The 67,001-nt window shown below is 46.1% G+C and overlaps 2 protein-coding genes across 5 annotated transcripts in view; both read left to right on the top strand.

Annotated features, from left to right (window-relative positions):
* The first annotated feature begins 29,025 nt into the window (after window positions 1-29,025).
* Window positions 29,026-59,326, top strand: ercc6 (excision repair cross-complementation group 6). Of its 4 annotated transcripts, none has more exons than XM_035400850.1 (21): window positions 29,026-29,132; window positions 30,051-30,458; window positions 30,837-30,957; window positions 31,144-31,252; window positions 32,258-33,008; window positions 34,673-34,804; window positions 36,495-36,653; window positions 37,970-38,105; window positions 40,112-40,282; window positions 42,056-42,232; window positions 46,314-46,430; window positions 47,750-47,845; window positions 49,941-50,159; window positions 51,354-51,464; window positions 51,749-51,868; window positions 52,602-52,696; window positions 53,746-53,891; window positions 54,140-54,742; window positions 54,968-55,157; window positions 57,244-57,322; window positions 58,055-59,326. In XM_035400850.1, exons 2-21 carry the CDS (start codon window positions 30,061-30,063, stop codon window positions 58,502-58,504), a joined length of 4,380 nt encoding a protein of 1,459 aa, XP_035256741.1. In that variant the 5' UTR covers window positions 29,026-29,132; window positions 30,051-30,060; the 3' UTR covers window positions 58,505-59,326. The 4 variants fall into 4 exon arrangements, with proteins under 4 accessions (XP_035256741.1, XP_035256743.1, XP_035256739.1 ...); XM_035400852.1 differs by having other exon boundaries at window positions 29,038-29,207; XM_035400848.1 differs by lacking the exon at window positions 29,026-29,132 and adding an exon at window positions 29,214-29,923.
* A 6,138-nt stretch (window positions 59,327-65,464) lies between these two features.
* The window catches only part of drgx (dorsal root ganglia homeobox), an 8,260-nt gene continuing 6,723 nt past the window's right edge, over window positions 65,465-67,001 (top strand). The window contains exons 1-2 of the mRNA XM_035400906.1: window positions 65,465-65,540; window positions 65,976-66,081. Of these exons, the coding sequence (XP_035256797.1) occupies window positions 66,024-66,081 (58 nt within the window). The 5' untranslated portion in view covers window positions 65,465-65,540; window positions 65,976-66,023. The remainder of the gene's footprint in view (window positions 65,541-65,975; window positions 66,082-67,001) is intronic.

The following is a 67,001-nucleotide window of genomic DNA, read 5'->3' on the forward strand; positions in this document are numbered from 1 at the left end:
ACGAGCAAACTGACAAGCATGAACATATCCAAACGTTTGTAAATATGATATGGCTTTTCTTAGGAACTACAGTTGGAACGGTAACACAAGCCTTTGGCAATGCATTTCGGACAAAATGCTATAAAGCGGCAAAAGCGTTCTCAGCTGTCAAAAGTACGCCCCATCATAATGCCTGTGCCCTTCAGGTATGCTTAGGCAACCATCACTGGACAATGGTGTTCGTATGACTTATGAATTATTATATCTGACAGGTGTGCTGCTGTAACTGATATCTGTACTGTTCCAAGTCGCTCAGACTTTGAAAAATTACCCCTGTGAAATCCTTATTTCCTGGAACTGTACTTTAAGTATAACACTTATGACCTACTTTTAAACTGTGTATCCTAAATAGGTAGACCTTTAAGTATTTTAAGCCATGGCCCAAGTTTATTTCTGGAAAGTAAAGTGAAAGTGCACTTTTAAGTACACTAGCTGGGATTCAGTTCAGAAAAAGTGCACTTGAGGGATACTTTTATAGACTTGTTTTTTTGTACGGACGGTGTGTCTCAGAGCACCCTCCACCGCATCCCCCCGGCTCCACCCCCGCACGCCAGCCCCCACGCCCCCACCTCCGCCTACGCCCTCCCCCCCCATCCCCACAGAACCGCACCTCAGGGGGGGGCCAGCGGGGAGCGGCAATGAGCATTTGCAGATTCAGTGAGATTTTCTGTGGAATTTCTGCTGGCGTCCGGCACTGCCACTGCCACGACACAGACGGGTTGCCGGGTAGCCGGGACAACGGGTCGCCGGGACGACGAGAAGCAGAGATACTCCAGAGGAGAAGGCCGGAAAAGGAAGGCGCGTTCGACGAAGAAACACGACGCGGGGACCTCGAGATCGCAGAACAGCCGTCGGACCCGATCGGTCGGGCTGACGAGTCGCAGGCCCAGCTCTCCGCGTTAGCGGTACCGTTTCTGTGAGCCCGTGAGCCCAAACTCATTTCATTTGGCCACGGCCAGCCTGCGCCATCAAATCAAAAGAAGCGCACTTTTTAGAAACTTTCATCGACTTTGATTAAAGTAGCAAAGTTTTCTCCAGTCGTTCTACTCCACTGTTTATCTTCAGACCAATTATAACTCTTTAGCAGTGCGCTGATAACTGACATGAATGAGAACTTGCATTTGATCCCAAACAGAGAGCTGATGTTTCCAGATGTTTCCAATCACAGGGCTCCCGCTAGCAGCCCTTCAGAGTTTATTAAGCAGAAATTCTAGTCAATCTGTCCCCCATTTTAGCTTCACCAATTTTTTTTCTGCAAGAGATTTATCTCTCAGAAGGAGAGTAGTTCACTTCTTACATCATTTCCTTTTTGTTCTGGCTTAGATTGGTGTTGCTTTGCGTGTATTTACAGCAGGGGCTCTATAGAGGGCACTGCCCTGCTCATCAAAGCTACCCGCTCCGTGCCAGTGCCAAGCTTCACGTCACACAGCGGGCACGTACCGGGAGCGTTTAATTTAGCTCGCACCTGTGAAATAAAAAACAAAGTTGTCCAAATTAAATTTAACGGTTTGCTTTAATGACACCGACTTCGACAGCCTCCCCACAAAGCTCACAGGCCGCTGAAGTAACACGCATCTACGCGTTTTTGTCTGTGTTAATGTAGCGTACTCATAATGCAACAAAAAAGAACAGTTTTTTAGTATATAATGAAGTCTTTGGTACAGAAATACAAATATAAGGACACGTATTTCCTCACTAACTCAGAGTCAAGAGTGATATAAAACTAAAGTACTGTAAGCTGAAATAATACCGTGAGCTCCAACGGCTATGGGTAAGGAACTGGTCTTGTAAGGTCACAGGTTTCATTCCGGGGTAGGACACTGCCATTGTACCCTTGAGCGAAGGTACTTAACCTGCATTGCTTCAGTATAAAGTTGTGTAAGTCGCTCTGGATAAGAGCATCTGCTAAATGCCTGTAATGTAATGTACCCAACAAACACCAAGTTACTCAGCCATGCAGTTGGCTGCTATTGGCAAAAAGGCCAATAGCACAGCCAACCAAATACTTTCCCAATGCTCTCATAGAACATCACAGTAGATGCCTTTTAATCCAAGCAACCGTGGAAGTGTGTTTTTGGCAGTGAGTGCTAGCTATTTTAATCAATGCTTTTAGTTTCACACTTGGGATACTCAAGAGAAAATGTGCTCATTTGACTGATGTCATTGATCAACTCCATTTTCCTCAAAGGCTTCCGTGAGCTCCGCTGTGTGAGACAGTTCGTTGATTAAAGACAAACCCCATATCAATCAGTATTAAACTGATAAGAAGATAACGGGCCTTCATGGAGACCAATGAGACCAGAGAGAGGCAGACTGAACAGTACAAGTTTTGGTAACATACAGAGGGAACTACAAGTCTTCCAAAATAAAGCAGGTTTCCTCACAGAAACACAAGAACAGAGAGGCGATACAAAGTGCTCTCCTGTGTTTCCAGCAGACCTGGGTCAAATACGTATTTGTTTTGGATGGAAATACTTCTCTGTGCTGTGTTGATCTTGCCTGGTGTAACTGAGCCTGCCGATATGACCAGAAGGCGGGGTTTGCACTTTTTCAGAGCATTTAATTGGTTCCAATACACCAGACAAGATCAGTAACGCGTAGAAGAGTACTTGAATCCAAAACAAATATGTATTTAACCCAGGTCTGGTCTCCAGTGCAGGACCGGTTTATAACGCCATTCACCCTGTGCACAGTCTGCGTCCAGCAGCCTCAAGCCTCCCAGGCTGCACAGGTAGTGTGGGCTTCAACCACCTGGCACAGGTGCACAGCGGAGCCATTACCTGGGAATCAAACCAACAACCTCCTGGGCACAGACCCAGGACCAGGACAGTTCGCGCGGCAGGACACCCCCCAGGACTGAGGGTGTCTGTTCAGCCGAGCGGCTCCTTGGGGGGGGGAGTAAAAAAGGTGGGAAAAAAAACCTCAAGAACAGAGGTGGGGGAGTCGCCCTGGCAACCAGCAGACTGAGAATGAGGCAAGTGGGAGAGAGGAGAGGGCCAGAGCCAGAGCCAGCCATACCCGCGTTTACACAAACATTTCCTTCATTTTGGCAGCTCACTGTTAATATAATAACATTTGTCCTCATGTTGTCAAACTATGATTCTAAAAAAAAAAACACATATAAGGTTTTCATTTAGTTACAAATTAAGGTTTAAATGTTGATTGAGCCCAGGCCGATGCCTAGTCAGACTGCACAAAGGAGCCGGAGGAGCTCTGGGGCCACAGCAGTGCGAAGGAGCCATTTCTCCTCCTCGTTTCCTTAATCTTAGCCGCGCGAAATGTTTCCTCTCACGGTCGCCTTCCTGTTTCCTCCTCTGCCGTGTAAACTCACCAAACTCATCACATCTTCGCCTGGAACCCGGGTCATTAATCTCCGGCCCGGCCTCTCTTCCCAGCAGCGGTCTTTCCGCGGTGTGCCACGAGTGTTTCAGATTACACAGCATTTGGAAATGCTGCCATAATTCTTTTTTTTTTTTTTTTTAATTGAACTCCTTTGGCATGGTTCATGGCCAGAGTGAGAATTTTGGAAGCACATGACGTAGGCTCAAATTTGCCAGATTTTAATGATGGGTTTCTGCCCAGAAAAAAGAAAAAAAAAAAAAAAAAAAAAACACACACAACTAACAAAAGCTATTTGGCAGGACACTGGTAACCACAGACTATATTGTAATACGTACTTATTACGAGAAACGCCTTTTTTTCAATAACCTAAAGCTAAGCAGAAAGTCAGATGTTCAATTACGGGAATATATTGCATCATTTCTAACAGAAAAAAGAATACCACGGGCCAGTCCTAGAGCTTAAGATGTTATATTCTAACTGCAATTTGTATTGCTTATTGCTTATTCCTCGCATGCTGCCGTTGTATACAATCGGACGTTTTTTTAAACACCCGCACGCCACAGACCAAAGACAAATTACACTGCACTGGCTCATCAGGCAAATATCTATAACAGCGGGAGGTCAAGACCCAGATTTCAGACCTATTTCACAGCGTCATTCCACTGGGACATGGGGGGGAGGTGGGAGGGATGGCGAAAGAATCCCGATGAAAAATGAACCAGTAATAACTTAAACGTAACCATGCTTCGCCAGCGCGTTTACATATAGCCCTACTTTCAGCGAATGCGACCAACAGATGTGTAATTGGCGTTATGCGAAATTACACCTTGACCAAAAGCCGATAAGTGTATAAGTGTACAAGGCGGCAGAGAGTGATTCGGTTGCGGCGCACCAGCTGTGTTTGTCGGTGTCAGAGCGAGGCCGCTTCCCTCGTGCGTAAAGTGTGCAATTTCCTTCTTGGTGAAAAAGCTCTTCACACCTTCCGAGTTCTGTTATTTTAAACGAAAGCGCCCGCACAATTTAGGGCAATCCGACTGGGACGGGGGAATGCCGGCTATATCCTTTTTAAAATCCCTGAGATCTAACTGAGGCGTTTGTTAAAATTATAGGAGGTCGCCTTCGAAAGCCATTTTTCAGGGCTGGCATGTAATTGCTTGGAGTTGAAGCGGTGAACTTAAACATTCAGACGAACATTTTTATCAATTCTCAATCAAACAGAAATAGCAGTTTTCAGGGGCAAATTACTCTATGTAAAACATCTGCAGTGCTGTCAAACTTCGTTGAATGTTCTAATCAAGGTCAAAATTAGGAGTGATATGAACATAAATGTAAAATTTAAATGACAGTGCAGTATACACATTTCAGTTTACTATATGCTATTTAGTAATATTACTATGCAGGGACTTTAAGCAAGAGAAAATTTACAGATGCATTCAAACCAAATAAGCACACTGGCACGTGAATGAATATCCATAGAAGATTGACAGCTCAACAAAAAAAAGGCAAAATGTGAGGTTTTCCTTTAAAATGTGAACAAACCCGTTTTTAAGGTTAATTTAGTCTTTACGTTATACTGAGCGACGGACATCTTAAATTTCTTGTTTGCGCAGAAAGCGAGTTAAATACGAAATCATCACTTGTCAATTATGAATAGAATAGCACAAAAAAATGTGTCAAAAAAGTTGAATGGTGAATAAGGTAAATAAGAACTGTGACTTAAAAAAAAAGAAAGCAGATTCCCCTTTGGGGAAGCTGGGATGAATGTAGCAGACGCAGCAGCGGTGAAATCCTTTAGCCGGGCCACTGAAGTGTCTCCAGGGGTCTCATCATCGCGGGAGGCTAAATAAACAGGAGCGAGTAATCTGGTGTGCAGCCTGTCTCCGCCTGCTCTGTCAGGGCAGTCATCGTGAATCACCGTCTAAATACTCCTCAAAGCCTCGTCACACGCCAGAGCCGGTTCGCGTCCAAAAACACAGAGGAGGGAGTCACAGCCAGATGTCCCATTAACCAAAGTGTTCGGTTAGGGTCTCTGAAAGGTGTCATTTTTTCCATTAACAAAAAAAAAACTTTTCAGATATGTATTCCATAACCAGTGACTAAACCAGTGTAAATTTGGTTCTTGTTTTGTTTTTCTATTTGTTGAAAAAAAAACAAAAAAACAAAACCAATATATAGGTTCTTTGAATATAATAAGATAAAGATGAAAAATAATAGAAAATGTCAGCTCAAAAAAAAAAAAAAAACACAGTTAAACATGATTTATGCCCCCATGCCACAGGTGCTAATAAGCAAACAGAACATGTGAGTGTTCACAAGAGAGCACATTCAGGCCATCAGCAGAAGGTTTACCTCCACGTTACCGCAGCTCGTCAGAACTCAGCTCAACATGGCAAAAACACACTAAATAAAGAGAGATAAACTCAAAATAAAGAGATAAACTCACACTGGGGTTCAGGCGGAAGACTGCCCATCTGAGATGGAACAGTTCGTTTACCACCTCAATTTAACTGACTTATATTGGCTGAATGTCATCACTAAAGCACTTATGACTAAGCAAACTGCCTGGCCACATGGTCTGTGAGCAAATTTCTAATGAAAGATAATGTAAGAGGATATAGCTCTGTGTGTATGGTTGCAACTGCACATACAATCGCTGAATGATCCATTTTCTCAAAGGCTAGCATTCCTTTTTTTTTTTGGTCATTTTTCCGCAGAGATTTTAAAGCACAGCCTTAACTGAATCTTCCTGGTCTATGGACTTCCATTCATTTTGGAAAACAGACCATTTGGATGGACTAATGAAATTAGCAAGTATTCACTGCAGAGAATTTGTGGGGAATTACCAGGTGAAATACATTTCTAGATGCGTCCATTTAATTCCCCCAAAGTGACGTCCCAGCAGAGGCCTCACCGATACAATGATGTCAGATCAAACCTGGGTCAAATATGTACTTATTTTGGATTCAAATACTTTTCTGTGCTCTATTGATCTTGCCTGCTGTAATTGAGGCTGCCAATATGACCAGAAGGCAGGGTTCGCATTTTTTGAGAGAATTTAATTGGTTCCAATATACCAGACAAGATCAGTAAAGCGTAGAAAAGTATTTGAATCCAAAGCAAATTCATATTTGACCCAGGTCTGGAACCAGTCGTTCCAAGCCCAAAATCCGAACCACGAACAATGCTCTAAATAAATAAAAATAGCATATAGAGCATTTCACATTGGCGTTGTCCTCATGACTGGGTGCTTCTCAGTGTTTTTTTTATTTTTTTTTATTTTTTAAATTTTTGTTTGTTCTGAAGCCCTGGCTGGACTACAGACAAATAAGTTTCCTTCAGATATGATGCATGATGCACGCTTGTGCAAAGGGCCAGGGCAACGGGACTCGAGAGGAACCGACACACACATTCATCAGAGCCCTGCGAAGACCTCTCCGACTTCAAAGACTGACACGCAGTTGCCTTTTATAATTGCGTTAAACGGCCATATGGTTCATGTTCAGCCAGCACCGTCGGTGAACCGCACACAAGCGCATTTTTGCCATAACCTCGCACTAACGCGGGAGCCTTTTCCGGTGAAATGGATCGCCATGTAAATGAGTATAGGCTCTGATCTAGTCGGGCAAGCTGTAGTGTAAATGCACTCTCAAAAAAGACGTTAATATCCAACACACTTTCTGTGTTACTACTTTTGTGTTACTTTCAATCAACACATTTTGTGTCAGTTACTAGTTTTGTGTTACAAATATACAATTTAGGTGTTACCAAGGGAGACGTTGTAAACACAGACCGTGTTGAAAGTTACACATAATGTGTTGTCCTTAACTAAACATGGAGGCGTGTATAAAGTGACAGTTATGTGTTGTTTTTATTAATCGGTTTAAAAGTGTGAGGAATTGTTTCTTATCAGTAATGCTTAAATGTATTATGCACACTTTTTTTTTAAAGAAAAAAACAACAGTTATTTTTGTTTAACATGTCACTTCTTCTGTTACCTAACACTTACTTAAACCAAATAATAATAATAATGTGGGGTGTGTCTCTGTCACTAAAATGGGGGGAATTGTTTTCGTATGCCGCGATATGAGAGAAGAACAATGCTGAGTTTTACTGCCTAACTGCGGGATGTGGAGGGACCGGGCGGTTCCCCCTTGTCAGTAGTTAAAGAGTAGAGCTGCTATTCATCAGGTTTTTACAAATTTTGGTTCCTTGAGCTGAGGGATTTAGACAAAAAAAAAGAGAGAAAACATCTTTGTTCAAAACGGTGAAATTGTGCCAGAATATTGTTTGGTTTTTACAAACAATATTCTGGCACAATTTCACGGTTTTGTTTTGAATTTCATCAGGACTTCCACTGAAATCCAAACAGAATCTCACAGAGGAATTGAAGAAAAGTGACTCATTTTGAAAAGGAACTCTCATAGGAATTACTCTAAATAACGTTAGTCAGGTCACAGCACCGTTGCAAAAACTAAAACACAAACATCATCACTCAGTAAATTAGTGATTCTTACAAAGTGTCTCAGTTTTCAAAACCACTTGTTTTTTTTCTGGACTTTCAGATAGAGGTGAGATGTAAGTGTGAATTATGAAAATGGTTGCCTTCATTTTGTTCAAGTGAGGCCCTGACTCTGTTAAAAAAGAAGAAGAAAAAAACATCCCCATTTGTGGTTCCATATATAAAAGATTGATTAGCTTCGCTGCTAACATTTTCAGATTTAATTTCTTCCTAATGCTAATGCACACCAGTTAATTTAATGTTCAAATTATGATCCTAATGATAATTTATCTGTAAAAGCTCCTTCCACGGTCACTTGAAAAACTGAAACATAACTGAATAAATTTCCTGAACACTCCTTAGGATAAAAAAAAATGTACACACCGGTATTTAGAGCATTGGATAGTTAAGGCTACTGTTTGTACAGCTGCACATCTAACTTGTATTTAGCATATGCTAAAGTTTGGACAGCAGTATATTGGCATTGTAGTTAGTGCACCGTACTGTTTGTACAGCAGTATATTGGCCTTGTAGTTAGCTGAGGATTTCCGTGAGGTATGCATTGCATTATTGAAATTAGACCCCTGGCATTAATGCAAAAACAGGCAGAGCAATTGGGCTCTCCATAACTCAAGCATCCTGGCCCCAAGACAGGCTCTCGTCTGTTGTCCTTTCTCAACGCTCGTCCACCGAAAGGAAGTTCGGACCCCGCCCGAAGACCTTCCAAAACATCTTCAGGGCATTCCCTCGAACCCCGGGCCCCCCGGACCCCCGTGACATCGGCCCCTGAGCCGGAAAACTTATGAAAACAGTCCGGCGCGATGTTTTAGCACGGCTTTCCCAAGCCCTACACACGGCTGTGTTTTCCAAAGGATTTCCAGAGAGGGTGGCGCCATTTTGTAGGTGTGAAGCACAACAAAGCACGGCTTATTGTCCAGGATTAGCGAGGCTTTGCCATCTTTAACGGCCCTCGCAAAGCCGGGGTCCTCCGGAACCCCGCAATCTGGAAATGACTATTCTCAAAAAAGCCAGCTGAGCAAACACCACAGAAGAAGAAGGACACCCAGCTGCCCAATGAAGCTCAGCAAGAATGGACCGAGCAGAGGAGAGACTGCTCAGCACAAGTGAACGACAGGAGAACGGCTAGTGGATGAAAAATAAACTGTGAGGACATTTTTAATAAATACTGTGGAGTGGTAAAACGTGTGACCTGGACATATACAGCTAAATGCAAACGTGTTGGGACAGTGACACAATTGTTGTGACAAATCAGTGGATCTGAAATGAAACAACAAATATGAGGTCAAAGTGCAGACTGTCAGCTTTAATTTGAGGGTATTGGATACTGGATGATCAGTGCAGCCCTTTCAATAAATAGTCCCCCATTTTAGGGGATGGCTATCATGTGGATGTAAATACCCAAAAATTAAAGCTGGTGCTTATCCCTTTACATGAACCCTCCCGCAGATACCATGTTCCGAGAATTCTCTTGAACATATCGACCATCCTTCTCATCCCCTTAGAACAGTATTTATGGGGCTAAGCTGTCAACAAAAAATGTGTTTTCCTCACCCCGATCACCAATGCATCTTCCATTACCAGAACCAGTGCGGCCTAATCCTATTATTAGGAAAAATGTGTGTTTTTCCCACACAAACTACGCAACTTCTCAGGAACGTTTTGGATCAGAGCCTGTGGAGTGGCTTATCTGATGCATGTGACGTACCCCACATGGGAGCTTCAGCCCTGCCAGCTTCCTGGTCTTAAGGCTGTACTTTACAAGCCACCCCCCCCACCCAGAACCCCAACACGATTAACCTTGCCTTTCCCTCCATCTTAACAAAGAACAACGGACTGAAGTGATCATTTTAGGACAGTTTCCTGAACTGTTGATGCAATGTACTTGTCCTTGTACTTCCAGGAATATGTTGTTTACGACAGTGATGGGAATTTTAACAGCATAAAATAAAAACAGCTCTGGAAAGTGCATTCATCTACTTACAATTCCGCACCTATGCATAGCTTTGATTCAAGACTGATCTCTTTCAATACATCCCATAATACAGCGGGCAGTATATCCCGTTTTGCTGCCAAATCACTGTTCTGTAAAACGTTTGGTCCGCAAAACCATTTTTCATTCAACCACAAATGGGATTTATTAGTATATAAATGGCTAAAATATTTCTGGCAAAATCTCCCATTCGCAAGCCCAAATGCACAGATCACATTATGTTGATGGAAGACAGAGTCCTCTGGGCTTGCTCCTTCCATGAGTGTCCTACCAAAGACTGTATTCGGGCGCACAACTCCTTAAAACTATCTATTCTGTCAGTGATTGGAAACACATGAGCATTTTACATTCGCCATTCTTTCCAGCAACACAACACTTGCATACAGAGTCCTCGTCATTATATCATGGCAAATAAATTGCATATCGTTACGAGGGCATTATGAGAGCAGAACAGGAAGTCACACCGTCAGAACTGTAAAGCATTGCACTAAACTGAGCCAAATGATATAAAAACTAATTGTGCATGTCATTTCCCATCACTGGAAAAAAAACCTTTCCGAATTACTTAACATAAAGTGCCAAGTCATTGCATATGAAAGGATTTGTAAGAGCTGTAGTGGGTTACATCACACTCAGTACAAGGACCAGAGCATGTTAGCTTGTAGCATTAGAATACTGGAGAGTACAAGGGACCAGAGCACGTTAGCCTGTAGCATTAGAATACTGGAGAGTACAAGGGACCACAGCACGTTAGCCTGTAGCATTAGAATACATGAGTGCCCACGTTTGCCACATCACCTAAGCTAATACTCCCACCGCATGTCCTTGCACATCCTACTTCCAGTGTAAAGATTTGGTTACTAAAATAAGTCTCCGAAAGCTTTCAGTTCGGACAGCCATGAGCAGCTCATATTATTTCTGATGATAAAAGGTGAATGAGTGCTATTGGGTTTCAGGGCATCAATCAGTTCTTCTGTACAGACAGAGGTAGTGTGGCCGGAGGAAGAGGTGGATTTTCTTTGTATTTACGTCACATTACATTATGCACAGAAAAACTCCAGTCAGCCAATCAGAATGAGCCACTTCCCCATAAATCCACCAGACAGCCAATCAGAATGAGCCACTTCCCCATAAACCCTCCAGACAGCCAATCAGAATGACCCACTTCCCCATAAACACTTCAGTTAGCCAATAAGAATGAGCCACTTCCACAAAAAACAGTCAGAACACCAATCAGAATGGGTGTGTATATGTGCGTTCGTGTGTGTGTGTGTGTGTGTTGCAATGCTAACTGACTGGAGGCCATTATTTCACTTGATACACCAAAATGTTCATTTGTCATTGTTTAAGTGCTGAAGGGTGCTATCCAAAACCGTAACTAGCTGGTTCCTGTTCCAGCCACTTTCCCACTGCGGTAAGCTGCCATTTCGAACGTTGCTCTGTAAACATCGACCATGAGGAAACAATAATCTACCCGAGTTCTCAACACAAATGTTCTGGGTTCCGATCCAAGCGATCTGCACGTTGCTCAACACGTGCCTCTGGGGTTCTGACACCATGAGAAAGCTGTATGTCGTTTGCAGGTCTCTCACCATAACCGAAGCCTGATGATAGGTCGTAAATGAATGTTACAAAAGATCTACATGGGCCCAAAATGTAAACAAAAAGTGTAGCGAAATACACTTTTCTTATAAAGTAGGATCCCTAGTGTATTAATACTGCCATGGAGATCCATTACAGGTACTGTATTTCACTGCAACTGACTGAAAAACACAACATATATTGAAAAAACAGAGAACATTTTGGGAACTTTTTCCCATAATGAACTTCAACCAAGTGTCCATTCATCCATTATTTATACCCACTTATCCTGGTCATGGTCATGGGGCAGAAATACACTCTGGACAGGCCACCAATCTATCGCAGGACATACACCATTCATTCACACACTCACACCTATCTCCAAATTATAACCATTTCATGTCTGCCAGTTCATTACACTGTTGGATAACTGTGCTGTATGCTACAGTATGACTAGATCAACCTTTACTTTCCCACATAGCTTGCCATTTTAGTAGGTAATCAGTTAACAAGTGACATAATTCAATTGGTCCCAGTAAGCATCTACAAATGTAGTCAGACAACAGACAGTGGTGTTAATCCGTCTTCAGATTGTCTACATGTGCTTTCTATTAAAGAGGTGTCTCTGAAGTGGAAGCTTCTAGCCGCTGGTTTCACAGCCAACTATGTATCGAAATAGAGTTTTATGCAATTGCGTAGTACAAATTTAGACTGTCGAACGAGTCGACATGAAAAGGATATTGAACCATGGACAAGCCAGCTCAGAATATGAAGGATAACTTCCACAATGCTGCGTCCAGGTGTGTTTTTGATAGACTTCTCACCAGTAATTTGATGCCACCGCACGCATTCCATCTGTACACGAAACCCGGCTCGGACTCGGTTAGCGGAAATCCCAACTGCCGTTGACGGCAGCCTGTCACCTGGAGACCGCGGCCAAGGCAAACACAGCGAATCAGCCGCCACCTGCCGACGCAGAGTTACATTTTCCTCCTTCTTCGTTAGCGCGAAGCGGCGTGACGGGACGGCGAATCTCGCGTCCTTAACGGATTTTCACGTTCGTTGAGGAACCGTTGTAGCCAAGGGAGACGGGTTCCTCCTGAGGAGTGTGAAGTGTCCCGAACGGATTCTCTTCTTCTCCACCGGAGACGAAAAACGGCGTGCTGCACTTTTCTGTGACTCAACACTTATCTTGTTACACAGTATGTGTATATACCTCCAAAATAAAGCCATCCATCCATCCATCCATTTTCTAAACCACTTATTCCTGGACAGGGTAATGGGGGGTGCTAGAGCCTGTCCCAGCATGCATTGGATGAAGGGCAGGAATACACCCTGGACAAGTCACCAGTCCATCACAGGGCACACACACCATTCATTCATACTTTTCATACCCCAAGGACAGCTTGGACTCTCCAATTAGCTTTTGTGTCTTTGGGCTGGGGGGGGGGTGAAGCAGAGCAAGCCAGCAGACTCCACACAGAGAGGCCCCCTCCCAAATATATGTGTCAACAGACTACTTTTATCTCTTCGTTTTATGACTTCGTTCTTAAACAAAAAAAGTCCAATGAAAGGCACTCATGTTATACGAGTACTAGTGTTAGATGACACAGGCCAAAGGACTGTTTAACAGGGACATGTCAACAGCAGGTGTCCATTCAGTGCAAATATTTATTTACTGATAGGAGACCACTGTGTAACGGACAATAGCTTATTTGCTGAAAAAATATTTCCAGTGAAGAGCAAAGAGCTGAACATTTTCCTTCCCAGCATGTGACTCAACACAGCGTTTGGCCTTAGAATCACATCTCATAGGGTGACCATATACCAGAGGTGAAGAGTCCAGGGGTCAGAAAGTAAAAGTCCTGCCATGCATTTCTTCCACCCATGAACTCAGCTAGCTGATTTCACTCAATAGTTCTAACCTCCTGGCTGAAGAAGTGTGCTAATTAGCAAATCCAGGTGAATGGAACTAAATACTGGGGAGGACTTTCACTTTCTGAACCTGAGTTTTCCAAATCTGCCACACACTGGATTTCTAAAAAGATGATAGGGGGAAGGGCATATCATGAACATAATACTAGGCTATTTGTCTGTTTATATACAGCCTATGGAACAAGCAAAACCTAACCAGAAATATCCAGGAGGATGTAAAGAGGGCATCGGGACATCCTTAGTAACGTATAGCACATAGTACTAGCAGGGCTTCTCACGTACAAAAATCGATATAATTATCCAAAAAGTGATGGATACAGAACCGCCCCTTGTTGGCAAAGTCTGAACATGGGCCTGAGGTGGGTTTGCACTGTGAGGGGCCCAACTGCCATTTTCGTTAAGTACATTTCCCCAAGTTCGGAGTGCGCTAAGTACGTACAACTAACATTCAACAATAATGGTAAATCCAGGCACATTCCCATTGGAGCCAGTCAAAATAAGCCCTTATAATTTGTTCCGCGTAAATGAAACACGTATGAACTCAGCTCCAAAAAGGTGAACGGGGAAATGGGATTTGGCCCGAGCAGACGTCTTTTTTTTACCCTGAGGACGGCAAGCGGGAAGGGGTGGATGCTGGGCGATTGTTGTGGGGGGGGGGGGGGGGATGTCAATGGATTCTGTGCTGCTACCCGCCCCCCCATTTCCATGAAAGAATGTTCCAGAAATTTACTGAGGAAGCACATTTTCAATTGAGCGAATCCTCAGCTGGGTTCGCCCCGCTGGCTCCGAGGTCGACCGCTGACAGTTGACACCGCCGGAAGCGGGAACGGTGTAGAAAAACAGGACGCGGCGCGAAACGCGTCCAAGAACTCGCCAGCCCAGCGCGAGGTGGTCGCCGTGCCAACCCCCGCTGGGTCCGCCATCGGGCGGCCCTCGCTTCCTGGAGCCGAAATGGCCGCTGGGGCTCTCCAGTCGCCTTTTTTCCAGCTCCCTCGGCCCTGAGAACCGCCTGGAAAGCCACTTGGAAAGTGTGATGGGTTCAAGGACAGGAATTAGCGCTATGTCTACAAGCTGCCATTACAGTAAACTCGTTGACCTGTTGTTACATAACCATACGGGCCATGAAGAACAAGGAGCACTGACCAGCATAAAATGCAGCCAAAGTTACTGGCCCCCCGATTTAATTCTCTAAAAGCACAGAGGGGTTATAAGCTTGACTGTCAAAATGAATTAACAGCAATGAATAAACTGTTGATTTTTGCTAATTCTGGATGTTTACCTATTGTCACACTAATGCGTATTTTTAGAAACTGAGCAGTGCGTTCAACTTCCACTCGCGTCAAACTGACAAATGGTTATGCTTTAGCTTCTGACCTGAATTCCAGCTGAATAGCAGTTTTGCAAATTTATAGGTTCGCCTGAAGCTCCAGGGAATATTAGGACCAACAGTCACATTTCAAACTCGATTGTTCTCCCCGCTTTCAGGGCGGACAGTGAGAGAGTCACATTTTGTCCAGAGGCAGTTATGCAACCAATATGTGTCACATGAAGCGCTTGGCCCCTAATTTCTGAAGAGCAGGCGTCAATAGAGGCGGGCAGAATTTCAAACGCGCGCACGTAAAGTATGATTTGTATGTATGTATTAAGGGCTACTGTCGTTCGCTGTCCCTAAGACTTGGAACTAGCTCTTCATCAACCTAAACCTTTTTGTGTGCACTTACCAGAGTCACGCTGTTTAAGAGCATCTGCTAAATGCCACCATGTATAGTATTTATTAGGTAATACACGTCGTTCACCTCTTTGAATAAGGATTATACCCTTAGGTTGCCCGCAAACCAACCTACAAAAAGGGTTTCAGTGCATGCAAGCTTCTTCTGCAAAACCAGTAGATTACGTGGAGCCCGACATGTCATTAATTATTAACTGGAGATCCGTTTGGTGACCCGATTCCCTGGATGACTTGATTTTGGAGAGCCTGATGTTGAGGTGCCTGTGTGATCCAGCCTGATGTTGAGGTGCCTGTGTGAATCAGTCTGATGGTGTGCACAACGCCATCAACCTCACCGGTGATGTATAGTTCAACTGGAGCCCCGTAGTGTTTATATTGAGACAGTAACTGTACTACCCAATACAGACTGATAATTTTGGGGGTGGGGGACAATCTCATGTTTTTCCAAAGTTCCCCTGCCCCCCCGCCCCCCCAACCCCCACCCCTCCCCTCCCTGGGATGTACATCCATGGTGCCAGAGAGCGGTCACCTGCCCACAGGCAGTGAGCTTTCCTCCCTTTGTTGCAGGGGGGGAGGGAGGAGGGGGGGGGGGGGGGAGGCTTTCCTGAAAACCGCGGTGAGAGTGTTTCTAATTATAACCCTGCGGGAGCTCGACAGGCTGCTGCATCGAGGCTAATTTATAATCCCCCCCCCCGAACAAAGCCCTAAAACCCTGAACCCCGGGCGATGCCCCGGCCTTTCCCCCGGCTCTGGGGCCGCTCTGGGGCCGCTCTGGAGCCGCTCTGGGGCCGCTCTGGGGCCGCTCTGGAGCCGCTCTGGGGCCGCTCTGGGGCCGCGAAGCGCTCTGATCTCCCTGCAGTAAATCAGCCGCTACGGGCTCCGACTCCGCCATGCACGGCGAGAACGCATAACGTGCTCGAGAGAGAGAGAGGGAACCATTCATTTATTAGTTTATTTGCCAGGGACAGTGCAGAGAACATTGTAACAGGTTACGATAACATGAAACAGATGTGCTGCATATAGGATTTCTAGCCGAGGCTAATTTGCGACCCCTGTCCCTGTCCCATGGTCTCTATGTATACAGGATGTGTGTGTGTGTGTGCGCACATGTATTACATATATAAGATTATATATATGGAGTTTGCATGTTCTCCCCATGTCCACGTGGCTGTCCTCTGGGTGCTCCGGTTTCCTCCCTCAGTCCAAAGACATGCAGGTTAGGCTAATTGCCCATAGGTGTGAGTGTGTGAGTGAATGGTGGTGTGTGCCCTGCAATAGAGTGGCAGCCTGTCCAAGGTGTATTCCTGCCTCTTACCCAGTGCATTCTGGGATAGGCTCCAGCACCCCCCCGCGACCCTGCCCAGGATTAGCGGGTATAAATAAGGGATGGATGGATGGATCTGAGATGCTGGAACCACCACGGATGGCACCAACAATCACACCACGGTCAGAGTTGCTTGGGACGGGCATCGTGCCCATTCTAATGTTTTTGGACGAACAGCAGCTCTTCACTACACCTGCATGCTTCATATACTGAGCTGCAGCCATAATTTTGTTTGGAGGAGCAGGCTATTTGAGTTAAGAGCAGGTTTTTTACATAGCATTTACACTATCCATTTATACAGCTGGATGTATACCGAAGCAATGCAGGTTAAGTATCTTGCTGAAGGGTACAACAGCAGTTGGAATCGAACCTCTGACCTTTCAGTTACAAGTTACCAGCTCCTTACCCATTATACAGCAGGTGTACCTAATGAAGTGGCCACCGAGCGCATGTGTCTCCACTGGATACATCATGGGGCTCATTAGTAGACATCGAACACAATGTGCTGTCAGGAAAAGATAAATTGTGCGAACACACTCCCGGTTCTCCCTGTCCTTTCCTGTGCTTTCTCGGTAGCGCGTCCGGTCTGTGTGTGTTTTGACGGAGGTGACAGTGACCGCGCGTTTCTGAAATCGCACAGCCCCAAGAGTGTGACACGGGTGTTTTTTTTTTTTGTTTTTCATTTTTCCTGAAAGTTATGTCCTGTCAGCTCTTGTAACGCTGAGAGAGGTCGGGGCAGGGCGACAGAGGGACAGACGGTCGCCAGTGGGGCTCCTCCACAAATCTCTGAGCTCAGGCGCAGTTCTGACACGTCTGACACTCCCGACGTGTCAACACGGCTTTCCCAGAAACCCCCCCATTTAGAATAAGGGGCACAGCTATTATAACCCCCCACCCCCCAGGGTCCTTACACTCTAACCCGGGAAGCCCCCTGCATCTGCGGGTTTCAGATGTGTTCCTGCACTTAATTTGTGCTTAATTTAACTTAAGTCTGTACAAATGTGCTTCAGTCTCTACACCCCCCCCCCCCCCACCCCAAGGCCTAAATTGGCTGCTGATTGAAAGGAAATCACTAACACCAGGACTGGAGTTTGAGACCCCTGTTCTAAAGTCTAAAAAACAATTCTTCTACCCAAAAAAAATTTTTTTTTTTTTTTTAACTCCCACAGTGTTGATTCAATTATTACACTCCTGTTACATTAGTGCCACTCACAACTCCTCATTGAACTCATGTGAGGTTTGGTGCTGAAGACCATAAAATCCCCATTTTCCAAAAAAAAAAAAAAAAGTGTGTTGCAGATGCTTGGTCAGTCCTAGCCAATGCTAATATTTTATTATTGCTCTTGTTATTATTATTGTTGGCATCCATTAAAGCAAAAGCATTGTGTCTACTCAGCAAAGGCCAGTCATACGTTTTTCATTATAAAACAAAGGGAGGTGCAGCTCAACACATGGGACAGTTAAACTAGATTTTAATAAGGCATATTACCATATGTCTGGAGTGCTTCACAGCAGCTCACCACTGTACCCTTTCTGCACTGTAACAGTTTGCTGTCACAAGAATCCACCAATATTCAGAGTTGCAACCCGAAGGTATGCCACCCAAATTTGACTACAGTGAGAAAACAAACGCTCATAAGTGCACATTAATTACATATTCATACTTATTCAAAATGTTTTCTTGATGACGTCCCTATCAGGAACTGAAATGAGTTCAAGTTGGGCCCGTATAGCACTGATCAGATCTTGCGTCAGTCAGTCTTTGGCCTGATCACACTGGAAAAACACTCCAGATGGAAGTGACTGTAATAATGTTTATCTGAATTTGAAAAGCAAAAATACACGGCTGGATTATGTCTTGTCTGGCTGTTTATTAAAGAAAACAAACTGGAGTCCCAGTGGCCAGAAAGATTTTTCTTTCTGTGAAAGGACACACAAATACTGCGCCGAAAGTAATCGGGTTTTAAACAATGACGGTAAAAATATCAGCCAATCTCAAAATGTTCTACCACAGGAGTTTTGCGGTGTCTGATGCTATCGATCATTTGAGAACATGCAGCAGGCACCACTGGAATCAGGGAATAATACATCAATAAAGCGATCTGCGATCAAATTAGTTTAAAACAGCAAATCCCAAAGCTTATTCGCCTGAATGCTAAAGACAAAAACAATTCATCTTGAATCTGAGCGATTCCTGACTGCTGAAATAAAAATGTTGCGGAAAAAAAACGCAGCGGTGGAGGACGGACAGGGGGAGGACGGACGGAGGGAGGACGGACGGGGGGAGGACTGAGGCTCGTTAAGGTGTCGACTCCGGGAAATTCCGTACCGCTGACAGAAAACAGGGAAAAGAGGGAACGCCGCGGCAGCTCGGAAGAACAATGAAACCGCGGAATTCCCAGAGCTCACGAGGACCGTCCACGCGGCCGTAAAACTGCCAAACGCCTTTTCAATGAGCGGACGTCTTAGAGGGGGAAGGATAAAAATACAAGGCTGCGGCCCCTGGGTCTGTATCCGAGCGCTTTATCCGCGAGAGAGCGCTTAGCCCCAGGCAGGGGCTGCCAAAAACACGTCAACCAATAGCAGCCATGCAATACCTCTCAGTGCCACCTGCTCTAATCCTACATTCATAGCGGCACTGGATTATACCCAGAAGGTTCAGCTACGAGCGTCTGGCACAGGGGCTTCTGCTCCAACACCTCTCCCTCTGCTCAAACATCTCTCCCTCTGCTCAAACACCCCTCCTATTGTGCAAGCCTCTCTCGATCCGCTCAAACATCTCTTCCTCTCCTCAAACATCTCTCCCTCTGCTCAAACATCTCTCCTTCTGCTCAGACATCTCTCCTTCTGCTCAGAAATCTCTCACTCTCCTCAAACATCTCTCCCTCTGCTCAAACACCCCTCCTATTGTGCAAGCCTCTCTCGATCCGCTCAAACATCTCTTCCTCTCCTCAAACATCTCTCCCTCTGCTCAAACATCTCTCCTTCTGCTCAGACATCTCTCCTTCTGCTCAGAAATCTCTCACTCTCCTCAAACATCTCTCCCTCTGCTCAAACATCTCTCCTTCTGCTCAAACATCTCTCCTACTGTGTAAGCCTCTCTCAATCCACACAGACATCTCTCCTTCTGCTCAAATATCTCTCCTTCTGCTCAAACATCTCTCCTTCTGCTCAAACACCCCTCCTACTGCGCAAACATCTCTCCTTCTGCTCAAGCATCTCTCCTTCTGCTCAAACATCTCTCCTTCTGCTCAAACATCACTTCTCCATTACAGCAGTTTTCCACCATTCCGATGGCTCTGATAAACCTTGCTGGCCTTTGGAACAGAAAGCCCTGTAATGGATGTTGTCCAAGCACAGTCTGCACGCTGTCTGATGGACATTAGATAAACGTTAGGGGCTTGAGGCCTGCTATGTTTTGGGAGTGCGTTCAGTTTTTTTGGCTATTAATCTCCTGTTTGAGCGTTTCGAAAATCATAACTCAAATTCCAGACCTCAGGCGGCAAGAGGGTCCAGTACGTCATGTCCAACCACAAAGAGCATTTATCATGGGCAGTGCCCCACACACACACACACAGACAGACACACACTCACACATGCACACACACAGACACACACACATGCAAACACACACACACACAGACAGACACACACAGACACACACACATGCACACACACACACACATGCACAAACCCCACACACACACACACACACACACACAGACACACGCACACACAGACAAACACACAGATACACACTCACACAGACAGACACACACACACACGCACACAGACACACACACACACACACTCTCTCTGTTGCTCCTGCTGCTCATATTTCACACTCTTCAGACCGTCCCAGAGAACCGCAGATCAGGAGAGAAATGATGCCGTGGAGGAGGCGCAGGGCAGGGCCCTGGGAAAGAACACGCATGTATTTAATTACGGTCTGAAATACATTCTTTCAGAGATAAAGGTCAGTACAGGAGGAGGCACGGCATGAGTACGCCTGCCGGGGCTGCTTCCCCCTCTCCGCATTTTTACACTCTTTTTGCAACGCGGTTACACCCTCATTACACAGCGATTACACTCCCGTCCCTTCCTCGTTATGCTCCCCATCGCTTTCTCGTTATGGCCTCGTTATGATGTCATCACGGCCCCCTGATTACGCCATCGTCATGCTGTCGTTTACACTGCTATTACGCACTCGTTACGCTCTCCTTACGCACTCGTTATGCTCTCCTTACGCACTCATTATGCCCTCGTTACGCTCTCCTTACGCTCTCGTTATGTCCTCGTTACGCCCTCGTTACGCTCTTATGTCCTCGTTACGCCCTCGTTACGCTCTTATGTCCTCGTTACGCTCTCCTTACACACTCGTTATGCCCTCGTTAAGCTCTCGTTACGCTCTCCTTCCGCTCTCGTTACGCTCTCCTTACGCACTCGTTACGCTCTCGTTAAGATCTTGTTATGTCCTCGTTACGCAGGCAGGGACATGCGGACGCCCGCGCTTTCCGCCAGATTGCAAACAGGTGTGGGGGGGGGGGGGGGGGCGCTCCAGACCCCGGCACTCTGGGGCTTTTGAGCAGCACGAGCGGGGGCAGTAACTGTCCAATCCAAACACTTTACGCAGCCTAACTCGTTCATCATGTACGCCTGCTGATGCCAGAGACTCAACCACAGGGAGCTCCAAACATTTCGCCCCGTCATACGCCACAGTTAACTGGGGCATTAGGAGAAGAGAGCCACTAACACACATAATTACAATAATATGCTTATATGTTCATACCCATGCAGCAGACCCGAACACAAAAAAACGCAATGTTACTACCATCCTAATACAAGGGCTAGTCACCGTAATACAAATGCTAAGTAAACAGAAATGCTACAGTAAATACACCGTGGGCTGTGTACATAAATGCTTATATTGAAATATGCAGGAATCGCATCGCTTCTTATAACTTATTGATGGATATTATACGCCGTCTGCAAAAAAATGTTTCCTTTCAGATATATGAGATGTACAGTAACAGCATTGACCAATGTCACGTTGAAATGTCATGGACCGCAACGGAATGGAATATATTGCAATATATTGCAAATATGTTGACCTAATATTACAGATTTTTTTTTTTGCTTCCTGACTGTAAGGTCCACACTTCCCTTTCCCATTCCTGTCAAACCCAGTATCTACCGAGGCTGAAAAGCACAGACTCCGATCCCCCGTATCTCAGAACTGAAAACGAGGTGGACCTCGGACTGCTAAGCATTTACCCCGACGACGGACCCCATAAAAAGCTGCTTCAATAGCTCAGCTACGGGAAACATTTTTACTTTGCCGCATGTTAAGTTACGACTTTCGTTTAGCACCCTGGAGTGGATGCCTCTTCTGTCATTCCTGTCTCGGGAGAGCGTGGATCTCAGCCGTCACGCACACGCAGAGGGCACTCAATAAATCCCGCGTCCCGTCCGCGCGAATAAAAACAGACCGTTAAAATTTATTACGTGCACGTGAGGCCGTCGACCGCTAAGCGAACGGGGCAGGCACGGGGAGCGAGAAGGAGCTCTGCAGTCCGTCTGTGTCTCTCAACCCTCTGAGCTGTGAGGTCACAAGTACGCGAGTAGAACGCTCTCAACTGGAACATTCCGACGCCGATGTCACAATCGCTACCGGTGACTGAAAGCAACGGAGTTCTAGAACACTTGACTTAGAACTCCTACTCTTCAAAGGGGGTTAATATTTGATAACATCTTTAGCAGAGGTACTCTGACTGTCTTAGACTGAGTTGGTGTGGAAATTCCCTTGTTTCTGAAACCAGACGGACAGATCTTGAGAGATCTCGAGACGCTCTTGCGTTCCCTCCTGGGATCAGCGCTGACTGTAGCGGTGACAGGAATGCTCGGTTCACACACTGCTCCCATTCTCAGAGGCCGGTTTGTGGAAGTTTGATGTATCTGAAACAGGCCCCTTCCTGATGTGCAGTCACCCCCCTCTGTTTTACAGTTTACGCTAGAATTGCCTAACACCCGCCTTCACTGAGTAGGTGCAGTTGGTTAGGAAATATTGCTTTCGTTCTGCGATGTGCTTGTGTTTACCTCCCTGGCCAGCACAGCTGTCTCCAGATTTATATTCCCCTGCCACACGGCAAATGCAAGCTTACAAAGACAGAGCAGCGCGGGTGTCCTGCGGCGACTAACTGACCTGGAATCAGTGGATATCATTATCAGTGTGGATGTCCCATTGTGACTAACTGACCTGGAATCAGTGGATATTCATTGCTTTTCCCCTCACCATCCCAGTGTAGGAACCCAGGTCTACTGACCATGCACACCGCTTGATAGGCCACAACCTTGTTTTCAAAGCTTTGAGAAATCACCAAAAAAGGACTTCCTGTAGTTTACCATTACCACTTGGTAGATCACACACATGCTATGCGCTGTATAGTCTTAAATGCATAAACCAGCGCCCAGCACTCAAGCACATATACCATGCATCATTTCCCAAGATACCATCGATGGCATACCTCGGAATAAGCTTTCAAAGCATATTTAAGAACACCTGCGATAAAAAGCAGGCAAAAAGAATTTCTACACTCCACACAGCTTCACGCACAAGCAGAGCCGGAAGCATGTCAGGAAGTCCTGGAAGCATCAGCCCCTCTGTGTCTGCAGGACAGAATTCCAGTTTAAAGAAGGAGAACCACTTGTCCGTAACTGAGACACTCGGAAAAATGATTTACCTGCAGCGTTTACTCGCATTTGCTCCCCATTATCCTGCAGGTGTCACAAGTCTTTGGGTTCAGGATAAATGCCAAATGTGACCATCAAACCTGGGCCAAACCTGCCAGAGTCAATTCCTAACCAATTCTGGCTTTTTGTGGAACACTTAATACATAAACATGTAAAATGACTTATATACAGTATATTAGGTCACTATTTTTACAGAACAGGCCAACGTGCCTCTTATGACACACAGATGAAGCGGTGTATGATCCGAGGACTCACCTGAGCTTATGCGATGAGCTTTTCTGAAATCGTCCTGGGTACGCGAAGCATGGCCGGTTTCCCATAATCCCTCATTCTCTTGTTATGGAACCATCAACTGTGATCGCAGCTGTACCTGCAACAAGAGCACGGTCGTTAAAACACCCCTCTGGTACGTGACCCCCCCCCCCCCCCCCGTTACACACCCCCCCATGTAGGCAGAGTGAAAACAAGCAGCTGGTGTCACCACGCGTGTCGGAGAAGTACTGTGGAACGTCTACAATCGGCAGTGAGGTTCACACAGGAACGCGGCTACAGTTGCAGATAGTCGGCCATTCCAAATGAGTGCGTAAACTGGGGGATCAGGCCCCACACAGGGCACCAAATTTACTGTACGTATATTTTAAAAAACTACTTTACTGAGGCAGTAAGGAGGTAACCGCGTTCCGCAGGGCCGACCGCAGCCACAGTTGGCTGAGCACCCGGCCCAGACTGGAGCCAGCCCTGCAGAAGCCACAGGGCTCAGCTTGCGCTCAGAGCAATCCTGACTGAGTCATTCAGCAACCGGCCGTTTTATTTTGTTTTTTCTTTTTACTAGGGTCCAGTTCCCATTCTCAGGCAGGCCCACTGTACCGCTTAGCAAATAACTTGCTACAGCGGCGCGAACAGATGATATGTAACGTTTAAGTGCCATAAATCACCGTGAGCAGAACTGTCCGCCACACCACAGTAATGTATGACGGTAATCACCAACATACGGGCCAGAGCAGCGCACCGGGGGTATGGACCCAAAGGCCAGCTTTGAGTTACTCTACAGGGGGGCGGTCAGCAGGACAGGAGGCGCTTCCCAGTTTTTCACAACATCTGCCTCAGGCGGCTCAGCGACGGGGACGGCGGAGCCGTGGAAGGCGCTATAAATCATCAGGTGTGGCGGAATGCGCGCTCTCTCACTGGCTCTCCGCACCTGCGGACTCAGGCTCTCCAGAGCCCGGGCCCACAGGAGGAAGCAGACTCCCGTTTTCATCCGAGCGTACGGTCTCGAAGGCCCGCCTCTTTCTCACACACAGAAACGTGCACCGCACACGTGCAGTACTCACAGGATGAAATGCCGGGGTTCTGCTCCCTCCTGATTTTAAAGTACCTGAACAGGAGGAGGGAGCAGGAGATCTGGGGGGGGGAGATTTCTCCTGCCTCCTCATGAACAGCATCACATTTACAGCTGCATAACATGCTGAAGCCCAGTGCCTGCCCCTCAGTCTAACCCATTGCATTACATTACATTACACTACGCTAAATTAGATTACACTACATTACATTACACTACGCTACATTAGATTACACTACATTACGTTAAACTACATTATGTTACTTTACATCACATTACATTATTTTACACTAAATTACACTACATGACAATACACTATATTTCATGATTTTACGCTACATTACACAATATTACATAACATTACACTACATTACTTTGCACTGCATGACATTACATTACAATGCAAACATTTAGGCAAGTAGCAGATGCTCTTATCCAGAGCAACTTGCATAAATGCATACAAAATGTTTTTGGCAATAAAGAGCCAATAACAATAAGGTTGGAAGTAACAAAAATGATGTGATAAAAATGAAGTTGATTGAAGTGCAAGTGAATTTTATCATTTACAGTTTCTCTTCACGACGAACTTTGACTTGTATTTATTCATATCCTATTCATGCGCATTATGTAGGCATTATCCAGCAGTGAAGTGGATCTATAATGTCAACATGTGCACTAGAACATTTTTTGACTCAACAGTCTGATTTCAGCTGATTTCCCTGATATGTACACATTCCCAGCAGAGGGCTCCCCCTGGTGGTAAATTATGTCAGTGCATGAGAAGCCCGTAAAAAAAAAGTCAATTTTCAGACATCAACTAATCTGCCCACACAAATGAGCCAGGTACAGCTCACCAGGCTTCCAGATATCAGCCTCCTTTCCTGGGAAAGTCTGCCCAAGTGATGTGATTCGCAACCACACCAACACAATGCAACAGTCATGCAGAGCTGAATCAATCAAGCGTGTTTTGGATACCAGATGCAGTAAGTGAGATACCCAGAGAAACTTAATCAAGATTTAAAATGTTCAGCACAGGCATCAACAAAAGACAACTGAATTAAAGTTTAGTTAATCTTTAAATGAGAACAGGAGGAGAAACAGCTACACCCCTGCGTCATCATCACTTTAAATGCTCTTTTTAATACGCCATTTTGTTATTTTGAATATTTTAGAATATTTAAAGAGAAAAGTTTTGATTTTGACTCAAACTACAGGTCACACCACTTATTCTGAGAATGGGGCAGGCAGTGACACACGCCATGTTGTGAATTATGAGTGGTGCTCACACTGTGATTTCATGTCACTGTGTTTTATAGTGTGTGTGGGTTACAGGCAGTGGCCCTGTCGGACTGGGCTGATCCACTCAGGCTGGACCCCCGAGCTGTGCCCCATCCCTCACCGGCGCAAGTCAGTTATGATATTTAATGTCTTAGACCTTTCTGTGTATTTTAACAGATCACCCGCTGTTTGGACAGGAATCTGGCCTTTGGACAAATTTTGTATTTATTTATTTTCTATCCGAGAAATGTGGATGAGATCTTTTAATTAACTGAAAAATGTCCTTTCAGATACAAAAACGAATATACATGACTTGAAGAATGCTTGGCAAGCCGACCAAAAAAAAATATTTTTAGAATGAAGAATCTTTAAAAGATTAAAACCAAACAACAACTCCAGCAGCTACGGTAACCTTTTTGGTCAGCTGAGTCTGTGGCCAAACATCCCTTCAGGGGCCGCCTAGGGCAGCAGTTTAGCAGGGTACCCCGGATTTACCCACTCACACGGGTATCTAAAGCCGCGTTTCCACCGAAATTACCCGGAACTTTCAGTCCCAGGAACTACTTTACCAGGAACTAAAAGGTTCCTTCAGCCAATGGTTGTCTGCGTTTCCACCGGGGTCTAAAGTACCGCGAAGATTAGGCAAATTAGCCCACTGACGTATGAAAAAGCAACGTTGTCGTAGGTCCGTCTGTCATATGATTTCTTCCGTAACCCCATACTACCACCGAAGTAGCCTACATTATTTTCTAATAACCGAGACAGCCCGGAGGGGTTTATTCCACTTATACAACGGGTTACCAACAATGACTATATATGGTTACTTTTGTATTTATTGATTTTCATATATCCTCTCAAACACATTCATTATGTTTTTATGCGAACATTCGCTTTCATGTCTTGACATCCGAAGCGACAGAATGCATTCACATTTATATGTATAACTGGCAACAACAGCAGAAAACATGCACACGTTGTAAACAATTTGCTGTTTGATTACTTTCTCGTCGTCAATTCCATATAGGCTAATGGCAAAATGACAAGAATAGAACGAAAACTCGGACTTGCGTGAAAATGTAAATTAGTAGTGGTACAGCCACCGTTTGCTTTCCTTCGAAGTTACTGCTAGCCGAGCAGCGAAGTGTGCCCTCCAGATGCGAACCATGCACCATAAATTAGTCCATAGTCTTCCTGGTCTTTTCGTGGAATTGAAAAATGTCAGTAAAATTACGGCAGTCTGAAAAAGCTAAAGGGAAGATTACTAGAATTAACCTGTTAGTTTACGCGGATAAAAAGTGCGGATGGTGATTTCCAGTTTGCTTGTACTGTATCATCAATGTTAATTATGCAGAACTACCGCATACCTCACATAACTGTATCAAACGTTTTGAGTCAATTACAACGGGCTAACAAAGAAAATCCGGAAGAAAATATTCAGCAACCGAATTAATCCGTTTGAATGTTTTGGTAGCCTACGTAATATGCTGTCCCAGCACGAATGCTTAGCATTTTATAAAACGAATACTAAAGCAAGAAAAGAACAGAAGAGCACACGTTATAATTCCAAGACGTTGACAGGCTATAACCAAAACTAGGCTACTGCGCCGCATAACGTACAAGTTTGATTTGAAGTTATTATGAAAATAAATTGGTTTGCCGCTGCATATTTTCAAACATGGCGGGTAATGGCGGAAAATAAATACAACACAAATGCTGCGAGTACTCGACCAATCAGAAATGTTCAGCGCTGCAAGCTCCACCCAAAAGGTTCCTGTACTTTCGGAAAGTACTACCCCCCGAGCAGGAACGTTTTGGGGGGTAAAACAAAGCCCCCAGAACTAAATTTAGACCCTAGTTCCTGCGGTGGAAACGCACCGAGTTCCTCAAAAGGTTCCTAGTTCCGGGGTATAGTTCCTGCGGTGGAAACGCGGCTTAAGTGGAGCATGAATCACGCCGTTGTTTTGTGGGAAAAAGTCAATAAGTACGTGGAAATTAATGCCTTTGCTTTCACCTACCGGGGCTGTGTCATAGCAGTATGCTGCTCAAGGGCTGGTTTAGTGCAGTGATTTGCTTTAGTGAGGAGGTGGGTCGCAACCTTATCGCCACACTGGCTGCCATGAAATCCGGCGTCCTGGAACTTCGCCAGTTCACGAGGTAGCCTATACATCATCCGTGTACTCATAAAACGTGGCTATTTTTATGGCCATGCTTCCCAGTGACAGGAGAGGCGACGCTAAACATTACCTCGTGAAGAAAAGCCGGCCAACTTTAACCCGCAACATCCGCACGCGCGCCATACTCGCGCTTGGGATTTTTAAACTGTGCCTGATTTATCCTGCCCCGCCGGGCCTCATCTGTGTCTGCAAGCGGCCTTCCCTCGCTCGATTTGTGCTTGCGGTTGTTTTTTTTCTGTGTGTTTGTTTGTTTTTGTTTACACAAGAACAACAAGAACACAATCCATGCAGGGAATATAAAACGTCAATAGACTAGATTCAACGCGGTTAAAATACACGCTACAAATGAGCTGTTAGTGTTTTGACAAATTGGGCCTGAGGCTTAACACATCTCAAACACAACTTTGTCGTTTTTATTTTTAAAATATATTCAACAAGTTATTTCTTCTGTGCTGATCGAGGTAGCTTGCTTTTAAAAAGGCACTCAGGCTTTAAGTTTTCTTTTTCGAATAGTTTTCCAGTGCACTTCTATTAGGCCTATTATTATTTTAATGACAATCATTCCTCATGAAGAGAGATTTTTTTAAATTGGGGACAAAGGCCGTGTTTTACTGCATCTTCGTATCTGCTTGTTTACATCTTTTGAAAGGTTACGTGCGCCACCTAGCGTTTGGCCGGTATAACATGATTCCTTTATGACAAATGCCACGCGGGGCCATACTAAGGGTAAAATCGTATAATTTCACTTGATATAACACGACAGTCAACTTATATTGTTGGAGACATCCCTTTAAATATCATTAAATCACATCTTCGGTAGCAGAACTATGAGAATGATTGGGCGCATGAATAAAATAGTTTAATGAATATTTTAACAATTCATATATTTAATGGCGAAATAATATCTTGTCAAGAAATGTGTTGAAGTGAGGAGAACAGGAAGTGCATGCGCAAAAAAGACGGGACGTTCACAATTCAGCAGTAAGTCTCCTAATCACTAGAGGACGCTGTCATGTTTTAGTACGGTTGGTCGCCTACTCAGTTTTGTAACTCTTTTGTCCACGTTTGCTGCCGGAATTTGTGAATATAATCTATTATGTATAGGCGGACGTGTTTTGTAACGTCTTAATATGTAAGTAATAAATAACGATGAATTAAACGATGCTCTGAAGTGGCACTTTGGTCAAATTACAGCTTATTTAAAAAGGTATTCCCGCTGGCTAGATTATTGCAGTTGGGAGCTAATGTTGTCATCCGGAGATAAGACATTTACAAAGCTAACTAGATAGCTAATCAGACAATAGCTAGCTATGCAGTCCTCCTTTATTATTTTAGATAGATAATTTAGCGTTATAACAGTCGAGCATCACAAGATAGATAGCTATATATTTCATTTAGAGTATAGCAGGCTAGCCAACGATATAGAAACATTAGGTATACGTTCTAAGATAGCTTTGTGGCGAATCTTGCAGCAATCCATCCAGTCTACTGTAAAGAAAGTTATGCAATTGTTGTGATGTAGTTAGCATTTATCTCACGCTGGGAAGTGTAACTAAAGTTAGTTTAGCGATGTAGCTGGTGCTTGCCATGTGTTGATGAGATTGTTGCGAAAACTGACAGGTGAATTTGCTAAAACATTTGGGCACACTGTGTGCCTGGTAAACGTGACGTAACTGTGATTGTGTTTATAATGCATCCTCCCGTTAGCTACCTGTTGGCGTCGCATGAACTGTTAAAGATGGGCAAAATTACATTCTTACTGCGTTTAACTCAGGACATATTGTACTGTCGCTATAAACACATTATTTTGGTTCAGTTCAGTAAGCTATGTTGAACGTAGCGTGAAGACATTACCGTAATTCACGTTTAAGCAGCCGCTACATTTTACTTGTCACTTCTAAACAGTGATAAAATGTTTCAGAGGTAAGATTCAATAATGTTAACTAGACCAACTCTAGTTCGTGTGATTGACAAAGCATGCCTCCTACAAGTTCGCTTGCCAAGTGTCGCTCTGATCTAGCTTTACTATATTACCCGTTATTGTTTGCAGTGATATAGAAATGCCGGTAGATGGTAGTGAAGATCAGGACCTCCAGGCACTGTCCAGCCCGGTCAGTGTTCAAACCCCAGGAGAGACCGGGGCCGGGAAGGATAATGGCACCAATCGGGGAAATGTGGGCTCGTCGCTGCCCAGCACGAGTCGGAACGAGCCGGGAGCCCCGGCCGAGGGCTCCAAGAAATCGCAGTCCTTGCTCCAGATCGACCGGCAGCAGATCCAGGCGGTGGCGCAGGGCTCCCAGGCGGCCGAGCTGCAGGGACTCGGGGTGGATGTGTACGACCAGGAGGTCCTGGAACAGGGGGTGCTCCAGCAGGTGGACAGGGCCATCCAGGAGGCCAGCCAGGCCGCCGCCAAGGCCGAGGCGGAGAAGGAGTACGAGTCTGTGCTGGACGACGTCAGGTAACGAGGCTGTACCGAGTGGTATGGATTAGGACGACTCAACGAATAAATCAAGTTTTACTAGCATTCACAAAACTTAGCAGGTCAGCAGTAATAAAACAATATTATTTAGAGAATTGGAATTTCTGTGTAAATTTACTTATGATCTGGAAATTACCTGTTTTTTTTTTTTTTTTTTTTTTTTTTTAAAGAACAGATTTGCTCTGCAATATGCACACAGATTGTACATTGTTGCATGTTTTTTTGGTGTACTATTTTTTATGTTTAATTTTAGGTTTTACAGTGATAACTGGTATGAACGTAGAGCCGAGATGTTTTCAGGTTGATCTGTCAGAGGGAGTTAAACAGACTAAGGGGTAATTCTGTCTGTTCTCGCAGGACCTGTACGAGTGAATTAAAACACATCGATAGAATCATTGAGCAGCTGGCTCCTCATGCTCTTTCCAACAAAGCCATCAGCAGGAAAGTAGAATCTGTCAAACGTCAGAAAGAGAACAAGGTAAGCAGAACTGCAGCTTCCCCCCCCCCCCCCCCCACCCCCACCTCACCCACCCACCCCCACCTATGGGACTTTGCTATTTTAATCGCATGCCGTTTTTAAAATGGGGGAATCTCACATAGCACACAGGATGCGTGCACAGAGACATTCAGCTTCAGTAATGTGGAGAGGTTGTGAATATTGCAGGAGAAGCAGCTGAAGAAGATCAGGGCCAAACAGAAACGTCTCCAGGCCATCCTGGGCGGGGAGGATGTTGAGAAACTTGAGGCGGAACTGCTGGACGACGGCGATGAAGGTACAAGCGACACGAGGCATCTTATTATCTAAAGCTCTAAAACTCCGGTCCTGGAGCGCTGGTCTGCGTGCTGGTTTTTTGCTCCAGCCAGTTACCTCAGTTTTAGCTTTCTGACAACTCTACAAACTACGCTGGTTCACTCCTGCATTTGAGCACAGCAAAATCTTTAGGATGCACTTACACTCGGCAGCTGTTGCTGGTGCTCACACAAATGCCAGATCAAGATGTGACTGAGCTGATTAAATAATTAAGAGCAGAATTTGGCACTAAATCCTGAAACGGATTAGTCCTTGTCGTGCACCCCTGATCTAAACCCTGTACGTTTTTCATAATTACTTCTTATAGGGAGTGTTTGGCAATGAATTCCAGACCAGGTTTTAGCTACAGCAGTGTCACATGTTTTCACCTTGGACAACGGTGTTATAGTCTACCTATGAAATCAGGTTTTTCCTTGCTCGTTTGGGGGTTTTTTCTGCTTGCATTTTGCTGGGAGGAAACATCATTATCATAGCCTGTGTCAGGTTCACTGCAGCAGTGCTGACCCAGTTATTTAAGATATAAGCTTTTTTAATTAACTTCCTATACTGTACCATATTACATATTTTTATAATGGTTGCCAAACTGATGACTGCTGCCTGGTGGTAGTGGTGTTCATTTTTCTGATTACACATTTAATGCATATTTGTTTTTTTCAGATTACACACGTGTGTGTGTGTGTGTGTGTGTGTGGTACTTTCAAGGTATTTTGAGATCATTTGAAAATCAAACATACATCTTTTCTCCATGTAATGGCCGGTGAGCTTGTGTGTAGCGTTAGTCCTGAGCTGACCAAAACTTCAGTGTTCTCTTGTACTTGCACATTTTGTCCCTCAATAGCCTGAACGTAAAAAGGTGAGATATCTCGCTCCGGGGGGGCTTCTGAAACTGTGTGGGGTCTAGTTGTGCTCCTGAATTGTGTTTTGTGAGACTGCATGCGGGTCACTGCTGTTGTTGGTTCTGGTCCAGCAGAGCCGGGTCCGTCCACCCTGGGCAGTATGCTCATGCCGTCGCAGGAGACGGAGTGGGAGGAGCTTATCCGCACGGGCCACATGACCCCCTTCGGCACCAAGATCCCCCAGAAACAGGAGAAGAAGGAGACGCGGAAGGCGACGCTCAGCGAGAACTCCGCCTTCGACCAGTACCTGACCGACCAGGCCGCGCTGGCGGAGAGCAGGAAGAGGACGCCCGTCAAAAGGAAGAGGGCGGGGCAGGGTCCCAGAGAGGGCGGGGCCGGGGCCGGGGCCGTGGCGGGAGCGCGGCAGAATGGCGGCTTGTCCTCCGGAAGGGACCGGAAGCTCCAGAAACGCATGCGCAGGCTGCAGAGGAACGCGCTGAGGACGCAGCCCAAAGCCAAGGCCAGGGCGGAGCCACACCAGGCCCCGCCCCGTCGGAAAGGCCCCGGGAGGACCTCCGACAGCGAGGAGGGGTCCGAGTACGTGCCCAGCGACGAGCTGATGGACCCCGAGGAGCCGGAGCGGGACGACGAGTTCTGGGCCGGGGGGGACGAGGAGTACGAGCTGAAACCCTACAACAGGAGGAAGGCCGACCCCAAACGCAAGAAAGCCCAGAACCGGGAGCAGGAACAGGAGGAGGAGGAATATTTCCCCACCAGCTCGGACGACGACGACGATGGCGGTAACGACGAGGCGGGAAAAAAGGGGCGTTCCAAAAAGCGCAAAGACGACGGGGACCTGGAGTGCTACAAGCAGAGAATACGGTAACGGCCCTCTCCTGGAGCCCCATTGGTCAGAATGCCATTCCTCCTTTGTTCATTGGCCACCTTCGCTTTGAAATGCATCATGGGAAAATAAAATCTAGCAAAACTGTTTGTTTGGAAATTTTAACAGATTTTGACAAAAATCAGCTATGCAGAGCCAAAACAGTTTGACTAGGTTTTTTTACTTTTCTGAGATGCTTGGACTGTTTTTAAATCAACTTAAAACAGTCCCTGATTTTTTAAAGAGAATTCTTTAAAGCTTCAGTCAGGGTTGTGTGTTATTGTGAGGTAAACAGCTGATAATTGCTGATAGCTGGCTGTGATTTTCCTGTTGCAGTGTAAGCGCTGAGGTGTGTTTCCCTACGATAATCCTCTGAGCAGATTGGCAGCTGTGCCTTAACTGAATGAATTCTAGTGCCATTCACGCATTCTTCATTATGACACGCCTTCTCGCATTATTGCGTGAGTGAAAAATAAGTATTGCTCTTCCTAACAAGATTGCGCATCCGTATTTATAGCAATCAAATTGTCTTGGCGTGTTTTATTTTTCTGTGGTTCTGGAGATGGGATGTGAATTAAACCACGCATTTCTGGTTCCTACTGGGGGAGTGAGAAAGGGGTGTTGGGGGTGGGGGGGGGGTGTGTGTGTGTGGGGGGGGGAAAGTAATTAACTGAACTAAAGCTTAGTCTTGACTTAATTACAAATATAGTCTCGGAAGGCCAGATAAAGGGAGAGGGGTTTCATTGTGGAGTGACAGGGCCGGGCCCAAATGAAGATGGATTTTTTTTACTCCTCTCTCGCACCTTTCATGGGGAGCTGAAAAGCTTAATTGTCTGTATCAATCTTAATTTGCTCGCTGACGACTCTGCGCCACTAACCGCCGTATCCCGGCAGCCAGACTGGATCAATTAAAGCTGCCCTCGCAGGCCGTATAAAGCCGGCTAACGAAGGCGGAGCGATCGCCTCCCCAGCCCCAGAAAATTAGAGCAATTAGCCGGGGACCCTCCTTATTTAAAAAAATAAATAAATAAATAAGAAATACAAAAGTGCCGTTTCTTCCCCTGCATTAAGTCTCGGCCTACTGTGTGAGTGAACGCTCACCGGATCTTGCCAGAAGCTGCTCCCCAGCTCGACTTGGAGTCCTCGGATGTAATCCAGGCCCCGTCACACACACACACACACACACACACGAAAAACATGCAAATTATGCTGGTAATGATGAATAATTAGGACTAAATTATTAGGTATTTAATTAGTTCCTGGCTAATTTAGGGCAGATTGGGGTGGTGGGGATTTTGAGAAGCGAAGCCGGTTTAATTTAGACATTCGTTACAGCGGAAGTTCGTTCCTAATCCAGGCGAACGCGGCAGAGGCCGGTGGATTGTGGAGTTAGTGGGATAATCAGACTCAGAGGAAGAGAGCGTTCTGAGCAGTGAGGTTTGACACGGTGGTCTGTCCCCGCTGGGTTGAGTTTGATGCCATAAGCCCATCTCTGCGGGTTTGTAGGGTTTGATACGTGGCTCTATCCCCGCGGGTTGGAGGGTTTGATACATAGGTCTATCCCCGCGGGTTGGAGGGTTTGATACGTTAGGTCTATCCCCGCGGGTTGGAGGGTTTGATACGTTGGGTCGTAAGCCGCGGTATGTGTGTCTCCCCGCTGCAGGAGGTGGAGGCGGCAGAGGCTGAGGGAGAAGGAGAGGAAGAGGGAGGCGGGAGAGGAGGAGTCTGAGGACAGCGACGCTGAGTTCGACGAAGGCTTCAAGGTGCCCGGATTCCTCTGGAAGAAACTCTTCAAGTAAGAACCGCGTGTGTTATCCGCGTCTCTCCCCGTTTGCTTCTGTCACAGTCCACATCTTATCTGTCCTCTCACTGTCCTCTCGTCTGTTTTTACTTCTGTCACTTTTTCCGTAAAGCACACTGAATGGCGCTGAAGTCTGTTATAAACTGTAGTGTCAGAGTCTGTCTGTTTGGGGGGGGGGGGGGGCAGAGTCTGGCTGTGGGGGAATAGCGTGTGGGGGGGGTGGGGGGGGGTGGGGTCAGAGTCTGGTCGTGGGGGAATACCGTTTGGCTGGGGGGGGGGGGGGGGGGGCAGAGTCTGGCTGTGGGGAACAGCGTGTGGGGGGGGTGGGGGGGCAGAGTCTGGTCGTGGGGGAATAGCGTGTGGGGGGGGTGGGGGGGGCAGAGTCTGGCTGTGGGGGAACAGCGTCTGGCTGTGGGGGGGGCAGAGTCTGGCTGTGGGGGAACAGCGTCTGGCTGTGGGGGGGGGCAGAGTCTGGCTGTGGGGGAACAGCGTGTGGTTGTGGGGGGGGGGCCGAGTCTGGCTGTGGGGGAATAGCGTGTGGGGGGGGTGGGGGGGCAGAGTCTGGCTGTGGGGGAATAGCGTGTGGGGGGGTGGGGAGGCAGAGTCTGGCTGTGGGGGAATAGCGTCTGGCTGTGGGGGGGGCAGAGTCTGGCTGTGGGGGAATAGCGTGTGGGGGGGGGTGGGGGCAGAGTCTGGCTGTGGGGGAACAGCGTCTGGCTGTGGGGGGGGGGGCAGAGTCTGGCTGTGGGGGAATAGCATGTGGTTGTGGGGGGGGGGGGGGGCAGAGTCTGGCTGTGGGGGAATAGCGTGTGGCTAAGGGGGGGGGCAGAGTCTGGCCGGGGGGTGGGGGGGCAGATCTGAATGCCTTTCACAGACCCCTCTCTCAGTGCCAGCAGACTCATCTCACCAGGCATTAATCACAAAACTCTTATGGCCTCTCACGGACTCTCATCCCCAATCAATAAACATAACTGCTGGATGACTACAGTCTGCTTCTGCTGTGTGTGCTTGGGTTTCTGTTGTGCTGCGTTGCGTTGGGTTATTCAGGTTGTTGTGTTGCACTGTCGTGTGACTTGTTGGGTTGTTTTGTACCGTATTGTTTTGAGTCATGCTGTGTTGTGATGGTGTACGTTGTGTTTGTTTGTTTTGTGCTGCCCCATGCTGTGTTCTGTAGCATTGTGGTGTGTTTTGTTGTGCTGGGTTGTGTTTTGTGGCACTGTGTGATACTGAGTTGCGTTTGGTTGTGTTGAGTTTGGTTTTGTGGAGCTTGTTTTGTACTGTTTTATGTTGCGCTGTCCTGTGCTGGGTTGTGTTGCATCATGCTTGTTCGGTTAATTCGGGTTGGGTAACATGGGGTTTTGTGTTTTCCTGTAATGGTGCTATCCCATGTTGAGCTGTATTCTGTTTTATTTGGTTGGAATGGGTTGTGCTAGGATGGCTGTATTGTGTTGTGTTACATTTGGCTGGGTTGTGTTGTGCTCTGCTGAGGTGGGTTCTGTTGTGTTGCCGTGCTGTATTGTGCTGCATTTGGCTGGGTTGTGTTTTGTTGGGCTGTATTGTGCTGCGTTTGGCTGGGTTGTGTCGTGTTGGGTTGTGTTGTGTTTTATTTGGCTGGGTCGTGCTGTGCTGTGCTGTGACAGGTCAGCTCATGTCACATGGTGCTGTGTTTTTCCCCCCCTCACAGGTACCAGCAGACAGGTGTGCGGTGGCTGTGGGAGCTGCACTGCCAGCAGGCAGGAGGAATTCTGGGAGATGAGATGGGGCTGGGCAAGACCATCCAGATAATAGCCTTCCTGGCAGGCCTGAGCTACAGCAAGATCCGAACGCGGGGCTCGAATTACAGGCGAGTGCCCCCCCCCCCCCCGCCCCCCCCACCCCTCCCCTAAACCCCACCTCCAGACTGACAGTCTCGAACGCCATTAATATTTCAGCAGCTGGATCGGATGGAGAGAGAGAGGGCGGCCTAAATTATTAACGGCGTTTCAATTATGATATTCCTTTAATTCTTTTAGTGGCAACGTCAGTAAGGGGGTGGGGGGGGTGGGGGGAAGGCGCGTGCGGGCCGGGTGCAGAGGGTAGGGTGGGGTGGGGTGGGGGGGTGGGGAAATTAAACATGAAGACACGTAATTAAACATGTTAAAGGCGGTCCGTGTGTTTCACCAGAGCCCGGGGCCCACGGGCTGCACGCGGGTCAATACGGCGTCTGCAGCCCGCTGTCCACAAATTGATTGTTTGCAAACTCAATTAGGGCTCGATATCGTCCGTTTACACGATGCGGAGTTTCAGATCGCCCCGCGACGCTCCGACAGACGGTTTTTATTCGTCTTATTTAGACTCGTCTGCAGTGTGGCAGTTATTTGTGTTTTACCATTATTTTGAGGGTTCACTAAATTTTTCCTCTCTTTGAACATGTCATGGAGTGGGTCTGTTTTCAGATGTACAATATAACCATTTGACAGTTATTTAGTTAATGAGTTCTCCAAAATAGTGAAATGTTTCTCAAATGAAAAGTATAACTCTTGTTTTACATAAAATTGGACATGGTTTGTTAGTTTTGCGTCATATGGAGAGAAGGCCATTGTTTGTTTTAAGAAGTATGAACACAAGGTGAAATTTTTTTTTCCCGACCGTCAATATATTCTGGTTACATTTTCGTTAATTTGGTAATGAAAATTGTGAATATGGGTAAAAAGCTTGATTTATTTAAATTACTTTGTTCTTGATAGACTTTCAGAAAAGAATGACCAATCTGGCGAACTCAAGTGTTTGTTTGTTTTCGCTACAGAGACTATATCAGTGTTTTTGATTGATTTTTACAAGGCTGAGATTGACAGCTCCACCCCTCTTAGTGCTCATTAAGTTTCACCCCACCTAACCTGACTTTGCTATGCCTGGGCTGACTTTCACCACACCAAGCCAGAGTTTAACTGCAGCGGTCCTGACTTTCACCACGCCTAACCCGACTTTGCTATGCCTGGGCTGACTTACACCACACCAAGCCAGACTTTAACCACACCTAACCTGACTAACCACAACTAGCCTGACTGTAATCACACCTAACATGACTATAGCCTGACTGTCCCACCACGGCATTTGTCAGTGTCCTCTTCGGCTGGACGGTAACCGTGGCGACATGCGTGTGCGCGTTGTTGTGTTTAGGTACGCGGGGCTGGGCCCGACCGTCATCGTGTGCCCTGCCACGGTCATGCACCAGTGGGTGCGGGAGTTCCACACCTGGTGGCCCCCGTTCCGAGTGGCCGTTCTGCACGACACCGGATCCTTCGCCAATAAAAAGGTGAGCCCCTCCCCCCTGTGGGCGGGGTCAGGCTCTCTCTGGACCAATCAACAGGGGAGCTGTGTTCAGACCACCACTGACACAAAGATTAAATTGTGTGAACTGCAGAGGTAACCAGGGGGGGAGAGAGAGTAATCTTCAGCTGCTAACATTAGCTTAGGGTTATTAATGGGTCCTGCTATTGAGCCCGTTATAATTAACGAGTTTATGGGTCCAAATTAAATTCCTTAGCTGTAGCCTCAGTATTGATCAATTCAGTTGTCACTGTAACATCTGCCAGTTCTTTAAGTGTAATTGTTTTGGTATGTAAACATTTGTTACCATATTAAATAATTCGTAATTTAATGTGAAACCTCAACCTTCAATATCTGTTTTGTAATTGTTGTGAAGACCTTCGAATTCATCGTGAAAATGACAAAGTTGCCTGGCAGTGATTTAACAGAGGTGTAATCACTGTGACCTCACCTAACATTCCAAACTCACGTTGTGTTCCGAATCATACAAATGGGCTGAATAGTCCTGAGTACTTAGAACAGGTACATAAATTTAGGACTGAAGACCTACTTTAAAGGCAGAGTGAGTGTAAATTTGATGGAATTCAGGAAGGTGACGTGTAAGCTGCCATTATGACTGAAGTCATGCGCGGATAACGAACACTTATGACACGTTAACGCCTGTTCGTTTCTCAACGTTCAAAGGCATAGTTACCATTCATCAACACATCCGGCCAACCCCATGTTGGATGTTATTTTCACCAGTTATGCCAATTGTCCAACAGAAACCAGCAGGGGGTGCTGGGGGGGGGACAGGTGGGGCAGGGGTAAACTTTGACGGCAGTAGGCTGCCGGAGAGCGTCTCGGCCGTACAGGGGGGAGTGGCGGGGGGGGGACGCGTCGCTGAGCCCCCCCCCCCCCCCCCCCCGGCGCTGCGCGGTCTTTTCCGTCGCTGTCAGCAGAAATCCTCGTTTATTAAAGCTTTAGCTGGAGGGAAGTTTAAATGAATTACAGGTTGGCGGGCCGGTGACAGGGACGGTCCCGCGCCGTGTTTACTGAGAACGGCCGTCAGGAGCCCCCCCCCCCTGCCCCCCACGCCCCCCCCCCCTCCCGTCCCCCCCGTCCCCTCCCTCCCGTCTGCCTGACACGGTGATTTATGGCTGCTGTTCTCCGCCTCTCCAGCGCTTGCCCTCCAGGACGGATTGGTCTCGAGAGCCCCGGCAATATCAGGCGCGTACGCGCTCCTCAGTAAAAAAGCGGCTTAATGATCGCCACCTCCGCCCGCCCGCACGCTCACCCCCGCCCCGCCCCGCCCCACACCCCCGCCCCGCCGCGCACCGGAGGTACGCTATTAATTGCGCACCGCTGAAAATAAATAAATTAAATAAAATAAATATATATGTGGAGGCAGGTTACATATTTCAGGAGCATTTAATTTGAGGTGGCGAGAGGTGTTTAAGCACACAGAGAGAGAGAGACGCTGCGCTTTGTGGCGGACCGCGCCGGGCGTTCGGAGAGTGACGTAGGTGAACTTTTAAGGACGTGTTGTAGGGCCGCTGTGGGGGTGGGGGTGGGGGGGGGGGGGGGGTTCGTCCAGTTAAAGGCGTCTTTCTCGCTCTAGCGCACGGATCAGCCCCCCCGAATGGGATCAAATCCCGACCATGCCAAAGCCGACTGGCTGGCAGTCCAACAGGGGGCGCTTAGCTGACAGTAGGGTCGCCCCGAGTGAGTGATGGAGGGAGGGGTCATTTAGTGAGGAGCCCGTCTCACCTACAGACCCCCCCCCCCACCCAAGCTGCACACATCTATGTGAGACCGGCTGGCGGAGTGTGGTGTGATAGGCCCTGACTGGCATCACATGACCTCCTGCACTGGTAGCAGAGGTTAACAGCAATGAGCGCTGCTATTCATAACTGAGCATTCTAAGTTGGGGATAAAAATGGCTGAAAAGGAATAATAATAATAAACCTGCGTGGCAAAAGCGGTCTGAAGCTCCCTCCGTTTGGTTTCCAGGAGAAGCTGGTCCTGGAGATCGCTGCCACCCACGGCATCCTCATCACCTCCTACTCCTACGTGCGCATCATGCAGGACTTCCTCCAGAAGTACGACTGGCACTACATCATCCTGGACGAGGGCCACAAGATCAGGAACCCGCACGCTGGCGTGACCATCGCATGCAAACAGGCAAGTCCTCACCTCACTGTAGCCACACCTATCCTCACTGTAACCACACCTATCCTCACTGTAGCCACACCTATCCTCACTGTAGCCACACCTATCCTCACTGTAACCACACCTATCCTCACTGTAACCACACCTATCCTCACTGTAGCCACACCTATCCTCACTGTAACCACACCTAACCTCACTGTGACCACACCTATCCTCACTGTAACCACACCTAGCCTGATTTTAACCACACCTAGCCTCACTGTGACCACACCTAGCCTGACTGTAACCACACCTATCCTCACTGTAACCACACCTAACCTCACTGTAACCACATCTAGCCTGATTTTAACCACACCTATCCTCACTGTAGCCACACCTATCCTCACTGTAACCACACCTATCCTCACTGTAACCACACCTAGCCTGATTTTAACCACGCCTATCCTCACTGTAACCACACCTAGCCTCACTGAACCCACACCTAGCCTCACTGAACCCACACCTATCCTCAGTGACCACACCTAGCCTGATTTTAACCACACCTAGCCTGACTGTGACCACACCTAGCCTGACTGTAACCACACCTAGCCTGACTGTAACCACACCTAGCCTTACTGTAACCACATTTAGCCTCACTGTAACCACACCTAACCACACTAACCACTCTTAGCATCACTGTGACCACATATAGCCTCACTCTTCTACCAGGCCCTGCTAGCCTACACTGCTGAAAGAGTAATTACTGTGTCCGATAGCTTTAAAATGGTTTCAGCCGGGGGAGAGGATAAATCAAACTGCGGGCTTCAGAGATCGGCGCTACGGAAGCTAGCAGTAACAGGCTTATTATGAAATCATTATCATTATTTAAGCCCGCAATCACTTCTGATGAAGGTCCTTCCAATATAAAATCGATACTGGTTATTGATCAGCCGATAATTAATGAGCAGCTCAGAGCTCACAGCTCTGCTTTCTCCCCTTAAATTCAGCATCAGAAACATCTTTCCTTCCATCCTGATACTTCCCTCCCACAGCCTTTTGTTACAGTTAGTTTTTCCTCTTGCCCATAAATAATTTATTACACTAATTTTTCTATATTGCCGTATTGTCATATTGTCTGTGTGTGCACATGTACGCATTATTACATTCATAAAGATCCAAACCGCATGTCAATGTTTCTGTCCTAGAAGTTACAACATTTTGTTTTTTGTTTTTTTCTTCAGTAATAATGACAGTTTGCTTTGGCTACAGTAATAACGACAGTTTGCTTTGGCTTCAGTAATAACGGCAGTTTGCTTTGGCTTCAGTAATAATGACAGTCTGCTTTGGCTTCAGTAATAATGGCAGTTTGTTTAGGCTACAGTAATAACGGCAGTTTGCTTTGGCTTCAGTAATAATGACAGTTTGCTTTGGCTTCAGTCATAACGGCAGTTTGTTTAGGCTACAGTAATAACGACAGTTTGCTCTAGCTTTAGTAATAACGGCAGTTTGTTTAGGCTTCAGTAATAATGACAGTCTGCTTTGGCTTCAGTAATAACGGCAGTTTGCTTTGGCTTCAGTAATAACGGCAGTTTGCTTTGGCTTCAGTAATAACGGCAGTTTGCTTTGGCTTCAGTAATAATGGCAGTTTGCTTTGGCTTCATAATAATGACAGTCTGCTTTGGCTTCAGTAATAATGGCAGTTTTCTTTGGCTTCAGTAATAATGACAGTCTGCTTTGGCTTCAGTAATAATGGCAGTTTGCTTTGTCTACAGCAGTAATAACTGGTAATAACTTTGGGCCTCACAGTTTCGAACCCCACACCGCTTCATCCTGTCGGGGTCACCGATGCAGAACAACCTGAAGGAGCTCTGGTCCCTCTTCGACTTCGTCTTCCCCGGGAAGCTGGGGACCCTGCCCACCTTTATGGAGCAGTTCTCTGTCCCAATCACCATGGGGGGCTACTCCAATGCCTCACCTGTGCAGGTAACACCCCCCACCCCACCCCGAAAGTACTTGTTTGTTATGTTCCGTCTTACCAAAAGAAAAAAAATGAACACTGAACACTTAAGCTCTGTAATTTTACTACCAACGTTTTGACTTCGGTTCATTATCAGGGCATAAGTGTTTGCCGTTCGTTTCTTCTTCTAGCACCATCACTGTGATCACCAGCACCTTATGTGAAATTACGGTGTGTGATTACTTTGTTACTTTTCTACGGATGTTCCGTCTTGCCTCCAGAATAAACGGTGTGTGAAAACCTGCGTGCTATCTGTGTCTGCAAAAGGCCATGTGATGCGATGATGTCACTGGGATATAACTCCTCCCCCTGTCATTCAAGTGAATGCAGGGGCCTTTTGAATCTAATTTTACCAGTAAAACTGCAACAATTTTATTGGTTTCTCTATATTTTTTGGAGTAATCACCTCATTTAACACAGAACTGAGAGTTTGGAGTCGAGTTCTAGTTTCATTTGAACAGCAGCCTCAACTAAATTTTCTGAATTAATTTTCTACATTGGAAGAATTATACATGGGTGACATCATTGTTTTTTTTTTGGGGGGGGGGTTACTTGGGGGCGATAAAAGTATTATATGGTGCTCATTAGAAGTGAGATTGATAAGTTACTCTTACGGTGAGGAGTCCTGTATTAAATGATGATTTTTGGCTGGGGTTTGAAGCTGTGCTCCAGGGTAGCCTGCAGCTGTAATGCACGTCAGGGGCGCTGTCCGCATCTCGTAAAGTCATGTGGTTCTGTGGCTGCGAGCAGTGGAAACTCCGTTAAAAAATAACTTCGCTCGTGTGAAGCCAGTCCTCGTACACGACCCTGCCTTCGTTCGCATCGTCTGCCCGCGTTCGTCCAACCTGGCAAACATTACACCTTTACATTCTGGGCATTCGACAGCCACTTGTATCCAGAGCAACTCACACAGCATAAGTTCATTTTCTTACACATCCCCACCTAACACGTGCCCTATGGGGGGGGGGGTTAGGATGATTCCAGGGGCCCTGACTGACAGGGGCCCTCCAAAAATTAAGCTGCAGTTCTGCAGGGGTGGGGTGACCTGGGGTGATGGGGCCCGACGTGTGATCTTTTCATGGGGCCCAAAAATTTACAAGCACAGTCCCCTACACACTGTACTACACCTACCATACTATACCTACACACTGCCACCCCACACAGTCTCTCCGAATGGGTTCTATGACAGAACAAGGCCCGGAAAAAGTGGCAATTTGGAAGAACCAGACCTTTAAAAATCTTCAAGCTGTATGTACTCGCATAGTTTCTGATGTTTATTTTGACATAAATTTTTTTTTTTTTTTTTTTTTTGATGAAAACTTGAGTGCTAATTAGATGCTAGATATTCAAAGTTAAGAAAATTAGAAATTTGCCCTTTATTAATGAAGGAAACCAAGCTAGTTCACCCCCCAAAACTGAGAAAAGAATGGTTTTATGACGCATTATTTAAACGACGCTAGTTCTCCCCCAAAAATAGAGAAAATTATGGTTGACGCATAATATAAACCCCCCAAAAAAATCACAGTTGTATGTAGCATTATTTTAAGGCCAGTTGTCGAAATCGCAGCACATGCAGACATGAGCGTGTTTTTGGTTTATTTTGTCCTGTCCTCCTGTGGGAAGGGGAATTAGGCGCGCGGATCTGCTGGCGAGCGTCAGGTAAACCAGCGCGGGCGTAAGTGCCCTTTAAGGGCGCGCATCTAAAAGATTAATACCAGCCGAAGTGAAATGGATCCCACAAATGGACGTCCAGGGCGGGCGGGAGGGCGGGCGTGCGCGTACTTAATTCTTCAGCTTTTAATAGTCCATTTAAGGCACCTGGAAAAAAAGGGGCCGATGGGCTGAGGGAGGGAGAGACGGAGAGAGGGATGGAGGGAGAGAGGGATGGAGGACCGTCAGAGTGCCTTCATCAGTGGCCCCTCGTTAATAATACACACTTTATGGATTTATTTTCTTAACTGCCTTAAAAGGGGTATTGATGTTTCCTCAGCCAATAATAAAAACCTTTACTAATTATTAATGTTATTAAATGGTTGGAGATCGCTAACCTCGCTGCTCGTTTGGCCTTTCATGTGGAGCGGAGGCCCCTTAGCTGTCCTCAGCTCTGCCCGCGCGTCCTCCTCGCCATGCTTTTAGCAGACTTTTTTTTTTCCTCCTTTCATGTTTTGGTTGTCATGGAGTTTGAGTTAAAATTCTTTAAAGAAAAAAAAAAAACAAAGAGAGCTCCAAACATTACGAACGCAAAGCAACGACATGCCGTTTTTCCCGAGCCACAGAGGCAAACCGACGAGGTGCTGATCCTTAGTTTTACCGCACAGTGCATTTTTTTTTTTTGGGAAATCATAAGTGCATCCGAGATTGTAAACGGCATCAGTGGTGAAATTCAGATATAAAGTTTTACAGACTTCAGTTTCATGCTAAGCTGTGAAGAGGGCATACAGCCCGATCCCCCCCTCCGCCCCCCCCCCCCCCCCCCCCCCCCCCCCCCCAAGGCCTGGGCCTTATTTAGTCCCATTTGTTTCCAGGGGGTCCCGTTTCTGAGGTGCCCCCCCCCCTCCCAGCCCGCCTGACACAGTGGAGTCGGGGATCGAATTTCAAATCCGGATTACACGGCAGCAGTTGATCCCGGCCCGCCACGCCCCGTGGCGTTAGCACGTTAGCGTGTCCGCGGCGGCGGCGGCGGCAGTCTGCGGGCGATCCATTACAGCGGCATATGTTCCCTCAGCGCCATCGCACGCCTTTCAGTCCCTGTGATCACACAAAGCCCTCTTCTCTCCCTGCTTTTGTTGTCTCAAGTGGTCTCTAATCCTCAATTACTGTCGCTGTCTCTCGGCAACATGCACCCCCCCCCCCCAACCCCCCCCCACCCCCCGCCCATCTACACCGCCCCACTTCAGCTCTCTCTTTTGATCTTCAGCCCTCTTTAAATTACTGGTAAATGGCATGAGGCCTGGCGCTGGATTAGGCTAACGTTATTGATGAAAGAGAGGCTAACCCTCAGGACAAGCGCAGCACTCTTATGAATCTTTAATGCGTCAATCTGCTGAAAAGGGAGAAAAAGAGGGGGGAACTCCCACCAAACTGCTCGGGTCAAAGTCCCCGCCTTTTCCCATTGGCCAGAGAGCCAGGTCTCTGATTGGCTGCTCTGAGGCACCTGGTGCTTTGTTCTGTGACACAGTAAAACTCAGGGAAGGGGCTTGGTTGGACATGCCAAATAGTGTTGTCCCTGCCATACTTCAGCTACATTAAAATTTTGAAATTCAACTGCCTCCAAACATAAAAACTCAGGATAACAATGTCTAAGAATTTATATCTACTCAGTGGGTGAGGCAGTATCTATGCTATAAATACTCTTACTTGATTCTTTTCCACGTACCATCCTACCTCTGCAGTAAGAAATCTTGCAGGCACCCTGATGCCAAGCAATTGCATATCTGCAGTGTTAGCTGCCATGCCCCCGGGGTGTCCAACTGAACACTTTCCCTGGGGTGTATTTTTAAAACACACAGTAGTTGACATTTTACTGAGAACTTTTAAATCAGTCAGTACAACCATTACAGCACCCTTTGAACACAAGCAGTCACACTGTGCTTCCCAGTTGAGCTTGTGCCTACAACAGTTTTGTAGGAATTAAAGTAACATTGTAAAAATCACTGTAGAAAACGGGCTCTTTATGAATTTGTTTTTTTTTTTTTTTTGCCGTAAAGCTCACAATTGCCTCAATAAGCTCCCAAGATCGTATCCAACTTACAAGGAGATAAAAAGAATCATAAAATGGAAATGAAAACAGGAACACAGCGCATATCATAAAACAAATTCACGTCATGGCAACTTGAGTTAAACTTACTCCTAATAGGGCTGTTCTTCAGTGATATTGCCGTTTATATCGTAAGAGTGCAAAGCCCTGATGTAGCATACTGTCTCTGTCAGGTAAGAGGACTGAGAACAGGTAACTAATTGGTCCTGCACGTCAGGGTTTTTAACCTCAAGACTAAATGAAAGTCTGACTTAACGTTTCCCGTTAACCCCGTGCTTTAACGCGCTCAGGTCCAGACCGCGTACAAGTGCGCCTGCGTTCTGCGCGACACCATCAACCCGTACCTGCTGCGGCGGATGAAGGCCGACGTGAAGACCAGCCTGTCTTTACCGGACAAGAACGAGCAGGTGCGTCTGAGCTGGGCTCGCGGTGCGAGTGACGGGGTTAGCGTCACTGTGTGTTAGTCATGGAGTTAGCATCACTGCGTGTGAGTCATGGAGTTAGCGTCACAGTGTGTGAGTCATGGAGTTAGCATCACTGTGTGTTAGTCATGGTGTTAGCATCACTGTGTGTGAGGCATGGAGTTAGCATCACTGTGTGTTAGTCATGGTGTTAGCATCACTGTGTGGGTGTCATGGAGTTAGCATCACTGTGTGTGAGTCATGGAGTTAGCATCACTGTGTGTGAGTCATGGTGTTAGCATCACTGTGTGTGAGTCATGGAGTTAGCATCACTGTGTGTGAGTCATGGAGTTAGCATCACTGTGTGTGAGTCATGGAGTTAGCATCACTGTGTGTGAGTCATGGTGTTAGCATCACTGTGTGTAGATATGTGTGTTAGCATCACTGTGTGTAGATATGTGTGTTAGCATCACTGTGTGTGAGTCATGGTGTTAGCATCACTGTGTGTAGATATGTGTGTTAGCATCACTGTGTGTGAGTCATGGTGTTAGCATCACTGTGTGTAGATATGTGTGTTAGCATCACTGTGTGTTAGTCATGGTGTTAGCATCACTGTGTGTTAGTCATGGTGTTAGCATCACTGTGTGTTAGTCATGGTGTTAGCATCACTGTGTGTTAGTCATGGTGTTAGCATCACTGTGTGTGAGTCATGGAGTTAGCATCACTGTGTGTGAGTCATGGAGTTAGCATCACTGTGTGTTAGTCATGGAGTTAGCATCACTGTGTGTTAGTCATGGTGTTAGCATCACTGTGTGGGTGCTGGTGTAACACTGTGTGTAGATATGTGTGTTGGTGTTTACAGTGTGTTTGTGTGTTGCTGTCATTGTGTGTGGTTGTTGATATTATAATGTGTGTGTGTGTGTGTGTGTGCATTGGTGTTACAGGGTGTGTGTGTGTTGCTGCCATAGTGTGTGGTTGCTGATATTATAATGTGTGTCTGTGCATTGGTGTTACAGGGTGTGTGTGCGTTGCTGCCATAGTGTGTGGTTGTTGATATTATAATGTGTGTGTGTGTGCGCATTGGTGTTACAGGGTGTGTGTGTGTTGGTGTTACAGCATATGTGTGTGAGTGTGTGTTGGTGTTACAGCGTGTGTGTGTGTGTTGGTGTTACAGGGTGTGTGTGTTGCTGTCATAGTGTGTGGTTGTTGATATTATAATGTGTGTGTGTTGGTGTTACAGCACGCGCACGCGTGTGTGTGTGTAATAACCCAGCCCACAGGCCCCTGGAGCAGCCCTAACGGTGTGTTTCTCTGTGCTCCTCCAGGTCCTGTTCTGCCGTTTAACGGACGAGCAGCGGCAGGTCTACCAGAACTTCATCGACTCCAAAGAAGTGTACCAGATCCTCAACGGGGACATGCACGTGGGTCCCAGCGCCATTCTTTTTGGGGAGGGGGGGGGGGGGGGGCGGTGGGCTGGTTACCGGGAGGAACACATTTTCTCAGAATAACTGCGTTTTCTTCCAGCGCGGGTATATAGTATTAATTAATTAATTAATTGCATTAATAGTGCTTAAGAGTGGCTTGAGTACCATCTGTCAGCTCTCCCAAACCCAGCTCACTTCAGAACATACCGTTCTGTCAGAACGTACTGTTTTGAGACGGGTGGTTAATAAAGCAGTAGCATAATGTTGACCGTACTGCTGGCTGGTGCTGACAGAGGCAGGAGACACACTGTGACTCAGACAGTGGGATGATGAAGCAGCTCTTAAGCTGGACTTCTCTCTGCTCCTGCACACTTAGGAGCCAGTGTGCTGGACTGCTTTACTGGATGACAGCATTCTGGATGACGGCATCCTCTAAACAGAACCGTATGCAATAGAACAGAACGGCTTCAGGGGGTCACTCACTGTGAGAATGTTCCTTTGGCTTCACTGAGCATGTGCAGGATATTCGGTCACTACAGTGCGTGGGGTTCGTTTCAGAGTGAGGTACAGGGGATTATAAATGTGGCAAATGTCATTTCATAACATCTGAAAATCAATCTGCCGTAATTCAGAGGCCTTATTGCATTTGGGATAAATGACTTTATTAAAAGAAAGTAGCGGGTCTTAGCGTACGTTGGGTCTTAGCGTACGTTTGCAGGCGCCTGCGTTCGTCAGAAAAGGAAGGATTTGTCAAAACGAGAAATTTATGGCGGTGCCTAATGCTGGTGGTGCAGAGGTCAGGCGAGCTGGCTGTGCTGTTTACTAGGCCCTAATGTGGCCCTCAGCCCATTAACCTGCATCTTTAATGAGACGAGCGTCCGCTTGTGTCCCTGTGAGAGGACCTGGCCGTCCGTCCGCTTGTGTCCCTGTGAGAGGACCTGGCCGTCCGGCCGCTTGTGTCCCTGTGAGAGGACCTGGCCGTCCGTCCGCTTGTGTCCCTGAGAGAGGACCTGGCCGTCCGGCCGCTTGTGTCCCTGTGAGAGGACCTGGCCGTCCGTCCGCTTGTGTCCCTGTGAGAGGACCTGCCGTCCGTCCGGCCGCTTGTGTCCCTGTGAGAGGACCTGGCCGTCCGTCCGCTTGTGTCCCTGTGAGAGGACCTGGCCGTCCGTCCGCTTGTGTCCCTGTGAGAGGACCTGGCCGTCCGTCCGCTTGTGTCCCTGTGAGAGGACCTGGCCGTCCGTCCGCTTGTGTCCCTGTGAGAGGACCTGACCATCCGTCCGTCCGCTTGTGTCCCTGTGAGAGGACCTGGCCGTCCGTCCGTCCGCTTGTGTCCCTGTGAGAGGACCTGCCGTCCGTCCGCTTGTGTCCCTGTGAGAGGGGCACACTGAGGAAGCACCCTGCGGGGTACACCCAGAGCGTTCACACTAACGGGGTACACCCAGAGCATTTACACTAACGGGGTACACCCAGAGCGTTAACACTAACGGGGTACACCCGGAGCGTTCACACTAACGGGGTACACCCAGAGCGCTCACTCTAACGGGGTACACCCAGAGCGCTCACTCTAACGGGGTACACCCGGAGCGTTTACACTAACAGGGTACACCCGGAGCGTTTACACTAACGGGGTACACCCGGAGCGTTTACACTAACGGGGTACACCCGGAGCGTTTACACTAACGGGGTACACTCGGAGCGTTTACACTAACGGGGTACACATGGTCCAGTGGCGCAGTCAGAAGTGCTATCCGGTCAAGCATACAGTAGGTGCGAGTGTGTGTACTCACACTCTCTCTTCTCTCTCCCTCCCTCCCTCCCTCCCTCCCTCCCTCCCTCCCTCCCTCTCTCCCTCTCTCCCTCCCTCTCTCCCTCCCTCCCTCCCTCCCTCCCTCCCTCCCTCCCTCTCTCCCTCCCTCCCTCCCTCCCTCTCTCCCTCCCTCCCTCCCTCCCTCTCTCCCTCTCTCCCTCCCTCCCTCCCTCCCTCCCTCTCTCCCTCTCTCCCTCTCTCCCTCCCTCCCTCCCTCTCTCTCTCCCTCCCTCCCTCTCTCTCTCTCTCTCTCTCTCTCTCTCCCCCCCCGTCCTCTCTCTGTAGGTTTTTTCAGGCCTGATTGCTCTGCGGAAGATCTGTAATCACCCGGACCTGTTCTCTGGGGGACCCAGGATACTGAGGGGCATCCCGGAGGACCAGCTGACCCCGGAGGAGCACTTCGGCTTCTGGAAGCGTTCCGGGAAGCTCATTGTGGTGGAGTCCCTGCTCCGGCTCTGGCACAAGCAAGGGCACAGAGTCCTGCTCTTTACCCAGTCCAGACAGGTCAGCCTGTGCTGTACACAGAGTCTTGCTCTTTACCCAGTCCAGACAGGTCAGCCTGTGCTCTACACAGAGACCTGCTCTTAACCCAATCCAGACAGGTCAGCCTCTGCTCTACACAGAGTCCTGCTCTTTACCCAGTCCAGACAGGTCAGCCTGTGCTCTACAGAGTCCTGCTCTTTACCCAGTCCAGACAGGTCAGCCTGTGCTCCTTTACACAGGCCTGCTCTTTACCCAGTCCAGGCAGGTCAGCCTGTGCTCTACACAGAGTCCTGCTCTTTACCCAGTCCAGACAGGTCAGCCTGTGCTCCTTTACACAGGCCTGGTCTTCACCTACACTGCACTGTGTGTACATGTGTGTCCAAACTGCCTCCACATCTTTATCATACAGCGTACAGTACAACCTCAACGATGCAAATTTCAGTTACGGCCTGACAGTATGAACGTTTAAGTACAATATGCAATAGGCCTTTTCAAGCTCCTGATCATCAAAGAAATAAGCAAACTGTTATTGTCACTGATGCAAACGGTGAGCATTGAGCCAAAATGAGTCATATGTTCCATTCATAAAAAAAGAAACAAAATAGTCAAAATGTCAATTTTGTCCTTAGATGACCCGCCCCCCCCAGGATTTTTTCATACAGTGTGTTACCCCCACCAGAATTTAAAAAGGCATTAGTTACAAATCTTGTGTATTCATATATATTATTTATTTTGCCTGTAATATTATTGACTAGTGTATTATCGAAACATGACTCAGCCATTTTTTTCCCCAAAGCTGTATAAATACAATATATATTTATAGCATCATAAAGCGTAATACGATATGAGGACAATGTATAAAAAACTAGTTGGGATAGATGCGTTTTTTTTATTTTATTTTTTTATAAACATTCCTCATCTCCGAAAAACCTACTGAAGCGGCAATAAAATTATGATGTCATTTTGGCCCTAATAGAATTCATTAGGAGCACTTATTGCATTGCTGGGGGTCTGACAGGGCCCAGCTGTTGTGTTCAATATAAACGCGATTTGGCTTCAGAGGGACAGGGAGCTTCACGCGCGCGATGGGGGGTTCTGTACATGCGATATTAATCCCGCTTAATCCTATTACCCTAATCCCCCCCCCCCCCACCCCTCACTCAAAGCTGTGTCTCACACCGCCCCCCCCCCCCCCCCCCCCCTCCCTCCCCACAGATGCTGGAGATCCTGGAGGTGTTTGTGCGGGAAAACGGATACTCCTACCTCCAAATGGACGGAACCACGTCCATAGCCTCCAGACAGCCTCTTATCGGGCAGTTCAACCAGGTGAGAACCTGGCCTGCTGGCCCCAACGCTTCTTTTTCAAATAAAAAAAAATCTTAATCTTGCGTACGAATCTGTGGCTAACATCACAGCTCCTGAGCACCAGAGTTTAGGAGTAACCCAGACAACTCTTCAAACTTCACTTTTCGGCCGTGCGCTGGTTTTATTTTGGGATTGATGTTTTTGGCAGTGTGCTGGTATTATTTTGGGATTGATCTTTTTGGCCGTGTGCTGGTTCTGCTGTTCCCTTATCCGTATCTGATCTGAGTGATTTCTCTGTGTTCCAGGACACGTCGATATTCATCTTCCTCCTGACCACCAGAGTGGGTGGTTTAGGAGTAAACCTGACCGGAGCGAACAGAGTTATCATCTATGACCCGGACTGGAACCCCAGTACAGACACTCAGGTCAGTGCCTTCAATACAGGCTGAGTGACTATTTACACCCCTGCAGGCCACACAGTACTACAGGAGAGCCAGTGACTGTTTTATACCCTACTGGCCACACAGTACTACAGGAGAGCCAGTGACTATTTTACATCCTACTGGCCACACAGTACTACAAGAGAGCCAGTGACTATTTTACATCCTACAGGCCACACAGTACTACAGGAGAGCCAGTGACTATTTTACACCGTACAGGCTACACACAGTACTACAGGAGAGCCAGTGACTATTTTATGCCCTACAGACCATGCAGTACTACACGATTAGCAGTGTCTATTTTATACCCTTCATGCCACACAGTACTAGAGTAGAGTCAGTTCTGTTTGGAGGAGAGAAAATATTTGGAAAATATCTTTGGGGGGAAAGTCTTCCCATCTCAGTTTCGTCTTCAAAGTTTCCCAGTGTCTAAATTGCTTCTAAAAGGAATATTGGGCATAATCCAAGAAAGTTGTGCGTTCATTCATAAAAAGCCATGGACAGTTCAAATCTGTCCTAAGTGGGAACCTGGTATTACAGGAGCTAATGGTATTCAATCTATGCGTTTTATTTCCTGTAATTTATCCCTTCCTAAGTATACGCAATTACTTTGCAGTCTGTTCATGTTATAGTCCTTTTATATTGCGCGAGTGGTTTGTTAGTCACAGGTTGAGAACATTTCGTCACGTTTTACATGGGATTCGGTTTTGATTTTTAGGCACGAGAGCGTGCCTGGAGGATCGGCCAAAAGCAGCAGGTGACCGTGTACAGGCTGCTTACCGCTGGGACCATCGAGGAGAAGATTTACCACAGGTTCGGCACCGTCCGATTCACACGCAGCGCCAGCTAGTCGGCACCGTCCGATTCACACGCAGCGCCAGCTGGGCTAAATTTAGCATTTCGGAACAAGGCGGTTTAGAAACAAAAAAAATATAACAATATTAATTTTGTAATTTGCGGTATGTGATTGATCAGGCTTAACCCTTTAAGGTGTGAGATCACAAATATATCAGCTGAACAGTCTGAGTTCTAGAACACTGACTTCAAATTTTGAAAACACATTCCAAAAAAACCCAATTAAAGGGTTAAAAGCAATGCACTTATTTCAAGATTGCAACAACTCATGTATACACAAACGCGTTGTTAACTAGGATTTTCTTTTTTTTTTTTTGCTGTTTTAATCATTTCTTTGTCTAATTATTCAGTTTAACATTTTAAGACAACAAATCAGGTCTCAGGTCTACATGCCCTTTTTCAACCTTATAATATTTTCATCTGTCATTAAAGTGCCATAGCTTTGTTTAATTGGCACGTAATGGTATTACTTTCTTGCCTACGTGCCTTTTCCATCTAATAGAAGCATATTTCTGCGGGGCCTTGGTTGTCGAATTAACCAATATACATTGTTCTTTGGAGCGCACTGTGCTTTGCATTTCCATTTTGTCTGCGTCCATAAAGACGAAGGTAACCATTATTGGCCTTATTGCCTCGTTGTTGTCTCCTGAAATTCGATACGTTATTACCGATAACGGTCTTTTCCGTTATTGCATGTCAAAAACAGTTGCGCACGTGGGTCATTTAAAGATGACGGTAACTCCTGACGTTCGATCTCAAGGTAGCGGAAATTCCCAAAGATGGAAGGCTGATGGGTTGTTTGCAGGTTCTTTGACTAATTCAGGGCCAACGCATGACCCATTGCACCTTCTCCAGCTGCTAAACGATTCTGTAGGGTGACATTGCCGGATACGGGACTAGCCCAGTTAGTTTTTTCTTCGCCCATTATGATAATAATTTAACCGCGCTATCGGATGCCATTGAAGGAAACCAATCTAACGCGATGCAATTCTGGTCTATTCCCTCAGACAAATCTTCAAACAGTTCCTGACAAATCGAGTGCTTAAAGACCCCAAACAACGACGGTTTTTCAAATCCAATGACATTTATGAGCTGTTCACGCTGAGCAATCCGGATGGTGCCCAGGGAACGGAAACCAGCGCAATATTTGCAGGTAATTTAGCTATGAAGTGCACGTATTAAAAAAAAAAAAATTTAAAAGCTAATCCAGAAATTAATTGCGATTTGTGTTAGAAATTACAGATGAGATTTTATTTTTTCTTTTGTCTGTGTCTTGTTATCCGTGTATTTTTCTGTAAATACTTTTTTCTTGTGATAAAAATAGCGTGTAATATCATACAGCTTTATAGCTCCCTGTTTTGCTGACATTGTGTTTTGTTGTTTTTTTTTTTTTAAACGTAGGCACTGGTTCGGACGTTCAGGTGCCTAAGAAGCAGGCGAAGCCCAAAATGCCGAGCTCATGGAATCCTAGCCGTGACCGGCCAAACGTGTCGCCGAAGCAAACCGCTTTACCCTCCCCTGACACCAGTAAGAGGGCGGCGTCGGCCGGGTCGACGTGTGAGAATACCGAGCGGTCGTCGCCGAGCCGCGAGAGAGCGAGCGATGCCCGCGGGCAGGATGGGTCGGTAGAGGACGCGGAGGCGGCGGCGGCGTCGAACGGCGAACGGGGGCCGGGCGGAGGGAGCCCGGCGAGGGGGGGAGAGACTGACCCGGAATCGGTTCCCGCGGCAACGGGTTCGGCTCCAGGCGCCGCGCGTCCCCATGGAAACGGTCCTCACAAGCGCAGGGAGAAGAGGAAGCACTGCGGCGAGAGGGCGGGCGAGGGGGCGGGGCGCCGGCGGGAACACGGGGCGCGCAGGCGCTCCAGAGACGCCCGCTTCGAAGGCCACCGCATCTCACACCTGGTCAAGAAGAGGAAGTATAAGAAGGGCGAGGAAGAGGAGGAGAAGGAAGACCAGAGGAAGAGCGACGACTACGTCCTAGCCAAACTTTTCAAAAAATCCGGTAAGATACACAACAAGCAAATGAGTGCCAGCTTCATTTGGTTGGGAACATGCTTTTGTAATGGTTCGATTTTATGCTCTACGGCCAATTGCAAGTGTTGCCTCTGCAGAGCACAAGGAGACCCATTGGAGACTGCAAAACTTGTTTTTTGCGGCTGCATTGATGACTGTTAGCATGCAGCATGTACAGCATTGACCGACTGAGTTCCTCTCCTGAATCTCTCAGGGATCCACAGCGTCATGCAGCACGACTCCATCATGGAGGCGTCCAACCCGGACTACGTGCTGGTGGAGGCGGAGGCCAACAGGGTGGCCAAGGACGCGCTGCGCGCGCTGAAGGTCTCCCGCCAGCACTGCAGGCTGCCGTTCGCCCGTCATGACAACACCCGGCCACAGGGGGCGCCAGCGCCCAGCAGGTAGGCCCGTGGCTGATAGGGTCCAAGCTTGTGCTGATGAGTGTGAATAATCTCTGCGGTTTTTGTATTCCATTCCTAAATCATGTTACATCAATTTCACACGTGTAGAAGGAACACGACCGTTACAGTTGATGCTATGGTTACAGTCAAAGCTGCCCTTTGTCTCCCCAATTTGGAACGCCAAATTTTGCTCTCAACGGAACTCTCCATCACGGTCAATTTGGGATAGCGGACACAAGCATAAACAGATACCAGACCACGAGGCCCATCCATGGACTAGAACAGCACACCACGGGGCCCATCCATGCACTACAACAGTGCCTTAACAGGCTGCCCAGCAGTCCTCAAATCCAGGCTTTTAAAATAAATCATGCAACAATCATTAATTATAAGAGTATTTTCTAATCATTGTGCCTCAAGTCAAATTGGAGTCCTCTATCTGAAGAAACGTCAAAATTAGGTTTCTGTTAAATGTCCTGCAATGTGATTGGTTCTAGCTAATTTTAGAGCGACCTGGTTGTAGTTCTCATAGTAATGTAAGGTCATAATAAAACTGCCGAGGGTCACAGGGCCTTATCCTTGCTTGAGATACACAAGCTCGAGTTGAATTTGCAGACAAGTTAAGCGTTTGTTTTCCCTCACATCCTGGTTCGGCTGGCTTTAGCAGAGATATGGTGGATAAACCCGTGTGGTGCAGTCTTGCTGAGAAGGTGTGTCCCATCAAATTCCCAGTTACACGACTCCTGCCTTCACATTTATAGACTTTTTACGTAGTTTTATCTGCACAGCTTTGCTTACGAATGTGAAACAGACAGGGCAAAATATTCTCAGCTAAGGAATGACATTACAGCTCAGCGGACAGCAGTGGTTGTACACGCAGCACTGGTGTGACCAACCAATGTCAGGTTATGGCAATTTATAGAGTTTTCGTACGTTCGAATGAATGTGAAGACAAGTCAAAATATCCCCCAGAATCCAGACAGCACACACCAGCCCATTGTTTTAGAAAAATGGACATGGCCACCCTCCTGCCAGACATTGATCTCCTCCCCCCCATCCCCCCCCAAAATATCACAGGGTTCAGTTTTTGTCGACACCTACGGCTCTTCTGTGGTTTTTTCCTCACCCCCTGTTTGTCACCATTATCTTGGATACGGCTGAATAAACTGAGCATTTACTTTTATAATACAGATACACAGCCACTGAGTCAGGGTAGTGATTATTACCTTAATTCTGCTAATTCTGCACGCAGTTAAACGCAAAGCTTTTTAAATATTTATATCACTGAATGTACTAGCAGAGACTCAAGAGCTTTCAATATGTTTACATTTAATTTTCTCGATAAGCAAACGTGACAACTTTCTGAATTATCTGTGTGAAACGAAAAACCCCCTTTTAACGTAGACTCTGCTGACTATTTTATAATTAAAGTTACCCATGCCTTGTAGAACTGAATTATGGGGCTTTTTACAGGAAATACGGAAAGGACAGTGGAATGGCTTGGGACGAGCTAATTTAATTATATGCAGTCCTACCCAGCATGGACCGCCCATTTCCGAGTGATTGCTCTAGCTCAGTGGTCTCCAACCCGGGTCCTGGAGAGCTACAGGGTTTGCTGGTTTTCATAGTGACTCTGCACTTCATGAATCAATTAGAGCAGTTGATTGCACAGTTAACTCAACTCACCTGGTGTCCTGGGTCCCAACTGGGTGCTGATTTTAAAGTGAAAACAAAAACCAGCAGACCCCGTAGCTCTCCAGGACCAGGGTTGGAGACCACTGCCCTAGCTTAAGTGTAAATGCACGTACAGCATCTCAGATGGGGTAAGTCGCACGTGGCTGGGAGTGCATGCAAAAACAGTCAAGTTCCTCAAGACAGGATCTGACCAATAGGACTGCAAGGTCACAAGAAACCGGGTCAGGTTCATAGATACCACACCGTTTACGGACAGTCTGGGGTCTAATCTGGGAAAAAAAAAAAAACTAATCAGTGATCTGCATGGGGAATAACTTGCTGCTCTCGGACTGTACGCAATTGGCTCTCTGAATGTATTCTGAAGGTTGTCATTTCTGTCCTCTTCTCTCAGGAAAAGGTTCGGCCAGAAGAAAAACTCTCTGTTATCAGTTCCACCTGCTACCGCAGCACGAGTGCCAGACAAATGCAAGGTATGCTAACGGGCTAATTCCTTTATATACGGAATGAACGAGGGTGGCCATCTTAGACTTTTTGGTTTGCTTTGAAAGTTTGTGACACGCGTGATCATTTCAATAGAAATTGGAAATGTGTAGCAGTTAATGCTTTTAGATGTGTTTATTACCTGAACTTCACACAAGTTACAATATTGCTGCTCAGCAATTGGCTGAACCGACTGAATTTAAAAAATGACAAATGCCAAGTTACTGTCCAGTTTATTTTGATAAATAAATAAATCTGGTTATTTATTTATTTATTTTGAAGTTTCACTTTTTAATGACATAATATGAGCAGAGAATGTGTGGAAACTAATTATGTTGTGTTTCTGAAAACAACGGTTTTATTTAAGTACATTTTTTCAGAAAGTTTTTTTACATTTTTTATTCTTATTAAAAATTGTGTTTTTTTTTATTTTTCCATTTGGATATTTGCATTTCAAATTTATTGTCATGTTGGAGCTGTCGTAGCCCCCTGATCACAGATAGGTTCATGCGATTATACGATTCCAGTCCGTAAAAGATTCTGATTGGTGCGTTCTTGTGTTACGTTCAAAGCTTACAAGCATTTCAGAGTTGCAAGCGGTTGTTATTTCTGGTGCGTTCGTGTTGCGGCTGCTTCGCTGTGCTCTGGTCAGTGTTCAGGTGTTCTGTGCGCACGCACCTGATCAGTGCTCTGAGTAACGCTACCTGGGCTCTGTGTTGCAGGACGCCGCCGTGGTCAAAAAATTCGGCGCCAAGAAGGCGGTGCCAACCGGCCACTTCAGCGGAGATGTCCTGGAGGAAGACTCCGCGCTCTCCTCTTCCTCCCTCCTGGCCAAGATGAAGGCCAGGAACCACGTGAGCCTACCCCAGGCCCCAGAGGACGAGGAGCGGGGGGGGGAGGGGGAGGAGGAGGAGGGGGGCGCGGCCGGCCCCGTGGCCTCCCCGGCCCCCCCGACGGAGCACGACGAGCTGCTGGTGGAGCTGAGGAACTTTGTGGCGTTCCAGGCGCGGGTGGACGGGCAGGCCAGCACCCAGGAGATCCTGCAGCACTTCACCCCCAGGCTGAGCCCCGCGGAGACCCCCGTCTTCAGAGAGCTGCTCCGCAACGTCTGCCACTTCCACCGCCTGCCCGGGCACGAGGGCCTCTGGAAGCTCAGACCGGACTTCCGATGAGATTCCCAGAACTTCCGATGAACTTCCGAGAATTTCAGAGAGCTTCCGGCCTCTCGGTCGGAAACGGGAGAGCCGGGTTCCACAGATCCCCTGTCATTGGTGGAGCTACAGTGACCTGTTAGTCATCGACTCATTTGAACCAATTAAAAGACTTTGTTCTTGGCTGAAGAAGAACACAGTGATTTGGTTCAAACCAATTAGTCCCGGAAGATATATGGTGGCTCCACTTTGTTTTGGTTTTAACAAAGCCTCGTTCTTCTCAAACTCCCAACATTGTGATTTTGTACCACTCTGTAAAATAAATGAGCCTCTATTATTCTGTACTGGGATTTACTTGAAGCAGAGCATTTGTAAATGTCTTGATTGTCGGATTCTGAATTCAAGGGAATTCCACAGAAATGTGCAGTTAACTGAAATAATGCAGTAACAAATTGTACATACTCGAGGTCCAGGACAGTTTCTGCATTGTACAACTACTTGCATACACCAATATTAGGTGTTGCAGGTGTCTGGTATAATTATTTTGGACCTTATAACTATTCAATTTACCTGCAAAAGCCATTGATATATCATGTGGAGAGACATTCCTGACAAAATAAAACTACCTCAGTTGTCAATTGTATACCATGTAGATGCCAATTTAAAACTAATTGTACTGTACACAAAATAAATTGACACTCCTAAAGGTTTTTTTGTTTACATTTAAAATTTGTTATATTGTGTTTAGTATCAACTTTTTTGTTTGTTTTTTTTTTTTTAAGAGGGGGAGGGCACTTTTTATTTTGTCGAAACACCATGCAAATAAAGTCATTGATTCCTGAACCCTTTATTTATTTACGTTTGAAATATTTGAAAATCCACAAGCTAAGGGGTAAGCTTGTGCCTTTAAACGGTGGGTCTGGTTTTCCCTGGCGTAGTTGTTATTCTTTCAGAGAAACTTGAGTTTCATAATGCGGTTGTAAGGTAAATTACTACATTAAAGAAGGCCGCTTCATTAGTGACTGATTACTAACACTTGTAGTGAATACAGTTTAGTAATAGCCTCAACTCAGTTGATAATAACTATACTTAAATTGAACACTTTATAATTCGAACGGAATTTAATATGTCAAATCTTGGCAGCAAAGCTATCCTGCTTGTTAACATTTTTCCCAGTCGACCAGCGTGATCCGCGATTTATTTAACTGTGGACTGAATAGATCAGAGCATTTGGTGAAACATCCTTGATAACATTAGCCGTTTGTCGTCTGAGTAATTTATTCCCAGAGGAGAGCGTCGCTGGTGCCGGAATGACGGGGGAATGTTACGAGAAAAAATAGCAAGTAAATCCGCTTTTATTTATGTCATAAGTCTGTTGGCTTTTACTTCCGTTGGAGTTCTACTGACACTGATAAGACACGGAATTACACCGAAGCCTATGAATATTCATTGATAAATATAATGTTACCGGCGCTCCTAGCTCGTGCGTGTGTTTGCCGACGGCGTTCTTGTTTGTTGATTTCATTCACAGCTCTATATCAATGGCACGCGCGCTACCTTAACCTGTACTGCGATGCGTAAGTGACTAGAGTGATCTGTCCAATTTAAAGTGTGCTAGTTTAGTATGACCTCGTCACAGTTTTTGTAAAAACAGTGGCACTTTCTTTAGACACTGGGAAAATACATTGGGGTAGGTATAATCATTGCTTTTTCTAACTACTTTAAAATAAGGGCTCCCAACTGTAAAGTGTAGCCTATTGTTTAATTATCAGTCGCATGTTGTTATAACTGCCAACTTGCAACATTTGACTTTTAATGTATTTAGTATATAATTTTTTTAGAATGACTGATTCGCATCCAAGCCGACAGAAAGCATGCCTGTGCAGGTTTAAAATTGTATCGGAAGCACTTAATAGGTGAATACTTTCTGAAGAATAGAGCGGTCGAGATGACGTTTAATAAAGCCATCGATTTATATAACGATTCACTTATTTTGTCGGAAAGGGATTTCCTGTTGCTGATGTCATCCCGAGGACTAGATGATCTTATGGATGCTTGCAGTAGCCTACATGACGGGGATACTATAGCGCATTGCCTACTAGGCTACATAAAGCTCGCTGCAATACGCTACAGTTGTGGCATAAAGTTATTCGTTTACAGACCCAAAAAAAGCACGAATAGTGGTTTGTCTTTCCATCACGCGTCGTTTATGTGCTTACCATATTTGGCCACGTTTCGTCGGGGTATCTGGCTGGAGAGAGCGGGAGAGCGAGGCGCACGAGAGGCTGCTCTACGAGCGATGCAGACTACATGCGATATTTAGCCTAAAATACTGGAGACTTTACGCAAAACTTTATTTTCTGTATAAAACTACTAGTAGTTCGTTCTGGAATTGTTCGAACAACGTTGTGGCGGATAAATATGGCTTTGGTGATCTAGAGATCCAAATTTGTTGGAAGGTCTCGAGCCGAGTTTTGAAGACAAAAGGTGAGTAGTGTTTTAAGTATTTGAAAGTGATTGTGCATGTAATTAGTACATTGTGGTGAGGATTTAAGTGAGCCGAGTGTTAGTTCCAATTATTTTATCTCAAATTTACTACATCTTTACTTGAAAATGAACTAGCTATAGCCTATTCATTATTTCTCCCAACAGGTTTTTTTTCCCCATTCCATTCCGATTCAGCCAGTTCAGGAAATTAATAATATTATTACTGATAATTTTCCACGGGATTTTTCATTCGGGTTTAAATTTTTTTTTTCTTCAGTTGACTGAATTGAAACAGAATTTAACACAGCCCCCTCTCCGCCAAAAAAAAATCTCATCCTACATTGTAGTCTAATTTCTTTCACGCACAGTCGGTTCCTTTGCGAGGTCTTATGCCGGTTGTTTTGTGAAATATTAAAAACTGCATCGGGGAAAGTCTGCCGCTCAGATGTTGCAGCCGAGCTGATGTCTGGTAGCGGATTTATGTTTGTGTTGTTTTTTTATGAGATGCTGCATAGCATAGCATAGCCAGCGCCGTGGGAGAAAGCAGACTACTTCTCTATAATTGCCTTTGTATAGGGGAAGTATGAGAGACTGTCGATGCCACATCAGAACCAGCCATGCCTGTAGCAACATAATACATCGCCAGTAATTATTTTCGCAGTATTGTAGTGGTAGTAGTAGGAAGTAGTAGTAGCAGCAGCAGTAGTAGTATAATATAATCATATATAAACATGATCATTGTAGTTGTGTTAGTAGAACTTTGCCACAGCTACAGGTATTGTACATTGCCACTACATTTCGGACCGATTTGGCCATAAATGGATTTTTATTTAAAGTTGGGGCCTAAAGCAATTAACCATTACTCTGCCTACTATGAATTTGTCCCAGTCGGGTGTGTGTGTGTAGCCTTTCTCGAGAGGTTACGGTATGCAAAAACCTGATTAGGCTCCCCTCGTTGACAAGAGTATGCAAACCAGCTCGCTGATATCGACAATCGAGAAATCAGTAAAGCATTTAGTGATAGCTACAGTATGTGTCAGGAGGTGAATTTAAAAAAAAAAAAACACTTTTTTGGGTCCAAAGCTTTGCGCCTTCAATTAATTTCCTATGCCTATGTGACGTCTATGAGGCCTAAATTAGGAAAGCACTGTATTACTTTCAACATTAGGCCTACTCACATTTTAGAATAGCTTTTAAATTAAAATAACTAGCTCTCGGATGTTACACAACTGGCAAAAATAACGACCTAAAATGACCTTAAAATTCGTTATTGTAAGTTAAAGCCAACCGTCTTTGCGGTTAAATTGACTCGCACTGAAAAGCAAGTTTTCCAAGTTATTCCAAGGTAGTCCACTGAATAATTAAAAAAAATAAATAAATAAACCACATGAACACAACTTCTTTCTGAAAAGTGTGTGCTCACATCATGCTCGTAAGGTCAACTCGTGTCACACCAACGCGACTTTAGGCACTTTGAAAGGATAATCTTAGCACGACATGGCTTCGTGTCCTGGACTACTTAGACACAATTAAAATATGCGCAATTCATTGTTAAACCTGGATCTGCCGAAACAGGTGGTGACATTCCAGCGTCCCTCGTGCAGGCAACAGTCCGTAGCTGGCTTTATGGAGACATAACCGCGGCTTGATGGGAAAAAAACTGAACTATGACTTGAATGTTATAGGATAGATTCCAGTGTCTGTTTATGGAAATGAAGTACGTTAAACAGTCTTCAATAAGCTGGAGTTACATTATCACGTTCAATAGTGTTCCCGTGGTCTGAATGAAGGCATGCAATTGTGCAATGAAACCGACGATATGGCTTTGTAAAAGAGACACGATATTGATCCAAAAGTTAATCAGGAGGACCATAAACAGCAACTTTATGTTGGCGGTTTCTGAGGCCACAAGTCTATAATTTGAAAACATATTCTTGCTGTGCTATTCATTTTTAATTTGCTTAAGTTGCGTTGAGTTATTGTTTGTATTTTTTATTAAATACAGAGTAGGCCTATATTAACTGGTTTCATAGTGCGTAGTCAATTTCAAGTCACTGGCGTACATTTCACACACTAACTTTTATTTCCCAATTGATCTGTAGTATGCCACGCAGGGTACAATCGGAGTTTTTCCCCAAATTCCCTGAATGAGGTCGACTTTACGGAGAGATCTCGACGAACGAATTTTGTCTTCAGGTAAAATAATGTACTTCCTTGCCACAGATCGAGTCCATACTTCTCGCAAAAGCCATTGTTCATTAATGCGATAGCCCACTACACCAGCAACGAATAATAAACTACTTTTCAGCATCCATATACTGTTTTGTTCGACCGAAACCCAATGGGGCAGCCTAACGTTATTATATTCAGATTATTACATTCAGATTCATATTAAGTAAAAAACAACAACAATAATAATAATAATAATAAATTAGACCATTTACTATAAAACCATCAACGTAACGCATTGCCCTCCCTTATAAAAAAATATGCATTTAAGGAAAATTTCCTCCTTGCACACACCGCGGCTTCATTCGTTAGCATCCTGATGTTTTGTAATAATTCAAATAAAAGAATTGCCGTGAACGTCTGAAATTAAATGGTGTAATTGCGAGCCAACCGTTTCGGAGAATACGGAAGTGGAGGAAAGGCCCTACGCTTTTCAGTGGCGCTGACCACGGTGCTGAATATTGATTTTGTAGTTTCGGCCGGGACCTTGTGCCGCGCGCACCGTAGAACTTGTGCTAAGCTAAATACATACAGCGGATCTAAATAATTAGTAAGAATTACGTGTAAATCCATCAGACAACATTATGAAACCTAGTGTTCGGGGGGATGGGGGGGGGGGAGAGATCTATAGCTTCTGTTTACGACACTTTTGTCCCGTTACTGTTTATTCGCTTTCGCATGTCATTGACCCAGACATTGTGTCAAGTTGTCCTCGTTAACCAATTAAGCCCTTTAAATATGCAGCAACTGCTCAGTCCAGATCACTTTTGACCACTCGACCCTTCTCAACAATTTCACGGTGCCACGTTCAAGTCATATTAAGAAAGAGAAGGGGGGGGGGGGGGGAATCACATTAAATTATTTATATTAAATAAATAAATGCTATACTCTACAGCACAATTTGTTTTTGTTGTCCGGCGCTTTTATTGGGTTAGCCGCAGATCGCGGACCGGGGGGAGTCAGCAGTTAGGTCGTGATGCTTTGCTTTGTCTTTCCCGAGAAGACAGCATGCAGCACAAGGTGAAGGGAGTTTACTACGGCACTAAGAGTCCTCTCTGTCAGCTAATAGCCCACTCGGTTTGCCAGCCTATGAAATATTCAATTTCTGAACTGTATCCAAAAAAAACAATGCGCATTTAAAGCCGTGTCTAGACAAAATATAAGGGGAAACTTATCAACAGTTGTTTGATTTCAATTTTCCGACGCATCTTGCCGAGGTCATAATACCAACTTTATTTTCAGCGGTGCATAAATTAATTACACGCATTTAATAACCAAAATATCATTATATTCCCCCCTTAATATCATAAACGTTTTACGCCAGGGAAGCTCTTAATAGTGCAGGGGGCCGTAACAGGCTATTATCCTTGTGTAATGCTATTAGAGAGCCAATTATACGCCATTATACTTGCTTTTTTTGCAGTATATGTGATTTCATCCAATCCCGTCCTCGACTTCAAAATTTCAGCTGGTACTTAGAGGCTAATTTTCAGAAGGCAGAGAAACGACGATGTCTGTACTCACGTCCCAGATGCGTTTTAAAAGTAATTGAAAGGGTCCCACCGCATATCATTTACTGGGAAAGAGAAGATAAATCCTAGGACCCCTTGCTGTGAACAAAATCAAAATTTGGATGTACGAGCGCTCAGCAAGTGAAGCCCCGTGTAAAGTGGACCCCTAACCCATCTAATGTGCAATTACTGGTCTGACAGTCAATTTAAAATCCAGAACCAGTCATCTAGATTTTTAATATATAAAAACAAAGGGATAAAAAAGTGCATGGTGGCTGTCGATAAAGGGCGGGTGTGTTTATGATGTGGGAATAACTATGCATAGCACCAACCAATTGGTTAAAAAAGGGTACATATTTCAAAACTGCGGGCGCTGTTGAGAACTGACGTTTTTCCCCTCACCACGTGAGCTCGTCGGAAAGCCCAGCGGACCAATCCAAGTCACTCAGTGAAGACAATGCTGGAAATAATCAGATTAAGACCAATTATGCGTGAGATTATAAAGGCAAGTGCTGAGAGGCTGAACAAGCTGCAGACAGTTATAAAGACATCTGGACACTCCCAGGGCAGGGCCTCTCTCCTCTTCTCCAGTGTGTGTGTTTGAGAGAGAGACAGAGTGTGTGTGAGTGTGTGTTTTAGAGAGAGAGAGCGAGAGCGAGAGAGAGAGAGAGAGAGAGAGGGAAGGAGGGAGGGAGGGAGTGGGCTGAGAGAGGCTGAGAGTGTGCGCGTGTGACGGTGGGGGTGTGACTGCCCGGAACAGGCTCAATAGCAGGAACAGCTCGTCTCCACTCGGAAGCAGCGTCTCGCGCGCGGAGGCCGGCTACAGATAGGTACGGATCTATTCACCGGTAATATTCTGTCGGCTATTATTTACTTCCAGAGAAGACTGGACAAATCGCTATCCATTCAGTACTTAGTGCTAATGAACTGTGATACGCGAACAATTAGGCTAATTTAAATCTGCTGTGAGAGCAGATGTGATTTTTTTTTCCAGATGTGATTTTTGAAAGTGCTTCTGAACTCTAAGTTGTTTTAATGACAGAAGCGCGATAACTTCAACGCATTAAATAGTTGTCGAATATGTTCTAGTCATTGCTCTAGTATCTTTTTCTGCTTTCTTATTTTTCTTGCGAAATTCTAGCTTGTTTTTGTTTTTTGTTTTTTTAAATGACAGACTAGGCCTGTATTTAACGGGAAATTCCAACAGTTTTGGTAGTCAAGTCTGAAATGTTTTACTCTGTGTGCGATCGAATCTTGTCTTCCAGGTTAAGAGCCAGGCGTTACAAAACAAACAAAATTCTGAAAGAACAACAATGTTTTACTTTCACTGTCCGCCACAGTTGGATGGGGAATGCTGTAGGACAAATACCTGTAAGTATTTAAACTTTTTGCTGATTCGTGCGTTTCTATGTGCTATAAGCACTGTACAGAGGCCTACCATTAATAAAATGGGCTTAATTAAGGTATAATTGAAAACAAATTTAGAAACGCCTGCTGGATACATTATACTTGCAATTGTTCATGATCATATGCGTGCGTGCGTGTGTGTGGGTCGACTGTGTGCTCGCGCAATTTATAAGTGACAAAGGAGACTTCAATTTAGCATCCGCCCATTCCCATATTTTTTATCTTGAGGCCGGGTGTGCTCAGGGAGAATCTTGTGTCCAAACCGGGTTTCTTAGTCATAATGCAACCATCAGTAAAAATCCGCGTTAGCGTCAGTTGAGATCTATGGGCAAGAAACGCAAATATCCATGTTTGTGTTGTTAGTGAGTGTTCCGTCTTAAAAAACTGTACTTCTGCGCAACGCTCTAACAACGCTATTGTGGCACTGTGGAAATGCGATGCATAATTGCAGAAATGTAGCAGGAATGTTGGGTGTTTGTCGGGGTTAACCTTTCACCTTAAGATTGATGCATCCCGTTTGGTTATTTATTTATTTATTTACGTTTACGACTCGCGCCGGCCCACCTGGTTCCCCTCCGCGGGCCCAACACGACTGTTAGCCCTCGGGCTGTGACGCGCGGTTTTGTTGTCAGCCGGGGCACAGATGTTCGGTGTCATGCCTCTAATCGACATTTCAATGCGACCACGGGCCTCCCTCCTGCAAACTGTCTGCGTCGATGTTAAATGACGTTCATCAAAATATTTGCAAAGACTGAAGATCCATTAAAATACTAAACACTATAAGGACCATCTGGGATATTTAAAAAAAATATATATATATACTTTAGTTTGGAAAATGTTGTGTTATTTGGCTGTTAAACAGTGTTGTGTAATGCATTTAATTT

This window comes from Anguilla anguilla, chromosome 18 (genome assembly GCF_013347855.1).
Source record: "Anguilla anguilla isolate fAngAng1 chromosome 18, fAngAng1.pri, whole genome shotgun sequence".
Taxonomy (NCBI): Eukaryota; Metazoa; Chordata; class Actinopteri; order Anguilliformes; family Anguillidae; genus Anguilla; species Anguilla anguilla.

Excerpts from the sequence above, each read along its gene's own strand:
- ercc6 (XM_035400848.1), top strand. Across the intron at positions 50,160-51,353 it reads TCTTTACCCAGTCCAGACAG|ATGCTGGAGATCCTGGAGGT; the intron begins GTCAGCCTGTGC and ends CCCTCCCCACAG. Across the intron at positions 52,697-53,745 it reads GAGGAGAAGATTTACCACAG|ACAAATCTTCAAACAGTTCC; the intron begins GTTCGGCACCGT and ends CTATTCCCTCAG.